The sequence below is a fragment of the Phascolarctos cinereus genome, unplaced genomic scaffold, assembly GCF_003287225.1.
Source record: "Phascolarctos cinereus isolate Bilbo 61053 unplaced genomic scaffold, phaCin_HiC Scaffold_4;HRSCAF=312, whole genome shotgun sequence".
Lineage (NCBI taxonomy): Eukaryota > Metazoa > Chordata > Mammalia > Diprotodontia > Phascolarctidae > Phascolarctos > Phascolarctos cinereus.
In genome coordinates, this window is record NW_027555847.1 from 238,148,461 (window position 1) to 238,220,549 (window position 72,089).

Consider the following 72,089-nt stretch of genomic DNA (forward strand, 5'->3'; position numbering starts at 1 on the left):
TGGTTCTGACAGTTAATTTGATGTATGACATATATACCTGAGAGGTAGGAAATTTTTTATATTAAATTACAATGTCATACGTTTCATCAGACAAAAGTAATAATAAACTTTCGTGTATTATTGACTCTAACAAGATCTGCAAGACTACCGAGGTGAGTGCAGGAAGGGGGCAGCCCCGAGCCCTATTCGAGGAAATGAAAACTTTGGGGTTGCCTGTCTCATCTGAGAAATAGGTATTTTTCTTCTCTTCTTTTTGAATGGTGAACTTCGAAGTAATCCCCTGCCCATTGCGTTTGCTACAGTTTAATCTAAGAGAAAAAAAAAAGTTCTCAGAAATCTGTCTAAAAAAAAAAAGCGGTTGCTTTCATCCCGCTGCTGCCTCAAGGCCACGAAATGAAACTCCCGCGCCCCTAACACCAAGAACTTTGTGAGAAAGATCCGAATTTCCACATTTCCCATGATAGCAGAGGAGTCATTAACCAACCACCACACTCCCGAACACACTCATCGCCCACAACTCCTCCAGCCATCTCAGGGTTCGAAGAATCTTAACCCTCCTGCTTGGGTGCAAGTGACAAGTCTTTCTCTCCCTCCTGTTGTTCTCCCACTCCAGTCCAACTCTATCTCCCAACTCCTATGTCTTTCCCCGGCAAAGTCCTGGAAGCTGAGTTTTTGCCTGTCCGAAATACTCCGTACCCTACCCTACAAGCGATAGTCGCTTTGGACTGTAAGGGAGGGGAAGGGAAGCCATGGGAGAATTCCCCGTCCACCACCATTACCCCCGTCCCGTGCCAGAAAACTTTTACAACAGCACGACCAGGGAACCAGGGAATTGGGGGAGCCAGACATTTCCCATTTTCTCCTCCCAGACCGTTTTCACCCAGCGCACCCTCCAGAGACCGAACTTAGCCTTACGGGAGCCGGCGAAGGGGAGGGGTTGGAGAGGGCGCTACATACGGTTATTGGGGTCGCTGGTGTGTTGGTTGAGGGGTATGATCTCCATGCGCTGCTGTCCATACAGGTAATAGTCCAGCTCCTCTGCTGTGCAGCGAAATCGAGGGACTCCCCTGTCGCAGGCGGCGGACCCGCCGCTACACTTAGAGCCGGAGCCGGAGCCCGAGCAAGAGCCGACGCACAAGTCCTTGCCCTGCAGAGCTCCCGAGGGCAGCACCTCCGAGCTGGAGAGCGGCGCGAAGACCGGGAGCTGGGCCACAGGCAGGGCGGCCAAGCCGGCCAGGGAGGCGGCCGTAGCCGCGGAGGCGGCGGCGCACGACGAAGAGGCGGAGGCTGCGGTAGAGGTGCTCGAAGAAGCCGGAGTGGAGGAGGTGGAGGAGGCCGAAGAGGACAGGGAGGCAGGGCGCGGGCGGAAGCCTTCGGCCACGGTCTCAGGACGCTCGGGCGCCGGAGGCTGCGGGGGCAACGGCGGCGGCTGGCCCAGGACCCCGCCGCCGCCCTTGAGCGGGGCGCTCTGCGGGAAGAGTTGCTGCCAGTGCTGCAAGTAGGCTGGGTCCACTTTCAGGAAGGACGAACCTCCGGGGTCTCTGGGCTTGAGCATGTCGGACGCCTGGAGTTTGGGGGAAGAGGGGCGGGGAAGGAAGAGAAGAGTGAGCCGAGTTTAGGAGGAGCGGTTAGACCGGGATGGCCAAAGCAGACGCTAGAGAGAAGAGGAGGAAGGAGGAGGAGAGAGACCTAACTAGGTGCGGGTCCCAGCCCACCCCTGGCCAGTTCCAGAAAGGAGGACACAAGTTCCTAGTGCTCCAGGGAGAGAAGAACCAAGGCTTCCAAAGTTCTGGTGATAGTCTTCCATAACTATATCAGTTGCTCCAGCAACCTCCCCTTCCCCATCCTCTCACCGCTGCCTCCCCCCAGTTTCGCCGCCAACTCTGAAACCACAGAAAGTTTGCTTCCAAATAGCGGAGAGAAGAGGGAAACCTAACTGCCAGTTGGTGGGGTTCTTCAGACTATCCTCACCCTTTCTGGGTGCCCCCAAAAACTCTTTCTTAAGCTAAACCGTTCCCTCTCTTCTCACCCTATACCCCACATCCCCCGACCCGGGCAGAGGAAGCTGCGTTTCAGGAACTCTACACTCTCTCACCAGTCTGCCCACTAAAGAGGGAGCCTTCAACCAGGTACTAAGACTACCAGAGCCACCGGAACTCAGCAACTTAGGATCACTCAATACCCAGCGCAGGAAAAAGGGAGTCTCCTTCCCACTCCCATTATTGTCCCATCACTTCCCCAGCCCACGACGCACCCCACCCCACCTCCCATCCTCTACGCTCTTCTCCCAAGGGGCCTGGATTCCAGAATTTCAGCTTATACACCCCTCCCCCACTCCTTACCTGGGAACCGAGGGGTGCTGGAGTGGAAGTGGAGAGCTGGAGGGAGACGCCGTGTGTGTGTGTGTGTGTGTGTGTGTGTGTGTGTGTGTGTGTGTGTGTGGTGTTACATGCCCCAGAGCAGTCTCTCTGAAGATCGCGAGTCGCCAAGGGAAAGAAGAGGAATGTGAATGTGATCAAAGGGTAAAGGATACTGGAAGCCAGCGGAGGGAGCAGTCGGAACTCTGAGCTGGAGGTGGCTGGGACAGATCCCGGCAGCCCAGACTCGCGGTGGGGCTGCGCTTGGCAGCCACGTCCCGGCTCTTCTGCCTTGCTCTCTGGCAGCCTCCCTGCTGAACACGTGGGTTTTACGACAGCACAAAATACGAGTGTGTGAGTGTGTATATAAGTGTGTGCGCGCACGCGTGTGCGTGTTTTAGTGGAAGAGAAATCGAGACAGAAAGACTCAGAAAGAGGCACAGACACCCTGCAGAGACAGAGACAGACACAGACAGGAAGGCAGACAGACAGACGGACCAGGAACGAAGAAAGAAAGAGGCGAGATAAAAGGTTATAACCCCTAAGGATCCAAATGCTAGTCTGATGATCTCTTCCTTATTCCATGTCTAACACCTCCAATTTTTATTTTATTTTATTTTATTTAGTGTTGGCATCTCTCGTTCTATCGGTCTCTCGTTCTTTCTCTGATTTTTTTAGGTGCCTTTTATTCCCTTATCCTGAAACAAGAGAAAATTAAGAAACGAAAAAGGAATCTCCACATGCCTATGCTTCCATCTGGGAAGCTATAAACATAGACTCTGAGGCTTTCCTGGGAACTTATGCTTACCCTCTTGCCCTCCAACTCTTCCCCTGCAACGTTAGAGTCAACTTGGTGTTTCAGTCAACTTGGCTACCCATGCATATTCTCTAAAAGAGAAATCCTCCCGGGAGAAAGTTCTATTAGATGAAAGGGGTGGTGATGTTACTTGAGAGAAACATTTAATAAGAAGTAGATGCAGTTATGATTTCAGGGCTTAGAAGTCTGGGGACTCAATTTCTTCTAAAGGAACCCTATCTTGCCCTAGAACTTATATATCGTGACCTTCCTGTCTGCAAACTTTTACCTGCAAAAGTTATCACAGACTTTCTCCCCTTTATATCTCTGTGTCTGTCTCACCTTTTTCTTGAATTCTTCTTACGGTTTTCTCTCCTCTGGATCTCCTGTCCCTTCTCTCCTTCAAGCACTTCCTCATTCTTCTTCATTTGTTTGGATTCACATTTTAGTGGCACAACTGTGCCTTTACAGTTTTGATTCCATTTACCGTCTGTTCTCTCTGGCTTCTGGAGAGGTCCACTTCCATAGAGCCAGGAGGAAGCAGCAATACCCGCTGTTTACAATCTGCCCCATTGGAGCATAGTCCTCTTTCCAGAACTCAGGTTGCATTCAGGTTGAAAACAATGTTCTAAGCTGGAGCTTCTCACTCCACCACTTTCTCCCTCCCCTTCTTTTGGACTACCAGGATTTGGAATACGGGGATGTTTTCGAAAAGCCCCAAGCTTTCCTCCTGTTTACTCATTACATAGAGCAGATAAGAAAACAGGCATAGTAGTGTTTATCTTTAAAACACACACACGGCAACACAATTATTTGGAATCTTCTACGAGCCCTTTCGTTTCCCACTTTTTGTTCCTTTTTCTACCCTTTCATTCATTCTAGCAGAGCCTGGGAAAAGTTGTTGTTTAGATTTTGTCTGCGTCTAACGCAGGACATTTTAACACAAATTTGAACAGAGCTCTTCTAAAAATGTTTTGACTGGCGTCATTTTGACAAATTCATCAGTCTTGTACTGTGTAGATTGATAACACCTAAGTTAAAGGCAAACACCACTAGAAAAAAAACCCCACAATTTTGTGGGGCTGTGAAGCTAACCGTGCAATCTAAGCTGTCTTTGATCAGCTTCATCGTATCAGATAGAATGAATTTTCAGCCCTTTTCTCGACTAACCTACTCTTAGAACTTCTGAAATGTACTTGTTCAGGCTTCGAGAGAAGACATAAAGTATCTTTCTCACATTTTCTCTGTCCAGTGCTGAGAAACAAGCAGAAGGGCTGCTTCCAAGCAAGAGAAGAACGCTGCTGCCTCTCTGGGGTTTTAATTTGAATTCTCACGTTGTCATTGTAATATCATCCATTCTTCTCCAGCGTTTGCCCCTGTCACTGTGGCCTTTCCAGCTCCCTCCCACTCTAAACATACAAGCACTCTTGCCTTTCTACCCCACATCTTCCACAAATTCCCCAAAGCTTGCCTTTTTCCTCTACCAATTCATCACCTTTCAAGGTTTGAGAAGTTCTGTGACCCCCGTTTACTTTAGAATTTCTTGAAATGTGAGTGCTAAGTGTCTCGTTGCGAGGGCTACCTGAAATGATGCTCCATTTCCCCTACCTCCTCCTTCACCATGTCATCCCTGGGATAGCTCCCTGCTCCTCAACCCTGCAGTCATACTTCTGTAGTGGTGGAACATCCAGAAGGAGACAACATATCCTCTTCTTGGCACTGTAGAAAGGTGAGTGGAGGACAGAGGTAGGCTGAAGTCCCCTGGGTTAGGGATCTGTTCTAACGTTAATGGGAAATTTAGGTAGATTATTTACTCCTGAATTTGGAACTCTGGGAGAGGATGAGGCCAGAGCTTTCTGAGTTCTGGGTCTGCGAAATGAGGTGGAGGTAAGCAGGGACAGTTTTGAGCTGAAGAAGGCTGTCAAGACAGTGTGTCTTACCTGCCACTGCCCCAACCCCCCATCTGTAGGGCTACCAGTATTTAGGTATGGAAACGAGGGAGCCGTCCAGGCCCATTTCACACAGAGGCAGACAGACTGACGACAGCCTGAATGACTGGTGGGTAAGAGAATAATAGTAAGTGGAAGAAAAGGAGAAAGTTTGAGAGCAAGCCAAAGAGAAAAAGAGTGAGGGTGGGATAGAGGCAGAAAGAGATGAAAGAGAAATTCAATGAGGACACCAGGTTGAAAACCCATAACACAGAGGAAAAGTCTTTGCTGGGAAGGAGTAGCCTTTGAAAAATGGGAGGCTGGGGAAAGAGAGGCAGCCATTTCTATGTTAGTGCATCCCTGATGTCAGTGCATTCTTACAAGACCTAGCTACTAGTCCCAAAGTCCTGAGCTATGAGAAATAGATTGAGGACTCCAAAGAAATGGCAGAGAGTGGCCAGCTAGAAATAGGATTTAATCATCTGGGACAAAACACCGCTGAATCAGTATCTGACTGCACCAGTCTAGCCCAATGTTTTCCTTCTGTATGGACCTTGAGATTTTGAGGCTTTCTGCACCTTAGTTTGGATTCCCACCTCACCTAACCTGTCTCTAGAGATGTATTTTATCATCATTATTATTGTTCCCTCTTATCTTCTTTTCAAACATTCATATATCGTATTGCATGTAATGGATGAACTTGGTTCTTGGTTCTCTTTCTTTTCACTTTTATCCTCTCCCTCCCTCAATTCTCTCTCTCTCTCTCTCTCTCTCTCTCTCTCTCTCTCTCTCTCTCTCTCTCTCTCTCTCTCTCTCTCTCATCAACCATCCCTCCCTTTCCCCCCTTCTCCATTCTCTTCTTTCTCCTCACACTACCTCCCCATCATTATACAGGGAAAGACGGTAGAAACAAATCACTTCACCAGCTCAGGAAGCGATCAAACCTTTATAAAAGTCCATGGCTCCCAAATCAATAGGTGAATATTTGCTGGGAATTTGTTCCAGAGGAATAAATAAGGAGTGTGAGTGTATTAAATGGAAGGGAGGACCTAGTGGTGTTTTTCTTCATTGATTAATGACCTCTAAAATAAAACATGCGGGAAGAGGAGCCAGGATCGATAAATTAACTACCCAAATTCATCATTTTCCCAGGGAAAAAATTAAAATAATCCCCAGGAAGCCAATTCTCCCGTTGTCTGGGTGTTGTGGAAGAGAGCTGGGGTTGAAGAGGAGAAGGGCTATCCAAGGCAGCTGAAAGGCAGTGGAGTGATTCTGTTGGGGAAAGCCTCTATCTGATTTCATTTGACACGCAATTAAAAAGTTTGCCTTTCATATTAATTAATTTCTCCTGATGAGGAAAGACAAATGGTCGGTTTCCCTTGACAGGAGTCCAATAAAGAATTCAGCAGCTTTTCTCCCTGCCTTAGGCCTCTCTTGGTTCTAGTTTTAAGGTCATGAGTGGCTGAGTTAATAATTCATTAATATAGACATTCTGAAAGGATTTGTAGATTCCTCCTGCAAATTCTTTTTTTCAGGGAAGAGGAGAAGGAGAGGAAGATAGAATGTAGGAATGAAGAAGGAAAGGAGAGAAGTGAAAGGGGAGGGAGGGAGGAAGGAGAGAGAAAAGGAGGGAGCATCCTTTTCCCCATCCATATCAAAAACTTGGTTGAAGATGGGGCATCCAAACTGGACAAGGGAATTCTCCCTCTTTTCCATTCTTCTAGAAAGCCCCTTGAAGACCAAAGATATTCAATTTTCTACAATGAGTAAGCAAAGGATGACCTAGGCTCAGTGGGATCCCCTTCATCTGGTTCCCCAAAGAATATTCTTCACAACTTTTAGGGGACCTTGTAGTATTAGCCAAGGCAACCTCACATTCCCCTGAGAGTTGCCTTAGAAACCAAACATGAACTGTCCACAGCATACTATTTTCTTTGCAAGAACAATGGTGTCCTAGGCTATTGGATGTTGGCCATTTGAAGAGACATTTGCCGAAATGTCAAGAACTACAGTTTGGTGGATTTACAGATATCCTTATATTATTCTTAGTCTTCTGCCTCCCCCCCCCCTTTTTTCTTGACTGCATTTGTCTCAGGGTCCCATAATCAAGAAAGGAAAAAACCCACAATGAAGCAAACAATTATTGCATTGAGAAATAGCCATTCCTGTTATACTGTTTTAGAAAGGGATTAAGTATCATCAGAGCCATCCTGACACCACAGTAACTATAGCTGCATAGCTATATGATTGTCACTTAATCTTCCATAAGGCAAATCACTGAACTACCTTAGTTTCTCTCTTGGAAAAAAAAATCGAGAATACTGACTTCTGCTCTACTCTCCATTATTCATCTCAAAGAGTATATAATAAGAATCAAGGAGCTGAGTGAGGTGAGTGAAGTTTCTCATAAGAAAGAGGATATGTGTATGCAAATGTATGTAAAAAATTTCTTTTTAATCGCTATATAGATGATCCATGACTTTCTTAATGTCCCCTACTTACTTATTTCCACCTATCCTTAAAGTGGAAGAAAGAGAATGTTAGTGACAGATTAGATGAAGCATGTCAAAAGTTTTGGAGGTTACATAAGGAAGATGTATAGAAAAATTAGCACATCAAGTAAGGAAATAACTTTGTGTTGGTGATGCAGGAGTCATACCAGTTAGCATTCTAGTTGCCCCATTTAATGTCAATCTGATGTCCACTGGACCGTACACATGTGGGGGTTTTTTCTTTTCTTCTTATACTGTAATTAACAACCAAAGTGCTGTTCTCTCCACAGGCATACAACATCACAAAACACTGGAGTGGAAAATAAAGTTTTCCTTTATTTTGTTGAACTAAGCACTATGCTGGAGATTAGAAACTAATATCATTCTAACTTCTTACCACTTTTTCTCAGTCTCTGGCAAGATTGTTAGCAAAGAGATTTGGCTGCTATGGACAGCACCTGTTCCCTTGAATTGTGCTTGACCCTATAACTCATTTCACCCTGGCCACCCAACAGCTGTCACTCAAATAATGACTTCAAGGCACTACAGACCTGATTTGGATGTGAACTACTGACCTAGAGGTGAAAGGCTCTGCTGTCTATTACCAATCCCTGGAGTCACTTAATTCTCCCAGGAAATATTTTAACTATATCTTTTGATTTTGCAAAGTAAGTCTACCATGATTTCCTCCTAAGACATCAGGAGTTTGAAAAAAATCAAATGGGTCTTTTACTTCATGAAGAACTGGTGTGTAGGCAATTAACTGTTAAAATAGCTGCTTTTTAAAAAAATGTTTGACAGTTAAAGGAAAAATAATAATTGGCCAAGACATGTACCCCTTATGACAAGATCTTGCCATTTTCCACCCCTAACCTCTTCTCTTTGCCTCAATAATTTTATCATGATTTTAAGAAAGGATTTATTGGTCTGACACTAAAACCCATAAGTCAGAAGCAATCAACCAACCTATCAATTAATCAACAATTATTTACTGAGTACTTATTGTATGCAAGACGCAATACTAGGTATTATGAGAGTATCAAAGACATATGAACTGCTTCTCAAGGAGGTCAAAATGTGTTTGAGGAGAAAAGGCACAGGTATGAAATCATTTTAAGAGTCAAACGAATGAATAGTACAGGCACAACATGTTATGAGTTAAAAAATCATTATTGGCCCAGATGGGCAGAGAATTTGTTCCCTGCATAACTTTTGACAAGTCATTTAACCTCTCTGGATGTCAGTTTTCTCAACTATAAAATAAAGAAACTGGACTAGATATCTCCCTAAGGTCCCTTTCACATTAAATTCTAATCCCATGATCTTATCATCCCAGAATTTGGATAAACAGAAATGAGAGAGCGAAGAGGTTAACTAACTCTTAGGTAGAGTTCCAAAGGGAATATACTCTAGCCTCCAGAAGAACTGTAATGGTTGTGTGGACCATGTGTACAATAGACCCACTTCACCTCACTTCATTCAGGAGTGAACCTGACTGTGTCACTTTAGCATTTGTGTCATCTTGGGCCATATCCCTTCCCCAGGACCCAGTTTTCTCATGTGTAAAATGAGTTGATTATAATGATCTCCAAGATCTCTTGCTCAGTTATTTTTCAATTGTGCTTGACTCTTTGTGATCCCATTTGGGGTTTTCTTGGCAAAATACTGGAGTGGTTTGTCATTTCTTTTCCAGTTTATTTTATAGATAAGTAAACTGAGGCAAACAGAGTTAAGTGACTTTCCCAGGATCACACAGCTAGTAAGTGTCTGAGTCCACATTTGAACTCAAGAAGAACCCAGCACTCTATCCACTGAGCCTCCTAGCTGCTTAAGATCCCTCCTAGTTATAAATCTATAACTTTTCTTTTTCAGAATAAAAATGACAGGACTTATTTATCACCTTTTAAGAAAGTTTAGGACAATGCAACGAATCAATATATTCAAAACCTTAAGGTTTTTTTCATAGAGATTGAAATTTTACATTTGTGGTTAAAAGTCATCATAAGGACCATTGAAGGAAAGTGGAAAGGTCTAGAGAGAAATTATTGGATTAGGTTTCCTATACAAAGACAAGTCAAATATACTAGTTCTTCTTAGGTTCATAAATGATCTCCTAAAAACTGTCATATTGGAAAGAGATTTCGAGGTGAGAAAATCTGCTTACCCAAGCCTCATTCTAGCCCCACTATGGAACACCATGATCCAAAATAAGGGAGGAAATTAAATAACAAAAAAAAAATTATGATTTTTAGGATTTGAAATAATTTAAAATGTGAAATAATTTAAAATACTATGATCATTTTTGGATGTTACATAGAATTTATAAAGGTTTACATAGTAATTCACTATTTAGAACCAATTAACAGAATCTTGTATAGCACCACTTCTGTGCTCACAGGTTGGCAGATAGGGTCCCACTGGGGATTATTATAACCTTGTTTCAAAGGAGCTTGAACTCCTAAATCTAAAATTCATGAACCTGCATTGGTGAGCTTACTTTAATAGCCATTCCATAGATGAAATTAAATCAAGGCAAAGGCATTTACTAAGATAACATAGTAAGAATAGTAGCTAAAAAACATTTCCCCCATAAGCCTGGGACCACAAATACACATATCAGTTTTAAACTTACAGTACGCTGGTAGTGAGGCACACTTGTCAGGAACACATGTGGCCAACGTAATTCAAGCCAGCGATGAATGAATTCATTAATTAATGAAGGAATGAAAAAAGTATTTTTTAATCATTTACTATGTCCTAAGTACTCTGCTAAGTACAGGAGATACAAATACAAAAGCAAAGACAGTCCTTGCCTTTAAGGAACTTACCTTCCAATGAGCGAAACAGTAGCTCCCTGGTGGTCAGGCAGGGGTACTTTTTTTTCATAAAGTTAGCAAGATGATGGGCGGGTCCACAGGGAGTGAATTGACAAACCCTCTCTAGGAAGACTGGTAGAATTGATCTGAACAAAAAGCTCATGGTTTCAAAATTGAAGAGAAGTCTGGGAAGAGAAAGAGCTATAAAATGTTGAGATGGTTATGTAGGAGGCGGTCAGAGGGGAAGAACAGAGGGAAGTGGATCATGGTTGGGGCTTTTCTGGAATGGCAGAGTTCCTTCAGGTCATGATGTCTGCTGTGGATGGTGAGGCAGTTAGCGGGGAGGTTGGAGAGGAGGGAGTGAGTCTTTTCTCTTCTCATAGTGTCCACAAGCTGCTCTCCTTTGGGTTATTTGGGTCACTCAGCTGGACTCCCTAGATCTGTTCCTCCCTGAGGCTTGACTCTAATGCCCTGGCTAGTTCTCTTGAATTAATAATAAAAATAATAGCTAGCATTTATATAGCACTTTGAGGTTTGCAAAGTGCTTTTACAAATATTATCTCAACTTTCTGCTGCCAGTATCACATACCTGGACACATTCCTGCTTCCTGCCAAGGACTTTTTGAATCTTTATCTGTGTCTCTGTTCCAGAGTGGACATAGTGTCTCCTATTGGATGAGTAACTCCAATGCAAGGGGCTATATAGCCAGTAAAAGAAAGGAAGAAAAAGTTCTTTCTCTCCTACCTACCCTACTACTTTCTGATGGAAATGTGGAGGTCATACTGTCATACTTCACACTGCTATTCCCTGCATCCAATACTCCCAAGGGTGTCAGGCTTAATTTTTTAAAGGATATCAAGGGCATGGCCTATTTTAGCCTGAAAATGGCAAGTTGCCTTTCCAATTCCATCAGTTAACTTGGTCATACTTTGCAAAGAGAGTAGGCATGTGTTGACACTTTAAAAAAAATTTACAGATATTTTCTATTTCTCACATTACCATAGTTATCCCAAGTATCCCTCCCCTCCTCTTCCTAAAAAGCTATCCCAAATGAAAAGTAGTACTTTTTTAGAGAGAAAAAAAAAGCACAATCAATTGTCTGAAAACATTGAAAAAATACAAAAATATAAGTAATATGTAACACCTGTGGACCTCCCACTTCCATGAAGGGGTGAGTTAGGGGTCTTTTCTCATACTCTTCATTCAAATCCGGCTTCATCTTTATAATTTTTTTATATTTACTTTTTTTTTAAAGTGGTGTTGTTTTTTCCATTTACATTCCTGTAGGTTATTACATATATTGTTTTCTTGGCTGCTTACTATACTCTGCATCAGTTCACAAAAACTTTTCAATGCTTCTCTGTGTTCATCATATTCTTACAATTCTGATACATTCATGTACCACAATATTATAGCCTGATGTGCATATGCTTTGTTTCCAATTTTTAGCTGTCACAAAAAGTGCTACTATAAATATTTTTGTGGTACATGGAGACTTTTTTTCTGACTGATAGCTTCCTTCAAGTACAAAGTCATCAATGGAGTCTCTGATTCAAAATGTGTGAACATTTTTGTCACTTTGTTTGCATAATTCCAAAAAGCTTTCCAAAATGGTTTTACCATTTCACAGCTCCACCAGCAATGTATCAGTATATCTATCCTTCCACACAGCTCCTCCACTATTGACTGTTGGCAATTTCTTATCATTTTTGTCAATTTGCAGGATGCTTGGTAAAACCTTAGGGTTCCCTTGATTTGCATTTCTCTTATTTTAAGTGATTTGTAGTATTCATGTGGTTGAGAATACTTTGCAGTCTTTTGGGAACAGTTTGTTCATACCTTTGATCATTTATCTATTGGGGGTGGCTATTAACATTTGTGTGCGTGTGTGTGTGTGTTTACTCCTGGAGAATGGCTATTAGTATGCTGATCCTTCTATACAACTCCTCCAAAATTGACTGTCACTTTTTATCATTCTTGTCGATTTACAGCATGTGAGGTGAAACCTCAGAGTTGTTTTGGTGAATGGCTGTGTGCGTGTGTGCGTGTCTGTGTGTGTGTGTGTTTGTGTGTGTGTGTGTGTGTGTGTGTGTGTGACAGCCATTCCCAATAGATAAATATACATTATATATTCGGATAAGGGTATCCAAGAGATAGATAGAGAGGTAGAATATAGATAGATAGACAGATAGATAGATAGATAGATAGTTCTAGTTATCTTATCAGATATATTTGATACAAAGATTTTTTGTCATTCAATCAACTTCCCTTCTTGTGCTAATTGATTTTGTCTGTACAGAAGCTTTTCAGTTTCATGTAACCAAAGTTATCTATTTTATGGTTTGTAATTGTTTTCATTTACTATTTGACTGAGAATGCATCTCCTGCCCATAGCTGCGAGAAGTATATGATCTTTTTCTCTTCTAATTTTTAATAATATGATCTTTAATATTAAGGGTCACATATTCATTTAGAATATATTGTGTAATATGGCGTAAGGTGTTGCTCTAAGTCTAATTTGCGCTAGACTGATTTCCAGCCCAGTGGTTTTTTTATCATATGGGGAATTTTTCCTTAGGCAATTTACATTTTCCACTTTATTAAATACTGGATTATTGAGTTCTATTCCTCCTGAAGCTCCTTTGTATAGTCTTTTCTATTGATCTACTCTTTAACCAATGCCAGATGGTTTTGATGACTGCTGATTTAAAATATAGTTTGAGGTCTGGAAGTGCTATTCCCTATTTGTCCCTGCTTCTTTTCATTATTTCCCTTAATAATCTAGATCTTTTGTTTCTTCCAAATGAATTTTGTTATTATTTTACAAAGTTTTATAAATTGTCCTCTTGGTAATTTGCTTTGTATAATATTAAAAGGATTAATTAATTTTGGTAGCATTGTCATTTTTATTATATTGATACAGCCTCACCATGAGCACTGAATATTTCTTCAGCTATTTAAATTGTTCCTTATTTTTTTAAAGAATACATTGTATTTGAAGCTATACAAGTCTTGCATATTTTGGGGACTCAGCTCCCAAATGTTTTATGGATTTTGCAGTTATTTGGAATGGGATTTCACTTTCTGTTATTGTTTCTTGTGTGTTTTTTTTAATTATCATATAGAAATGCTGTGGATTTTTGAGGATTTTTTTTGTACACTGAAACTTTCCTGAAGCTGTTCATTGTCTCTACTAGTATCTTTGCTCATTCCCTTGGATTTTCCAAATAAACCATCATATCAGCAGCAAACAGGGATAATTTATCTCCTCTTTACTTATCTTTATTCCTTTGTTTTCTTCTCTTGTCTTATTGCTGTTGTTAGCTTTTCCAAAACTATATTAAATAATACTGGAGAGAGTTCTGGTTCTGGTTCTGGTGGATTCCTGTTGCATATGTTGCTTGTTTTTGGTTTTAGATAGGAGCTTTTTGTGATATTTAAAAAATAAGATCCCTCTATGACTATACTTTGTAGGATTTTTGACATAAAAGTGTTATATTTTGTCAAAGGCTTTTCCTGCATCTGTTGAGATGATAATGTGGTTTAGTATGTGTGGGGTTTTTATGTGATTAATTATGTTGCTTGTTTTCTTAATGTTGAACCATCCTTGCATCCCTGACATAATTCCCAGTTGGTGAAACAAGTGATTTCTTGGATCTACAGTCTGTTAGGATTGTATTTTTGAGTCAATGTTCATTATTTACTCTGTCCTATAGTTTCTTTCTGTGTTTTATCTTTCCCTGACTTAGGTATAGAAAGTATATTTCTCTCATAAAAGGGTTCTGGAAGTATGTTTTCTTTCTCAGTTTTTGAGAATAATATGTGAAAGATGGATGCTAATTATTCTCTAAAAGTTTGATAAAATTCAACTGTGGATCTATCAGGAGCAGGTGGTTTTTTTTTCTTTAGTCATTCCTTTATATCTAGAACCTATTTCCTTTTCTGAGATTGGATTAGTTAAGATCCCTATCTGATTTTCTGATAGTTTGGGTATTTCATATTTTTGATAGTTTTCCTCTCTTATTTTGTGTGTGTTCTCAGTTTCGTTGGCATATAATGACATAATATGTTCTAATTATTCTTTTTACATCTTCTAGCTTTGCTGTGATTTCAGCTTCCTTGTTTGATATTTTATTTATTTGATTTTTCTACTCTCTTTTGAAAAATTGAATTGGTCTAGGGTTTATAAATTTTATTAGTTTTTTTTTCCCAAAGAAACAGCTTTTAGTTTTATTTATCATTTCCATAGGGATTTTTGTTTCCAGTTTTTCTATTTCCCTTCTAATTCTTAAAATATTTCCTCACGCTGATTTGAAGTTGTTTTATTTGATGGGTTTCTAATTTTTATATGCATACTCAATTCATTAATCCTCCCTTTTCCGTTTTGTTGATGTATATTTGTAAGGATATGACTTTTCCCCTCAGGATTGTTTTTGCTGCATCTCGGGATTTTTTGGTATGTTATTTCACCATTATAATTTTCTTTTACTTAGTTATTAATTGTTTCTATTATTTCTTTTTTGGCCCACTCATTATTTAGTATTTCATTGTTAAGTCTCCATTTGGGTCTGTATCTTTTGTTGGTGGTTCCTGAACCAACCTCTATTTTGTTGTGTTACGTTATGAAAAGGATTAGCTATTTCTGTCTTGTTACATTTGTTTGCATATCTCTATGCCCTAGTACATGGTCATTTTTTAAAAGTTCTATGGGGTCCTGAGAAATATGTATATTCTTTGCTGTCTCATGTAGAAGATGCCATAAGTCTTTTAGCTCTTGTTTTTCCAGCAATTTCTTCAGTTCCCCTTTTTACTCTTTATGTTAAACTTATCCAAAACTGAAATTGATGTTTCAGTCTCTTGTTACTGTCATGTTAATATCTATGTATCTTCTTGTAGCTCAGGTAATATTTCCTTTATGAATTTGGATGTTGAAGCATTTGGAGTGTATACATTTATTACTAATATTGGTTTCTTATTTATGATTCTTTTCAGCATGATATAGTTAACTTGTTTATCCCTTTTTACTTTTTAAATGTTTGCTTTTGCTTCATCAGATAGTATGATGGCAGCTCCTACATGTCTGGATTCACTTGATGCATGGTTAAAAAAAATTTTCCATCCCCTCAGCTTTGTTTTGTCATTTTCAAAACGTTCTTATAAGCAACAGATCATAGGATTTTATTTTTTTTAGCCGATCTGTTTTTTTTTATTTTATTAGATTGTTTAATCCATTCACATTTAAGAGTTAGGTTCATATTCCCAAAGGGCTATAAAACTGTGCGTACCCTTTGATCCAGCAATACTATTGCTAATTCTATATCCCAAAGATATGAAAAGGGGAGAGGGGAAGGATCTATATGTACAAAAATATTTATAGCAGTTCTTTTTGTGGTGGCTAAGAATTGGAGATCAAAGGGATGCCTATCAATAGGAGAATGGCTATAAGAAATGACAAGCAGGACGATTTTAGAAAAACCTGGAAAGACTAATATGAACTGATACAAAGTGAAGTGAACAGAACCAAGAGAATGTTATACACAATAACAGCAATTTTGTACCATGAAGAATTGTGAATGACTTAACTATTCATAGCAATACAATGATCCAAGAAAATCCCAAAGGTCTAATGATAATGCACATTATCTGCCTCCAGAAAAAGAACTGACATTCTTTGAATGCAGACTGAAGCATGCTATTTTTCACTTTCTTTCTTTCATTCTTTTTATTTTATTTGAGTCTTCTTGTATAAAATAACTAATATGGAAATGTTTTACATGATTGCATACATACAACCTATATCTGATTACTTACCATCTCAAGGAGTGGTAGGGGAAGGAGGGATAGAAGGATAGAATTTGGAGCTCAAAACTTTTTAAAAAAGTTTAAAGAATTGTTTTAACATGTAATTGGGGGAGGGAATTTTAAAAATATTTTTTTAATGAGTTAGGTCATATTTTCCTCCATCTGTCTCTTATTTTTTTTTCAAGATATGATTTTTCCTTTATCTTCTGTAAACACAGTATTGTGTTCCTTTAGTTACTTTACCTTAATCTTTTTTTTAAGGTGGCCCCTTAAGACGAGCTTCTTACTGGCTCTCTTACCTTCACCCCTGATCCTCTCCTTTCATTTGTTACCCCTTTCTTTTTGGAGTTTTGCTTACTAGTTCTTATTTCTCTCCTGCTTTTATCTAGTTATATAATTCTTCACTCCTTTTTTCTTCTCAATCAGATAGATTTTCCCTTCAACTAGTCCTGCTCATACGTTTTATAAATTTAATTTTTTGTTCCCCTTTCCAAAAAAAGAATTTCTCTTACTTTCTCAATATTCTTCCTTTCTTTCTGATTGCGTTAGACCTTCATTCTCTGATTTAATACCCTATAATTATTTCTCTCTCTTTTCCTTGTATATTTCATGTAATCAGAGTTCCCATTCTGGACTCTCCCATCTAGGCACTTTCAGCCACTGCCTTGTAGGGCTTTCCCCATGGATTTTCCTTTTCCCTCACTTTTCCATTGTTCCTTGCTCCCAGAATAATGATGCTGCCCCATGGTAGGGTCCCTCCCCAACCATGTCCTTGGTTATACAGACCATTTATAAAGCCCCCCATGGTTACCTTTCTCCTACATTTGCCTCAAAATCTCCTCCCTGGGTCTATGCCCTCCCACTCCCTCAGTTATCAGTTGCCCACAGAGGTTCCAACTTCCTGCCTCTCAATGTAGAACATGTAGACTTTTAAAGCACCAAATTCCCCATCCAGTGTAAGCCCCCATCCCTTCACAGACCATCTTTATTTATACAAAATAGCACACATCAGTGGAATCCCCTCCCAGACCCAAAGTAAGTTCTCTTTCCTATCCCCCCCTTTACAATCTCCCCCTCCCACCTACTCCTCTGTAGGCTCTTCTCTTTCTGGGACCCCAGAGGTCACCTTCTTCTCATTGCTAGATTCACAGCCAGTAGCATGAGGGGTGAGAAAGGGCTACTGAATGAGCTCTTGGTTAGTGAGCATCTGTTCATGGGCTTGGCTGATTTTTTTTTTAACCTTATTTTGAATTCTGGGTGTCCTAGACCATGAAGACAGCTGAAGTTGCTTTACCTTGGATGCATAATTTCTGTTTTGGAGAGGTTTAAGAAGTCATGGGGATCAAAGAAAATGGCTAAGCCTCCCTCTTGTTGCTCACATAAGCCAGCATGCACTTATTAATACCACTTTACATCTGTTAGCTGCCTTATTTTCTATTATCCTGTTGAATAAGCTGGAGGTTTAGTTCAGCAATTTTTTTACAGTCATGTCTCTCATTTAGGGGACCCATTTTGTGACCTCATTTGGAGTTTCCTTGGCAAAGATGCTGGAGTGACTTGCCATTTTCTTTTCCAGATCATTTTGCATATGATGAAACTGAGGCAAACACGGCTAAGTGACTTGCCCAGGGTCACAAAGCTAGTGAGTGTCTGAAGCCAGATTTGAACACAGGAAGATGTGTCTTTCTGATTCCAGGCCCAGAACTCTATCCATTGTGACATCTAGCTGGGGGTAGCATTCAACTTTCTCTCACTGCATTTTATTCATGTGGATAATACAGGAATTAATGAACTGACTTTTCCAAATATACCTTAAGAAGCAAGAATGCCTTTTGAAACTCTTCCATAAAAATTTTGAAAAATATTTTTTCAAATGAAATATTTTGGTGAACTAGCAATTTATTTGATACTAACCTGAAAGTATATGTATGAATTTCAAAACAAGATACATACACACATATACATTTTCATATACACATATACATGTATTATTAACAGATATTTTTAAAGAGAAGTATTGTTGAAAATTGTTTGCTCAAAACAAATATCCATTTGGACACCAGTAAAGATGGTCAAGTACTTCTATTAGACTTTGCCATGGGATACCTGCCATTAATACCCCACCTTTCAAGATTTCCTGTTGACCAAAGTCTCTTAAATTGCTTCATGGGATTTTTAGTCATATTCTTGACTTTTTCTTGTAAAGTCAGCCCAAATATTTTATTAAAAAAAGAATACTTTTCTCTGTAAAATTGATCGACATTTCTTGCACTCATTTTGCTTTAATCATTTAGGTATAATCTGGCTGTTGTTTATTTTTCCTAAGAATGAATTTAAACCCAAAACCTTAATTCATAATTGTAATTAACATATGTATTTAATAATATTTTTATTTCATACAGCACATGTATTTATGAGATAACATGACACAGTAGATACAGAGCTAGCTTCAGAGTCAGAAGTACCTGGCTTGAATTCTTGCTTCTGAATCATACTGACTTTGTAACTTTTAGTAAGTCACTTAGCCTTTCAGCTCCCATGTAACTCTCTAAGACTAAAAGTTGCACAACAGTTATAGACCTAAATTGGCAGTTTTTTTCTTACAGGTGGTTACCAACAATCAAAGAAAATACAGGGTTTTGACCAAAAAATGTATTCATTACATACAGGTGTGAGGCTTCTGTGTATTGTCCCACTTCTTATTTTTGAAATTTTTTAAAAGTTTATTTTTAAATTTATTTTTATAACTGCTTAATATCTCTCTCCCACTGCACCCACCAATAGAACAATGTGGGGTTTTTTTAGGTGAAAAAAAAGCCTCCTTATAATAAATATGCACAATCCAACAAAACAAATTCCTGCATTGGCCATGTCTGTGCATGTCTCAGTTTGGATTCTAAGTGCATTATCTCTCTGGCAGGAAGTGAATGGCATGATTCATCTTTAGTCTTTTAGACTTGGGTTTTATTATTACATTAATCAGAGTTCTAAAATCTTTCAACGTTATTTTCTCTACAATGTTGTTTCATTATGGAAATTGTTCTCCTAGTTCTCATTTCACTCTACTTCAGATCATATACATCTTCCTAGTTTCTTCTGAGGGCTTCTCAGTTTCCTTCCATTTCATTATTTCTTATTGCACAATAGTATTCCATTACATTCATATATCACTTTGCTTACCCATTCCTCAACAGATGGGCACTTCCCCCACATCCCCCCACCAAAAAAGCTGCTATAAATATTTTATACAAATTAGTCCTTTCTCTTTTTCTTTGATGGTGGGGGGGGGTTTCAATAGGTCTAGCAGTGGTATAGTTCAGTCAAAGGATATATACAGTTTAGTACATTTCGGAGCATTATTCCAAATTGTTTTACATTATGGAAGGAAGGAAAGAAGGAAGGAAGGAAGGAAGGAAGGAAGGAAGGAAGGAAGGAAGGAAGGAAGGAAGGAAGGAAGGAAGACCTACAGTGTGCCAGGCACTGTCCTAAGCGCTTTACAAATGTCGTTTGAACCTCAAAACAACCTTAGTAGGTAGGTACTGTTATTATCCTCATTTTACAGTTGAGGAAACTAAGGCAGACAGAGATTAAATGACTTGCTCAAGGTCGTACAGTAAGTATCTGAGGCCAGATTTGAACTCAGGTCTTCCTATTCCAGGCTCTATCCAGGGTGCCACCTAGCTGCCTCTGGTTTAGAGGCAGAATTGACTGGATCAGTTCAAAGTTCCACCAACAATGAATACAATTTTGTTTGTTTCTCTCAGGACCCTTCAATATTTGCCATTTTCCTCTTTTGTCATCTTTGCCATTCTAATAGGGATGAAATAGAACATCAGAATTGCCTTAATTTGCATTTCTCTAATTATTAATATTTGGAACATTTTAAATATTATTGATAGCTTGCATTCTTTGCAAACTGCCTGTCTATATTCTTTGACCATTTATCTATTGGAGAATGGGATTAGTTTTTAATTTGAATCTGTTCCTTGTATGTCAGAAATTAGACTTTTTTCAGAAGAATTTGCTGCAATGATTTTTTTCCTTCAAACTTTAGCTGCATTAGATTTGATTGTGCAACCTTTTTTCAATTTTGTATAATCAGAATGACTTATTTTGTTTTCTTTGATCTTTTCTATTACTTGTTTAATCATAAACTCTTCCCTTATTCGTATCGAAATGATAATTTCTCCATGACTTCTCTAATTTGCTTATGATTTCACCTTTTATGTGTATCCATCTGGAGTTTATTTTGGTATGTGGTATGAGATGTTGGTCTATACCCACTTTCTGTCGAACTTCTTTCCAGTTTTCACAGTAGTTTTTGTCAAATAATGAGTCGTTACCCAATAACCAGGTTCTTTGAGTTTGTTAAGCACTATGCTATTGTGTTTGGTTACTTCTATTTGCTGTGTATCTAATCTGTTCCACTGATTGATCTATTTTTGACCAGTACCAAATCATTTTAATAATTACTCCTTTGTAGTATAATTTGAGATCAGGTATTGATAGATCTATTTCCTTCACATTTTTATGGTTATCTTTAAGATTCTAGGCCTTTTGTCCTTCCATATGAATTTTGTTATTTTTTAGCTCTATAAAAATCATTCTGTGGCAGTTTGTTTGGTACAAGCACTTCATAAGTTGATTGATTTAGATATTTTTGTCATATGTATATTGTCTTTACCTACACATGAGAAAGTAATACTTCTCAACTTATATATGTCTTTATTTCTACAAAGTGTTTTATAGTGGGATTCATACAGATTCTATATGTGTGTTGGTAAATATACTTTACAGCTTTGGTAGCTAATTTGAATGCAATTTATCTATCTCTTTCTCCTGGATTTTATAGGTAATATTCAGGAATGCTAGTGTTTATGTGGATGTATGTAATCTCTGTAGTTTTGCTGAATTTATTGTTTCAATTAATTTTTTGGTTGACTCCTTAGGATTTATAAGCAATTGACCATGTCATCTATAAAAGGAGATGATTTTATTTCCTCTTTACCTATGCTTATTTGCTTAATTTCTTTTTCTTGTCTTTTGCTAGAGCTAGCATTTGTAGAACTACGTTAAAGAGTAATTGTGATAGTAGGCGTCCTTGCTTTGCCCCTGATTATATTGCAAAGTTTCTAACTTTCTTCCATTAAATATTTTGGCTTTTGGCTTTTGATAGCTATTTATTACATTAAGGACATGTTTATTTATTTTTATGCTTTTTGTTATTTTTAACCAGAATGGGTTATTTGTCAAAATCCTTTTCAGCATCTATTAATATAATAATGTGATTTCTAATATTTACATTATTAACATTATTTATTATGTTTATAGCTTTCCCTATGTTGAACCAGTTCTGCATTCCTGTTAAAACTCCAATTTGGTCATAGTGTATAATCTTTCAAAAAGGTTGTTGCAATCTATTTGCTAATATTTTAATTAAAAAAAACTTTTTGCATTGATGTTTATTAGAGATTTTGGTCTATAATTTTTTTCTCTGCTTTTTCTCTCCCTGATGTAGGTATCAAGATCATATTTGTATTTTATAAAAGACATTGAGAGGGTGTGTTCTTTTCTTATTATTACAAAACATTTGTGTAATAGTCAGGTTAATTGTTCTCAGAATGTTTTATAGACTCCACTTATAAATCCATCTGGTCCTGGATTTTTTTTCCTTTGCAAGTTCTTTTATAACTTTTCAATTTCTCTTTATGTCACTGAATTATTTAAACAGCCTATTTCTTCTTTTGTTAATTTAGGAATTTTATTTTTTGTAAATATTCATGCATTTCCTATAAATTATGATGTTTGTTAGCATATAATTGGGCAAAATATATTTACATATTTGCTTTGACTTGCTCTTCAGTTGTTGTGAGTTCTTTTTTTTCACTTTTGATGTGAATAATTTGATTTTCCTTTCTCTTTCCAAATCAGACTGTTGATCTAATTTATTAGTTTTTGTTAAAGCTTCTATATTAATTATCAGCACAATGGACCTTTTTTTTTTGCTTTCTCTGCAACATATTTTTTCACCATTTCCTCCTATGTCCAATTTTTAACTGGAGTCAATTGGTGCAGTGCACAGATCATTGAGCCAGGAATTAGCAAGACATGAGTTAAAATCCAGCCTCAGACACTTACTAACTTCATAACCCTGAGCAAGTCACTTAATTTCTATTTGCCACTGCAAGGAAAATCTGTAAGCTCTCTTTATGTTTAATTACTGTTTCCTTTTGAGTTCTACTTTCATTATGGATAGAAAATGAATCAGTTCCTCCAGTAATATGTCCACTAGGTCATAATAGTTCATATTTAGAGTATCAACAGCTAATTAAAGTTAAAATAAAGTTAATGTCTAATAGCTTTATGATTCTGAGCTTCCTCTCCTTCCTTTTCCTTTACTCTGCAACTGTAACAGCAGCAATGGAAGGGGGCTATGCTAAGTTATGGAAACTACAATCTCTAAAGAATTAAAGTGAAAGATCACTTAAGGAGTAATATAAAGGTTCAAAGTGGATGGGAGCCAGCAGGCTGCAACCCAGTATAAACAAGGAATTATGCAAAAGCGGTGTAAAAGATGTCATCAAAGAAATTATAATAAAAAAAAAACAAGATGACCTAGTCACATCGCAGAAAGCAATAAACAATGGACAGTCAATGTTCTCCATTTGATCTTCCCAATGACAAAGGATTGCAAGGAATGCCCCCAGCATTCAGGTGCATTCTTTGTAGCAAAAATATGGAATTACATGGACAAGTAGGATCACACTCAGCCTCCATACACAAAAAAAAAAAATCACTCATAGAAAATGGGGAAGGAAATAAATTCCCACAAAACAGTCCAAAGTTAGTAAGGCTTCAGGTGCCTTTAACTGAGGCTGGAAAAACTCTCCTACCTGAGCTTTTGACTATTTCCCAACAACTGGCTGTGACTTACTGTAGCTGTTGGCTAGGCCTCTTGTAGTTCCATTGTATTGTCTTGGCCTTACCATGTCTAATCTACTCCTTCAGCCATACTCCAGTAAAACATCACCCATTAGACTATGAGCTGATGGCAAGTAGAGATTGTCTTTTAACTTTCTTGCATCCTGAGCACTTAGCATAATTCCTGGCACATGGTAGGTGCTTAAGAAATGTTTATTGATTAACTAGCAAGAGTCACATAAAATAGATTGTGATCTACATGATTAGATAGAATATCCACAATGATTACATAAAAAATCCATTAGAGTCTTGGAATGTGCTTCTGCATAAATGCATTCTTTCCAGAATTCACTGAGGAATAAGCAGAACAGTAGGAAATGGTCCAAGTTAATGGGAATTTTGAGCTTTTTGGTTGAATATCATTCTTATTCCTCAGCCTCCACATCTAATCAGTCACCAATGTTCCTTATTTAACTATGAGTTCCATGAGGGTAGGGAACTTGTCTTAATCTTTGCAGTCCCCTTAGCATTTAGCCCTCCTTTGCACATAGCAGAAATTCAGTAAGCATTTAACAAAATTTGTTGAATCCTGTAAATTCTTCTTTTGAAGTATCACTGGCAATTCTCCATTCCTTTCTATTCCCATTCCTACCAACCTAGTTTAGGACTGCATTATTGCCATGAGGAGAAACGATAGGAAAAAGAATCAAGATGAATTTCAGAGGCATTCACTTAAGGCATGACCGTAGAAGGGGAAGAGACTTCCTACATATTTAATTAATTCCTATTCATAGCTTTCTATTTTAATTAAATTCTTGCTAACTAGGTGATAAATTAAGTTTTTTCTATGCTTCAGAAGAAATTCAAGTGCAAGCAAGATTCTCTAAATTTTGGAGTCCTAGAACAAAGCCCCAGTATTCTCCCCCTATTTACATCTGTGACTCACCTCCATAATTTCTTTGGTCAAAAACTAGGTTAACGTTATGCTTCAAATAGCTCCATGGTTGGCATAGAACATTGAGAAAAACTCTTTGTTATAAAACCACAGGGTTTGGGAACTGAAAGGGATTTCTTCAAGTCAGCGAGAAATAACTATTACTGGGGCAGCTAGGTGGTGCAGTGGATTGAGGAGCCACCCCTGGAATCAGGAGGACCCGAATTCAAATCTGGACTCAGACACTTGACACTTACTAGCTGTGTGACCCTGGGCAAGTCACTTAACCCATTGCATAGCTTTAAAAAAAGGGAAAGAAAGAAAGAAAGAAAGAAAGAAAGAAAGAAAGAAAGAAAGAAAGAAAGAAAGAAAGAAAGAAGAAAGAAGAAGAAGGAAGGAAGGAAGGAAGGAAGGAAGGAAGGAAGGAAGGAAGGAAGGAAGGAAAGAAAGAAGAAAGAAAGAAGAAAGAAAGAAAGAAAGAAAGAAAGAAAGAAAGAAAGAAAGAAAGAAAGAAAGAAAGAAAGAAAAGACCTTAAAGAAATAATTATTACCTCCAGACAATTATGTATTTCCTATGATCTCCCAGCACTTAGGAGTTTGCTTATGGACTTGTATCCTTTTTTTGTGTTTTATTGTTATCTGTATTAACATTGCCGCATGTTTAGATAGCACTTTGTAACCTGTCAAAGTGCTTTCACATGCACTGTATCTTATTTGATCTTCATGTACACACAAAACCCTGTCAGGTGGATTGGTAAAGTGTTATTATCATCGTCATTCTATAGATGACAAACTGAAGTAGAGAGAAGTTATGCAATGTGCCCAATGTGGCAGAACGGGGACCTGAACTTCTTCTCAGTCCAAGACCAGTACCTTTCCCCTATGACATAGTCTCTCTAGCTCTTGGAGCACATGACCTGTGGCTTATTTCTCAAAGCAGAGTGCCTCTTAAGTGCTTCATAAATATTTTAGTTGTTTAATAAATATTTTGAATGAATGAATGTATAGATTTCTTATGACAGAGATCCCAAAATAACTCCAGAATTTCTAAGGGCAGATTTTTGGGAAAGTGTGACTAACTGGAACAAACATTGGACTGGTAGTCAGAGAAGCCAAGTCAAGTTTCTGCCCTCCTACTTTATGGTTATATGACCCTGGGGAAGTCATTTAATCTCTCTTAGTCTTAGTTTTCTCTTCTATATGAGAGGTTTGACCTAAGATGACCCTTAAGATCTCATCTAATTTTGACACCCTATAATATAAAGAGTAGATAACTCTCTAGCTGGATATTAATAACTATCAAAACAACTTCTATAACTTTATTAAAGATAATTATTTCTAAATACTTTGTGCTTTGCTTTCTATCAAACTTTAACATATGCAGATTTGGACTGCAAAATATTTCCCTATGTTCCCATAGAAAACCAGTCTTTCAAATTTCAGAGAAGGATTAAACATCTTTATCTGGTTAAAAAAACTATGTAGCTTTGCTTAAGTGTGGATTTTTTTTTTACTCATGCCAGTCATGTCAACTCCACAGTGCTCCTCTTGTGTTATAAACCACACAGCCCCCTGGGGACAATCTACTAACCTCAACTATGCTCTGCAATTGCACAAAAGTGTGTTCCCTTCTCTAAGGAAGTGTGCTTATTTATAGTAAAAAACACTGAAAATGTTCAAATACATCCAGGACTGTCTCCTGCATGTACCCTGTTTGCTTACCAATGAAGAATTTGTTTTAAACAGTTTTCTCTTTCAAGCACTCAAGCAACTGGGTGTGCCAAAGACGGGGTGGGGGGGCAGCAATTGGATTAAATGTTAGGTTTCTTTTCTATATGGATGAAGTAGTCATCTGTTCCAGTCCTTTCAATCAAGCAGACCTAATCATAAATTTATAAGACCTTTTTAAAAATCCAAGGAATCAGGAATTCCATAACTTCTTTTGAAGTGTGTTTTAGTGTCTAAATGCCTTTCTCATCAATGAGGTTTGTTTGTTTGTGGTTTTTATTTGTTTGTTTGTTTTTGAGACAGAATGTGTGTAGTGGATAGAGAGATGGCCCTGGAGTGAAGAAGATATGAGTTCAAATCCTGCTTCTGGTATGTACTAGCTATACAATCATAGAAAGTGACTCTACCTTTCCACATCTGAGAAAACTCTCTGAGATAATGTTATAAATGAATTGTGGATCTGCATCAGTGGAAGGAGCTACCCAAATCAATGAGATCTTGCTTCACTTTAGTTTTCCTTTTTCAGTTGTCCTCTTTGGAAAAGAACACCTACAGCATCCCTTCACCTTACCTTTCTTACAAAGCCCAGCTCAAATGCTAGGGTCTCTATCAACACTTCCTTTATTGCTTCAGGCTTTTATAATCTCATTTGCTTCTCGTTGACTTTAATATTTATTTGGCAGTTACCTACAGTACCTTACCTGGCTCCTAATCTTTTTTTAATTGATTTTTTTTAAATTTCAAAACATCATACAAAACCCCCAATTCACTCAGAATTCAAATCTCCACAATGGACAGTCCCCCAAAATAGTTAAACAAAACAATGTAAAAGAGCAATTAGCTAATTATTAACCTAATTTTGAACTTCACTAGATTTTGTTCAATGAAAAGATAGTTATGTGTTATATAAGTTGATAACACCAGCATCCATTATCTTTATTCAAGTTTTGTTGCATTTTAAAATTGTGTTCATTTATATAGTTGTGGTAATTGCAATTGTATCCTTTTGTTTCTACTTCATTTCACATCACTTCATGCAAGGTCTTACCATATTTCTTTGAGTCTTCATGTCTGTCATTTTTTATCACATAGGAAAATGCTACTACATTCATGTATCACAATTTATTTAGCCATTCACCTGCCATTGGACACACACTCTGTTTCTGTTTGCCATGAGAAAAAAATGTTGCTACCAATATTTTCATACCAATAGCACTTTTCTTGTCAACTTTTACGGGCTATCCCAACAGAAAGAAAGCTAGCTCAAAAGTTATGAACAATTTTGTAATTTTTGCACAATTCCACATTATTTTCCAAAATGTTTTAACCAATTCACAGCTCCCCTAGAAGCAAATTAATATGACTATTTTAAAATCTCTGTCAGCAATGACTTTTTTCTCCAACTTGAGGTCAGAGATCGTTTGTAATTTTCCAACTATAAGTGATTTTGAGCCCTATGTTTTATTGTTGTTGAAAGATTGTATTTCTTCTTTTGAAAACTTTAAGTCACTTGATGACATCTATTGGGAAACAGCTATTAATCTTATCAAATTATGCCAATTTCCTTTTATTTTTGTAGGACAGACTTTGTCAGAGATGTTTCACAAATCTTGTAGTACTGTATTTTATGAACTCAAGAACTCCGACTATAATGAGTAAGGACACACTTTTAAAACAACATTTTAACACAGAAAAATCTCCAAATATAAATAGTTAAAGGATATGAAAAAGCAGTTCTTAACAAACATAAATTATCAAAAAACAAGGAAAATGCTCCAATTCAATAATAATAAGAGAAAGGCCAATTGAAACAACTCTGAGGTTCTATCTTAGATCCATTCAAACAGCAAAGATGACAAAAAAAGGAAAATAACAATCGCTGGAAAGCTTAAGGGAGGTCACTCACTCTAGGCACTATTTTTCTTTACTGCTCCCCTCCCTAGAGAGTAATCTCTTGTACCAAAGAATAAAAAAGAGATGAAGGTGGTGGTGGTGGGAAATAGTTCAGCAAAATTAACCTGTAATTTTCTTTCACTGCTTTGTCTCTCCTTGGTTTAGATATAATGACCATGTTTGTCTCACGGAATGAATTTTTTATGGTACTTTCTGTTTCTGGAAAGTTAATGTTATACAGGAGTCAATTATTTTGGATGTTTAATAGAATTAACTTGTGAGTTCATCTGGGCCTAACTTTTTTAAGTACATAACAAATTCGGCACTATAGTTCCAACACTTTCCAGTATTTCACTCTGAACTTCTTTCTAGCCTTTTCTATGAATTTTGTGTTTCACTGATGTTTTTTCTTTCTTTTTCTTTGGCATTACTACCATAACATTTTTCTTCCACTCATTCCCATTAACTTTCTCCCCCTCAAAAAAAAAGTCCTCCTCTGTACCACATAAGTATAGTCATGCAAAACAAACCCAAACATTTGTTGCATATTAAAATATATGTCTCATTCCATATGGTTCTTTTAAAGTTGTGAAGTTGCATCGGTCTGAGTTTGTAAATCTTCCAAAGTTAATTTCTTATACAATGTCATTGTCATTACATAACTTGTTCTAGTTATTCTCACTTCATTCTACATCAGTTTATATAAATCTTCCTAGTTTTCTTTGAATCTGTCCTTTTCATAATTTCTTGTTTCCATTACATTCACATAAATTGCTTAACTGAATGGATGCCTTCCCTTAGTTTCTAATTCTTTGCTACACACACACAAAAAAAACCCTATAATTATTTTTTTACATATGGCTCATTCTCTGCCCTTCTTTTTTTTAAAAACTCTTTAGAGTACAAACCTAAAAGTAGTATCATGAATAAAAGAGTATGCAGTTTACTGAATATGGGGATATACTATAATTCCAAATTACTTTCTAGAATGGTTGGACCCCTAAAAAAAGGAAATTTCTGGAATATACATGGGCAAAGATGATGAAAAATCATCTCTATTTGAAGATAATTTGATGTTTTTACTTAGACAATCCCAAGGATTCAATGAAACAAATTAATCAAAACAAATTTAGTAAAGTAGAAAGTTATAAAGCCAACCCAACATCAGCCTTTTTGTAAATTGCTAACAAAAAAAAAAGAAGAGATATAAAAAGAAATTCCATTCAAAATAATTACAGAAAGCTTTAAATATCTTGGCTTTAAGCTACGAATGTACTCTTGGATAATGATAATGTAACTATAAAACATTCTTCATAGGAATGGAAAATTATATTGTTTTCATTGGACCTAGACATTATAATAAAAGCAAAGCTACTGCCTAAATTGATTTACAAATACATTGCCATAATCAAACTACAAAGGAATTACTTTATGGAATCAGACAAAATATGTCTCTCAAGAGAAATAATGAAAAAAAGTAAGGATGAATGTGGTAGAATATTACCAGAACTCAAGTTATATTATAAATCATTAATCATAAAAACTATTTGGTATTCATTTAAAAACATAAAAACTAATCAGTTGAATAGACTAGGTAAATAAGAACCAGAAGAAATAAAATATAATAACCTAGGATTCAGTGAAGCCAGAAGTACTCACCACTATTGTAAGGTTTTATTATTTGACCAGGATTACTGCAAAAGCTAGAAAACAGTTTGGCAGAAATTGTGTTTAGACTGCATATTACACCACATATCATAATAAGCTATAAATGGATATGTGACCTAAATATAAAGTCACACCATAAAAAAATTATAGGAGAATGTAAGGAGGTACTTTGCGCAATAGATAGGAGAATTTTTAAACAAAGAAGGGATAGAGGTGATGATAAAAGAGAAAATAGACAATATTGATTACTTAAAATTTTAAGGCTCTTCATTAGACAAAATCAATGCAACTACAATAAGAATAGATGCTATAAAATGGGGAAAATAGTTATACCAAATATCACTGATAATGGTTGGCTATCCAAGATACATAGGGAATTGATACAAACATATAAGAATAAGTGTCATTCCTCAACAGAACAAGTGGATGAAGGATATGAACAGGTACTTTTCAAATGAAGAAATGAAAGTGATAAACAATCACATAGGATATGAACAGGTACTTTTCAAATGAAGAAATGAAAGTGATAAACAATCACATGAAAAAATACTCCAAACAAAAATGCTACCAACAAAAATGTAAATTAAAATAGCTCTCAGAATTTATTTCGCACCCATCAGTTTTGTCAAAGATGACAAAAAACATTTATCTTCAGTCATCTACTGTAAGGTATTCAAGAGATTTAGAAAAACATTCATACTACTTTATGTCCGTACTTTTGGTTGGCTTGTGAATCATTTTGGAAAGTAATTTATAATTTTATAGGAAAAGTCATTAAAATATATGTACCCTTTGATCCAGCATTACTACAACTAGAGTGAAATGCTGAGAAGGTCAAAGATAGGGGGAAAGGCCCCATATACACAAAAATATTTAGAGCAGCACCTTCTATAATAACAAGGGACTGAAAGCAAAATATATACTTGTAGATTGGAGAATTGCTGAATGGCAGTATATGAATATAATAGAATATTAATGTATTATAAGATATGATGAATATAAAGAATTTGGGGAAACTTAAGAAGAGCGTCATGTAAGCTGAAGCAGAGTGCAATAGAAGGATAAATTATACAATATTAATAATAGCCAGCATTTATATGGCACTTTAAGGTTTCCAAAACACTAAAAATATCACATTTTTATCCCTGCAACAATCCTGGGAAATAGGTATTATTATTATTATTATTATCTGTATTTTAATGATGAGGAAACTAAGACAGTGGTTAAGTGATTTCCTTACAGCCACACAGTAAGCATTAAGTCTGAATTTGAACTCAGGTCTTCCTAACTCTGGGTCTGTGACCTATTCCCTCATCTCTTCTGGGAAAGGGATGTAGTAGAAGCCTCCCAGTACTACTATCTCCTTCCGCGAGCCAGTCAGAGATAGGGCTTTACTTTCTCATTTCTGCTTTTCTCTTTCTTCTCCCTCCTTTTGGGTAATAGGAGATTTTGTCTAAGAGGACTAGGCCACACTCTCCCCCACTCTCCCTGACTTTCGTGTTAGAGTTGAGGATAGGAGATTTTAATCAGCCTCACTTTATATTACAATAGACATCATTCTAGAGGCAAAAAAAAAAAGCTTCGGGTACCATTTTAAATTCTACTTTGGGGAAGCATATTAAATTATTAGTAAAATATCATAGCTATTAAGCCCCAAAGATTTCCTCCAATTATAGACCAGGAAGCTGAGATCTCTATCCTCCATAAAATTCTGTATAAATTTCAGTCAGCTACTGTCTCTCTCTTTAGCTCCTTCTATACTTCACTCATGTGATAAGAAACTTGAGGTGATTTAGTTGTTTTCAGTCATGTCCAATTCTTTGTGACCCCTTTTGGAGTTTTCTTGGCAAAGATACTGGAATGGTGTGCCATTTCCTTCTCCAGCCCATTTTATGCATGAGAAAACCGAGACAAACAGGGTTAAGTGGCTTGTCCAGGGTCATACAGCTAGTAAGTGTCTGAGGTCACATTTGAACTCAGGTCTTCCTGACTTCAGACCCAGCACTCTATCCACTGCACCACATGATATGTAAAACAGGACAATACCTGGTCAACCATATATTTTATGAGAGGGAAACAGAATTTTTAAAAATACATATGTAAAGTATAACAAAGAAACACACCAAAAGCAAATTCCAGCTAATGGCCAATTATAAGGATGAGAGTGTTGGATAGAAAGAAACCTTATTCATTTTCCATAGGTCCTCAGAGAATGGTCATCACTTCCTGACAATTGAGTTCCTTTTCTGTTGAGGTTAACTGCTGAGCTAGGCTTAGATTCCCAAGACTGTGTCCTTGAATGCCCACTGCCAGATATCCTCAGGGACCTGACTTGTGTAGCTACTGTTCAATTTCAAAGTTCCTCCTCTGCTGTGGCTGCCCTTCCTTACTAGTCAGTAAGTCACTCAATGACTTTTTTTTATTAAGTACTTGCTATGTCCCAAGGCATTGTGTTCCACATCTTATAGGTTGACTTTCTCTTATCTGATACACATTTATTCATTCATAAAGCATTTAAGAAGCACCTGCTATGCACAGAGTGCAGCACAGTGGATAGAGAACAGGACTTGGAGTCAAGAAGACCTGAATTCAAATGCAATTTTTATCACTCACTAGCTAAACAACCCTGGGCAGGTCAGTTAGCCTCTCTGTGCCTCAATCAACTCTCTAAGTTTGCCTACTAAGTACTAACACTACTGAATCACAAATAGGTTGCAACATTTGTATGTGGATCTGTATATCTCTCTCACAACAGAACAACATTTTCTTGACATATTGATGAATGCACATATAAAGTATCTATGTTGCCTATGTAGGTTATGTGTTTGTCCATATAGGTTATCTAAGTGAAACTTATGGGAAGGCTTTGCCCAGTCCTTTCCAAAGAATATTTTGATTACTATCTGGAAGGGAGCAGAAAGGTCCATGAGGTTATCCACTTTCCTCTCCTGAGACAGAGGATACAGGACTAGAATTATATCTATTGGCTTCCCTAAATATTGCTAGTCTAGGGAAAATATCTTTTTTTTTCTTAATGTCAAGCTTTCCTGGTTCCTATACCTTAAGGAGCAAGGTGGGGGTTGTGAGCAGGGGGAGTCTCAAGTTTGTATCATCAGGTTTGGTTCCTTTGGTTTCCGCCAAATGCAGAGGGCCATCAAAAATTGTAAGTACTGAATAAATCCATTTATCCAAGCAGATGGCAAATAGAATTCAGAGATGTCATAAGAGTAGATTATATCAGTCAATATACATAAGAAATGAGCTCTTTCACTAAGAATGAGGTATCTCAGCTCAAATGAGAGAGAATCTCCAATCTCATCTAAGGAGAAATTTCTTGAAGTCCCTGGGGAGGCAAACTAGAAATGAGAGACATATTGAAGTATTTGTTCTTCTACATGTCTGCTACCTCCCAAAGTCTGTTTTCTTAATCCCTAGATTTCTCTCCCAAGTGGTTCAAGAGTCATATGTGTCCTCCCTTGAAGCAGGAAGCAAAAAGGTTTCTCCTCTTCCAAGTCTGATCCCAACTCTGCATCTCATGCAGCCATGTAGAATACAGGCATCATTTTCTCCCCCAATGAAATTCTTATTCAAGTGTTCCAGTTTGAGCCCAGAGTTATATGCAAAGCACTATCAAAAAGGAGATATCAAGTTTAGATAAGACCCAGTTGCTGCCCTCATGGAGCTTACCATCTAAAAGGACTTAAATACAAATAGTCGTAAAATATGCTACTCTGTGATAAGTGCATTAGGAAGTTGAGAAACAAAATAAAATGTGAAACCTAAAAAGGATGGTTGCTACTTGACTTGGGAAGGAGCTTATGCCTCAACATGCTTCCCACTTCTCACATTTATATTAGGCTTTAAAAAATGAGTAATATTCAACAGGCAAAGAGGAGAGAAGACATCCCAAGCTTAAGAAACAGTATGAGGAAAGGCAAAGAAGGAGAGGAATTCTGAGGTGTTTGGGTTTAGAGGAGAGTAGGTCATTTTGACTGAAGTGTTCAGTACATGGAAGGGAGTAATATCAAACAAGTCTGCAAAAGCACAGTAGAACCAGATTGCGAAGAACCTTTAAGGACAGCCAAAGGAATTTTAATGTACCCACCAAATGCATTCTGTTAAATTATGATCACCACCATGCACAGAAGGATGTGGGCATAAAAGAGAGAAACATTCCATTCGCCCACTCCTAAAGATCATAGCTCTAGAACTGGAAGGGACTTCAGAGTCCATTTTCTTCAGTTCTCTCATTGCAAAGATAAAGAAACTGACATCCAAATAGTTTAAGTGATTTAACCAAGTGACTTAACACAAATAATACATTATGGTGGCAGAATTTGGACTTAGGTCTTCTGTTTTCACAGCCAGTGATCTTTCCATTGTACCATGATATAACCCAGCTGAATTTTTTAAACACACATTTATCAGTACCTATTATGTTCTAGGTGTTGTTCTAAACATGAAGAACACAAAAAGGAAAAACTGAAATAGTTCTGATGCTAAAATTCTAAAGATTTATTATTTGCTTTTTAAACCTTCAAAACTAGATCTCTTGAAAATAGTAAAGTTCAGAGTATCAGAGTGTCACTTACTATGTTTTCAAAAGCCAATGGATAAATTCAGTCAGTACATTCCAATTTAGGCTAATCTAAGTATTAGCACTATCTTTACAGGAAATATGAATGAAATTAAGTGAAATTATGAGCAGTTCTTTTTTTGGACAGTATAATCTCGTTTTAATATATTTCATAGCTATAGAACACCGTGGTCTTAGCATAATAAAATTGAGCTTGTGGTTTGCCACAACCTCAATGGAAAGATGAATAGCAGATACAAATAAGATACAGTGCATTACCAATGACAATTTGCAGAAAAGATATCATCATGGCCATGCATGAGAGCAAAAAGTGATGAGCTGGTTACGCACCAAGAGTGAGGCATAACAGATGGACAGACAAGTATTACAATGGTATTGAGGTAATATTGAACAAAACAACCAAAGAAAGGTATTGAAGGCATTGGGTAGATTTTTTACAGGGGATTTCTTTTTCTAAGGACCATTAAACTACCATGATTTGTGTCATAATGTCTGGTATATGGATTCTATAATAGTATAGCAGAGTTGGAGACCCTATCAGAGATCATAGTTTGGAAACAGTAAAATCCGTAAGGATTAGGAAATGCATAGTTGGGACACAGCTGAAACGTGAAATAGACTGTCTAAAGTATTTAAATGATTAATTTGATGATTCCAAGAAATCTGAACCACAGTGCTATAGCTTATTCAAGTTACTTCTGTCTTATCTTTAAGATTGTTACTGATATTTCATAATAGGGCCTAGCCTAGCCTCAGAAAATTAACTGCAGGCCCCTCTTATGAATGTAGTACAATCTAGTATATGAGGTCCTGAAAAGAGTCAAAGTGAATGTTAATTCATTATGTAGAGACTGCTTTGGGAGAACAAATATTTTAATCAAGAAACTCAAGTTATGAACAACTTTGCACCTTTGTTTTTTTGTAGATTGTAAAGCCTGTGCAGAAGGGTTTCTCAAAATTGTAATACACAGCCATCTTGAAAAATGGACAAGCAATTAAAAAACAGAAACCCTATGCGGACTCCATAGTTAGGCAAGCAATTACTACTTTACCTTACTTCTTCCTCAGTTTCTATTAGGAGGTTTGTGCCTAAGGTAAACATGTCTTACAATTGTTCCTATGCTCTGTGTCAGACTCAGATAGAAATGGATCCCTGCGGGGTATATCTTGGCTTAGAAAACCAAAAATCAACATTATGTATGCTGTATTGTATTTTTGATTTATTTTGTTAAACATATCTTAATTATATTTTAATCTAGTTCAGGCTTCACTCAGGAGTTTTGCTGTTGAAACCCTGGGGCAGCAAGTTTGATACTAAGATATACTGCATGTAAGCAAAGAAGGAAATTTTGGAGTTGCTACTGTCCAACTAGATGGTTTAACCCTAAATTTTCTTTTAATAGTCCAATAATATTTTTGTGCCAGCATTATCTGCCATGTTCTTAATGTTGAGAAACCAAGTAAAACAAAAAGAGGAGCATGAATAATATATTTTTCTTTCTGTTAACATACAAGTTGATTTTGTTCAAATGACTAAATTTTATAACCATGAATATGTTTTTGTTATAGTATATATGTTATCAGAATGAGTTGAAGCTTATCCCACTGCAAAAATAGACTCAAAAGCAATTACAAAGGAATTGCTGAAAGACTTTGTAACCAGATACTGTTAACTATCAAAATTGCTGCTGAAAGCCATGATCTTCAATCATGTATCCCACTAAAAAGGAACTTTTGCTCCTTTGGAGTTTGAAGCAAAAGGACATGGTAATTGTGCTAGCAATTTCTCCCCTGTAAAAAGAGGATTTGCCACTCCAGAGAGAAGAGGTTGTGCTTCACGAAGAAAAAAGGACTACACATTCATCCCTTATGGCCCATCCTGATGAATGTCTTTCAGAGGAAACTAGAAAAGGTTTAGCAGAGAATATCAGATGTACTGTTACTTAAGATTTGGAATACTCAGTTGCCCTTACTTTTACATATATTTACAAATATCTAGTAGCAATATGTACAAAAATTAGAAATTATTGTAGGTATAGTATATCATAAGACATATTGGGTTGAACAACAAATAAGGTAGGAACTCTCCAGATAAGTTATACTTGAAATGGAGCAACCAGTATATAGATTCATAATATTCATTTTGTAATAACTATGGACAATGACTTATTACTAATAGGATCAGATGATAAGAAGAATAATGTTACTTTTAAGTTCCAATTGCCCCTAAATTGGATCATCTTTATCTCTTTTAACCTCTTTTTATTATAAATATGTAGCTTTGTATGTTTTACTTTAACATAGAAAGTATAGAAAAACAATATTATGATGGTTTCGCCCACAAAAGTAGGATATGAGCAGCTCAGTTTTGTCATCAAGGACATCGTTGTGTGGCAGTTCCTACTTATCAGTCTGGTGGAAACCAATGGGCAGTTTGTGCGAGGGGTCAACACTGAAGCCCTGACCTAGCAGATGGACGAGATCATGGACTTCCCTCAGCTCAAGGGATCCTACCCTGACCCCATGCTCTTCTCAGTGTGCTAACTCCAAATTCATCTAGCCTAGTCATCACTCCAAGATCAAGCACCTCTTCCCTAAAATTCAGATCCTGTCTGTCCCAGGGGCTGGCCACTGGATCCATGGCAACTGGCCAAGGCATCATAGCCAGTCCTAGAAGTTACTTGATCCCTCTCTCACCATTCCCACCAGCTCAAAAACACTCAGAGAACTCGGGGGATGTCTTCTGCTGCTGAAAAAGAAAGCTCAGGATCCTACCTCTTGTCCATTTCAGAGTGGGCACCACTCTGTTTCAGACTTTAACAAATAAAACTGTTCCCAGTCACTTCCCCCAACAATAAATGAATGAATGAATGGAATTTTTAAAATCATAGCCTTCTGGCTACAGTCCAGGAGATTTAACTGTGAGAGACCCAAGAATATTTTGTGTTTATCCTTTCTATTGCTTTCTCTGCCTCTGATGATATAATCTGTTCAAGCCAATGCCCCAGCCCTATCATGCCACTTGATATCTTGAAATAATACTTCTCTTCACAGTATCGGTTTTCTGTACTGGTCGTATTAAAGTGAAATACAGAGAGACCCATATTTATAATAAACTCATTGATTTAATATATTTTGCAACTGATTGAATCCTGCCTAAAGAAGAAAAGGAGAAGATGAAGAATGAGATCTTGGAAATAATGAACATAGATTGTATTTCATACTGGTTTGTGCTTAGAACCAAAGGGGGAGAAATATGGAATTATGCCTTTTAAAGCAACCTGTTCCTCTTTAAATTATTAATTTTTAATATTGTCCCAGTGTTCCTGTCTAAATCAAAATGCCAATAAATAATGTCCATGATTTCTTTTTTATCAAGAACCTAATCTTTTTTTTTGGGGGGGAGGGGGTGTAATAGTAGACAATCAAGTCCAAGAAGGAATCTCTCTGAAAACTAAGAAACTTTCTTGTGGTCAACAAGTGGAAGGTGCCTTTTTAATGCAAGTAAAAGAAGGATTTCTTGAGTTCACAGCTTATCAGAGTAAAAGGGGAAACCAATACCCAATGAAAACATTCCCTAGTTTTGTCCTGGACAAAATGAGGGATTTGAGTCTTTTGCTATGCCTTGGACTTGAGACTTGAAAGAAGGCAGTGGAGCAGGATGAAGATAAGAAAGGAAAGCATTCAAGACTTGAGGGACAGCCAGTAACAACACACACAGTTGGTAGATGGGGAGCCTGGTGTGAAGAACAGAAAGGAAGACAATTTTACTGTATTGTAGAGTACGTGAAAGACAATAAGGTGTAAGAATATTGGAAAGGCAGGGAAAGGCCAAGTTATGAAGTGATTCAAAAGCAAAACCAAAGATAATTATAATTGATTCTGAAGGCAATAGAGAAACTTTCTATTCAATAAATGTTCAATAAAGAGAGAAGTTTATTGAATGGGGAAGGGGAGCTAACATGGTCAAATCCATACTTTAGGAGGATTACTTTGGCAAATAAGTGAATATGTACTGGAGTAGGGAAAGGCTTGAGGCAAGGGGGCCAACAAAAAGGCTATTGCAATAAGCCAGGTGTCAGGCAGTCGATAGAGCACTGGGCTTGGAATGAGGAAGCTTCATCTTTGTGAGTTCAAATCTGGCCTCAGACACTTACTACCTGTGTGAGTCACCTGTTTGTCTCAGTTCCTCATCTGTAAAATGGGATGAAGAAGTAAATAGCAAACCACTCCAGTATCTTTGCCAAGAAAACCCCAAATGGGGTCCTGACAAGTTGGACATGACCTAAACAACTCAACAACAGGTGGTGACAGTGCAGTGCCAGAGGACAGAAGGAAGAAAGTATGAGAAGTTATGACGGTAGAATGAGATTTTACAACTGATTGGATGTGGGGGATTAGAAAAGAATAGGGAATTAAGGATGATACCTAGGCTGTGAGCTTATGGGGCTAAGAGGATGGTAGTGACCTCCACAGTAATAGAGAGGACAAGGGGAGGGTTTGAGGGTTAAAATAATTAGTTAATTTTTGGACATACCTAGTTTAAGTTTAAACTGAATATCCCATTAGAGATGTGAATGGGAAGGTCAGAAGAGAGGTTATGGCTATGCAAATAGATCTAAGAATCATCTGGATAGAAATGATAATTGAATCTATAGAAACTGATGAGATTACCAAGTAAAATCATATAAAGGAATAAGAGAAGAGGGGCCTGGACAGACCACTGGGGGAATACCCATGGCTTTTAGGTGTAACCTGGGTAAAAATACAACAAAAGACAAAAGAGTTGTCTGATAGATAGGAGGGGAACCAGGAGATAGCAATGGAATGAAAATCTAGAGAGAATAGTGTATCAAGAATAAGAGGGTGATTGCAGCATTAAAGGTTGTAAAGAGGCCAAGATGAATAACGAATGAAAAAAGACCATTTGATTTTGCAATTAAGAGATCATTGGTGACTTTAGTTTCAGTTGAATAATGAGGTCAGAAGCCAGATTGTAAAGAATTAAGAAGATAGAATAGAGGAAGTAGAGGCGCTAATAGACCTTCTAAAGGAATTTAGCCATAAAATTGAGGTGAGATATAGGATAATTGCTAATGGGTATAGCCAGCCAAGATCTTCCCAATTATATATTTAATAAACAAATGCTTACATGGGCTCAAATGGCCCCACGACACCTAGAATCATAATCCTTGTTAGTCAATCTTGAATTGATAGAGGAACATTAAAATCTTAAGATTTTTTTACCCCCTCCATAAATTACAGCATAGAACTAAAAGCAGAGATAATAGATTACAACTTTTCCCTCTCCAATCAACATTATTGGAACACCCAAAAGAGGGGACAAAAGTTAAAAGTCACTTAGGGAGTTCTTACATCACCACAGATTTAGGGGATCACAGCTCTGCCTCCCGCCTCCAGTTTTCCTAAAGCCTCAATTAGCTGTTTAGAATATTCTCTGATAAATCTCATTTAGACATGTAAGTCTTGTGTATAGGGTTTTTTTCTTTCCTTTTCTCTTCCCTATAAGAGACATTACCACATAATCATTCATTGATATCAGGCTTTGGAAGTGAAATGGTTAGAAGAAACTAATTAAGTCTCCTTCTTATTTTATAAATCCCAGAGTTCATACTGAAAACTCACACTCCAATTGCTGCAGTGAGTGGCCCTAATTTACCATTCAACTTTGCAATCACATATGACTTCAATTCGATGTGGGTGAGAAATATAGATCAAACTCCTATCCAATGCTTATTCTACCAACAGACCAAACAAGAATCATAAATCAGTACCAACGTGTTCAATGGAAATGGAATAGTAAGTTGATAAATCAATGATCATTTATTAAGCACTGTGCTAGGTAACTGAGATACAAAGGCAAAAAAAAATTTAAATCCCTGCTTTCAAGGAGTTACATTCTAATGTAGAATACAATGTGTATGTATATCTTTACAAATACAAACAGACTAAATACCCAAAAAAGTAAGGTAATTAAATACCGGAGGCAGATAGGTGGCTCAGTGGATAAAGCCCTGGGCCCGGAGTCAGGATGACCCGAGTTGAAATCCAGCCTCAGAAACCTACCTGTGTGACCCCAGGCAAGTCAGCTATCCTCTAATTGTCTCAGTTTCCTCATCTGTAAAACAAGGGAGATGATAGCACTTAGCTCCCAGGATTGCTTTGAGGACAAAAATGAGATAATAGTTGCAAAGCACTATGTAAATATGGTGGTGGCGAGCTCCAGTGATGGTAGTGGTGAATAGACAGTCACTCTAGCTACTGAGTAGGTGAATAACATTGTCAGATCTGCACTTAAAATCATTTTGCAGCTATGCGAAGGATCTATTGGAGAAGGGGGATGGGGAGATCAATTTGGAGATCATTCCAATAATCCAGGTGAGAGGTCTGAATTCAGATAGTGGCTGTGTGAGCAGAGAAAAGCAGTGAAATATGAGAGACATTGTAGAAGTAGAAATGGCAGAATTTGCGAATTGATTGTATTTGTCTATGTGGGGTGAGGGAGAATGAATTTGGAAGACAGGGAAAATAGTAGAACCCTTGCAAGAAATGGGAAAATTTGGTAGGGGGTGTGGTTTGTGGGATAGGGAAAAGGGAAGATAATGAATTCTATTTTGAACATATTGAGTTTTAGATGTCTCTGGAATATCTTGCTCGAAATATCCCATAGGTAATTAGTGATATGGGACTGGAGCTCAGGAGAGAGACTGGAGATGGATATATAGCTCTGTGGATCATTTATATATTAAAACGAGAATTAAATCTATGAGAGCTGATGAGGTCACCAAGAGAGATGGATAAGAGAAGATAAGAAGATAAAATAAAAATTCCTCTTTTTGACTTTTAAAGCCTTTCATATGCTGTCCTCAACTTATCTTTCCAGTCTTATTGTACATTACTCCCATTCCACACTCCACTTTCCAGTCAAATCTGACCTCAAGAGGCATTAGAGAAGGCCCATGACACTCACAGTCAGAGGGAATAAGAACGGAACCAGATTTTAGGAATCCACTATGTGCCAGTCACTATGCTAAGTGTTTTATGAATATGATCCCAAATAACAGTGAATATAATAAATAAAATTACCTAAATAATAAATAAAATAGTAAACTAGTAGTAAAAAATATATATGCAATAAGATCATTCTTACACCAAGAAGTTCAATTTCCCACAAATTCACACATCTGTGGGGAAAGGGACAAATTCTCACTGAATGCTCCAAGGTAAGAAGCTGCCTTTTGCTCCCAAGAACTCTTATGCCAATACTAGAGAAGTCATGTAAATAATGAAGTAAATAAACTCTGACTCTCGCCTTAGGTTCCTGATCAGCGGACCAGCAGCATGACCATCATGGCCACAGGGAAGATTTACCCAGCTGAATCAAGGATGTGTTCTTGCTGAATATCCTTTCTTGGCCATAGTTGGGCAAAAATCCTTTAGTTCATTGTTAGATGGCCCATGAGTCTCATTTTAGTCTGATGGATCCTCAGGTTCTGCCCTGTTCCACGATACTTTACTGCTGTTCTTTGATATTGAGATGCTATTTACTTCTTCTCTGCCTTTTATTTGCTGTTCTCCCCCTTAGCTGCCATCTACCCTTCTGCTGCTCATTGCTGTTACTGATTTATATTGACCATATTTCAAGGACAGAATAATTGGATACTTACCAAAAAGAAAAGAAAAGAAACTAGGAAAAGAACTGCAAGATAACCATGGTTCAAGAAAATTTTCTTTGACTTTAAACTGTAAGGTAAAATAATTTAATGTTCAATTCTCCATTGGAGAACTGCAAAATGCGCTAGGTACGTGGGTCATGCGTGTGTAAGCACTTATTTGTATATGTCACTCAGTATAGTTATATGCCCTTGAAACTTAGTACAAATTATGGGGTGGAACCACATTAAGTTTACCAGATATTCAGATACATTTTATACAGCATCAAATAGAATTGCACATTGTTTCTGTTAAGTCATTTTTCAGTCATGTCTAACTCTTTGTAATCCCATTTAGGATTGTCTTGACAAAGATACTGGAGTGATTTGCAATTTTCTTCTCCAGCTCATTTTACAGGTAAGGAAACTGAGGCAAACAGGGTTAAGTGACTTACTCAGCGTAAGTATCTGAGGCCAGATTTGAACTCAGGAAGATGAGTCTTCCTAACTCCAGGTCTGGCATTCTAAACACTGAGTCACCTAGCTGCCCTCAGAATTGTAAGTAGTAGCCCCTAAATATATTTTCTGTGTACCTCACTTTTTAAATATGGTACATGACCTCAGACCAGCATCACATGAGTAACACATTTACCCATTACACTCTGGGCATTAAGAGCAATCTGGTCACTGACTGGATGATCTAGGCGCCTCTCATTTTCTGTATACTCAATCTTTCTAACTTCAGTGGGGAACTAGAAATTCTTGGGCCCATTGACCTTAAGTCCCAATTCTGGTTGCATGGGTGTCCTAGGTTTAAAAGTCCCTTCTATGGTCTCTAAAGACTGAAGCTTCACCCCCCCCCCATCTTGGCTCTTTCATAAGTGGCAAAGAAAGGCAAAGACAGCATCAGGATCCCCTGACAAGGCAGAGATCCCCCTCAGACCCAGGAATCCCTCACAACTATCAGGAGGGTAAAAAATTCTATTTCCACTTCAAAGCCCTTTATAACCTAGCCACTTCATTTCTTTCCAGGTTTCTTATATCTTACTCTCCCATACATACTCTCTGATGCAGTGACACTGGCCTCCTTGCTGTTCCAGGAACAAGACATTCCATCTCTCAGTTCTGGACAGTCTCCCTAGCTGTCAATCATGTATGGAATGTTCTCCTTCCTCCTCTCTGATTACTGACCTCCCTGGCTTCCTTTAAGTTCCAACTAAAATCCCACCATCTACAGGAAGCCTTCCCCAATCCCTCTTAATTCCAATTCCTTAGCTCTGTTAATTATTTCTTGTTTATTCTAAATATCATTTTCTTTGTGTATATTTGTTTGCATGTTGTCTGTAGCATTAGATTGTAAGCTTCTTGCTGGCAGGGATGGTCTTTTGCTTATTTGGGTATCCCCAGTACTTAGCACAGTGCCTGGCATATAGTGGGCACTTAATAAATATTATGATAGATTATTGATTGACCCAGATCCTCCCTGTATGGGCCATCATCCAGTGAAAATTATCCATATCCACAAGCATCCCTCTTGGGACTTGTGTCTTGAAACTTCCTTGTTCCTATCCTCTTGTTTTTTGAGAAGACCAAATGAATTCACTATGAGGAACACGTGATTATGAAGCTAACCAGAAATTGTCTTCGTCCTGACAGTCCTTGTGAAAACACCATACACCCAAAGGACATACACCCTAATAGTAGTGGTGATATACTATGATGAATAGAGCTGTTCAGCTACTCTAATTCATCCCTTCCCTACTACTGACTCATTTCCTAGATATTTTTCCCAGTATAAACATTCTTTCTCTGCTCTGGGAAGTTCTAACCAGAATAATCTATATAATTCTCTATTTTTTAGCTCTGTGCCCTTAACCAGAGACAGGGCTCTGTCAAAATGCCTATCTGCCTACTTCTCTGTCTGTCTCTGTCTTTGTTTCTGTCTGTCTGTCTGTCTGTCTGTCTGTCTGTCTCTCTCTCTCTCTCTCTCTCTCTGTCTGCTCTCTCTTTCTCTTTCTCTCTCTTCAACCCTCCCTTCCCTCTCCTGGGATGCTCTCCTGAAATATCTCCTCCCAGTTTCATTTCCAATAAGTAAATCCATATTGGCAACTCCTACAATTAACACTATTGCAAATGTTGGTTTAAAATACAAAATAGGGGCAGCAAGGTGGCACAGTGGATAGAACACCAACCCTGAAGTCAAGAAGACTGGAGTTCAAATCCAGCCTCAGACACACTTGACACTTACTGGCTGTGTGACCCTGGGCAAGTCATTTAACCCTGATTGCCCCACCCTCTCCAAAAAGAAAAATACAAAGTAAATATTTAAAATAACAAAAAAAAAGAACATCCCCAGAGGAAAGACTTAAGGCTTTCATGAAGAAATCCAAGAGAAGAAAAAGATAGAATTGCGCTTTGGAGTGGGGAAAGAGAGTCAACAACATAGCATCTGTCTTGAAACCCCTGATCGATATCACAGTAACTAAATAGAAGACAAATGCATTTCAGTGGCTGCACCCGTCCCAAGTTGGCTTTGTTGTAGGGAGGAGTGCATTAAGGATATGCATACCCCTACCTGCTATGGCTGTGGTCAAGGCTTCCTCTTTCCTCCATTCATTTTTTTCACCCACTTGATCTCCCTTCCCTGCCTTCCTGAAGGGTGGCTTGTATAAAGGATAGCTGCTCCAATTTCAGGCAAATTAGGCTGCTCTTTTTAGAGGGCAAGAGCTGTTTGACTTTTTTTTTCTATGTGAAGTATAACAAAACTAACTTGTGAGAAAATTGTGTTAAAGTTATTTCTGAGCTGCAACTGCTTATGAGTTACCTTTCTTTATTTCTAATCTGTTAACTTCAGAAGGAGAGAGTAACATTTTATATTCTTTTAACTCTGAGGTTGTATTCCTTGTCAGTAAAGCTTTTATTATTTTTTAAAAGAAGAAAAAAGCAGGAATAATCAAAATATCACAGTCTGCCTATAAACTTAGGTCTCCCACCAATGTTTGCAATGTCCACTGGGGGAAGTGAACTCATATTTATACACATCTAGCAGAAAGACACAAATGGGGACATTCTTGTGAAGCTCACGAATATGGACTGTAGGCCTTGATATCCTTCCTTCCCTCAGGAACAATCTGCACCTCACAAAGCTGCTTCACTTCTAGCTGTTCTCCTTCTGGTTCTCACTACAATTCTGCTGGCCATTCTTCTTATCTTGAACTGATGAAGCAATGATAAGCTCACAGCTACCCTTAACAGGGTTACGAGAAAAAATGTTATTATATATTAGCAAACAATGTATGAACATTGCACTTGTTCAGTGAAAAGCAGATCCTGTAACGCAGAGAATTGTAAAGCTTGTCAAGCTGGCTCTCTGGGCAATGCAGACAAGCTCACTCAACAGAATTCTGCTTTTTCCAAACAACTTCTAGAAATGCAAAAACTCTTCTCCAATAAGCACAGATGACAATAAAAAAAAAACTAATCAAGCTTACATCTGCCACTATTTTTCTCTCCCTCAAAACATAAAGAGCAGTAGATAGCGCTGAGTCACCTTGGAAATGTACCCTGCTCCAGCTACAAATAGCACTAGAGAAGATATGCTCAGACAGCTCTGAATACAGCAACAGGATTTGATTTTCCTCCAGTTAACACAGCTGTTGAAGAGCTCACTCAGATGACTCCACCTTTCTCCAGCTAGTCAGCAAATAGGGTCTCCTAATCAGCAGGCTCCAGCAAAGTAACTGAAGAACGTGGTTATTCTCTTGTTTTTTCTTTTGTGTATTTCTTCATCTAGCTTCTCATGAGCAGTGACCCTGTCTCTAACTTATGATGTTAAACTCCACAATTTCACCTTTCTGTTAGAAATGATGCCAGCAACCTTTATATTGTCTTTCATAGACTCCACACAGATATATGATTTATAATTTCTTAGGTTATATTTCAAAATTCGAAAAAATATTTCAAAAATTCGAAAAATGGTGATATGTGAAAAAACTGATTGACCACAAATCCCCACAAACAATTCTTTGTTTTAAATCCAGTACTCAGTACAGTCATCTAAGGGCCAGTTCTCTATCTGGTCATCAGAATAGTCTGAGCTTCTTTTATCTGAAATTTTATCTGAGAGGTTATTTCTTTTCAAGGTAATTCTTATCAGTTTTCCTTATAAAATGTTCTTTTCTGGCCTTTTCTGCAACCAAAATACCCACATATAAAAGAGGCAGTACCTCACCTTAGCATATTAGTAGCTCTGTCATCTATGCCTTACTTTTTTTTTCATTCTAGAAAATTTGGAAATACACAAAATCCAGAGCTCCAAGATCAAGGAAAAATACTATTAGCAGCTAGAAAGAAATAACTCAAATACCATGGAATCACAGTCAGGATAGACAAGATTTAGCAATTCCCACTATAAAGAAACAGAGGCCTTGGAATATGATCTTCCAGAAGGCAAAGAAGCTAAGATTACAACCAAGAGTAATGTACTTGGCAAACCTAAGTATAATCCTACAGGGGTGGGAGTGAAGAGGGGAATGGATATTTAATGAAATAAGAGGATTTTTAAACATTCCTAATGAAAACACCAGAGATGAATAGAAAATTTGACATTCAAACACAAGACTCAAAAGAAGCACAAAAGAGTAAACATGAATGAGAAATCATAAAAGATTTAACAAGATTAAACTGTTTACATTCACATATGGGGAGGTGATACATGTAACCTCTAAGAATATTATCATAATTAGGGCAGTTAGGAGTCTGCTTAGAGGGCATGGATATGAGTTTATTATATCTGGACAATCTTAAAAGAAGAATGAGATGGTGATAAGTAGGGATCCACTGGGAGAAGTGGAAAGGGAGAAGAAGAATGAGGGAAATTATTTCATATAAAAGAGACATGCAAAGAAGAGGTTTTACAGTGGAGGGGAAAATTGGGGTGGGAGAGCAGGTAACACTTGAACCTTACTCTAAACAGAGAGAGAGAGAGAGAGAGAGAGAGAGAGAGAGAGAGAGAGAGAGAGAGAGAGAGAGAGAGTTGGGTATGGAAATTCATCTTGCCCAAAAGGAAAGTATAAGGGAAGGGAATGAAATAAAGGAGTGGGGGAAAGTGATAAGAACAAGAAAAGATTTAGGAAGGCAGTGGTCTGAAGAAAAACAGACTGGGGAGGTAACGGTTAAAAAAAGAAAAGGATAAATAAAACAGAATGGGTTAGAGGGAAACTAGCAGTCATAACAATGAATGCAAATGGGATGAACTCACCCATAAAACAGAAGAGGATAGCAGAATAGATTAGAAACTAGAATCCAACAATATATTGTTTACATGAGACAAACTTGAAACATAAAGATATACAAAGAGCTAAAATAAATGTCTGGAGCAGAATCTATTATGCTTCAGCTGAAAATTTTAAAAAGGCAGCAGTAGCAATCATGATCTCAGATAAAGCAAAAGCAAAAACAGAACAAATTAAAAGACATTCAGAGAAACTACACTTTGCTAAAAAGCACCATAGACAATGAAGTAATGTCAATACTGAATATATATGAGCCAAATGACATAGCATCCAAATTCTTGAAGGAAAAGTTAAATGAATTACAGAAGGAAATGCACAGTAAAACTATACTAGTAGAGAACCTCAATTTACCCCTCTCAGACCTAGATAAATCTAACCATGAAACAATCCAGATGGAATTTAAGGAGATGAAAAGAATTTCACAAAAGTTAAATATGATGGACCTCTGGAGAATATTGAAGGAATAGGAAGGACCATGCCTATTTTCAACTGTATGTGGCACCTTCACAAAAACTGATCACATATAAAAATAAAATACCCATAAATAACTGTAGAAAATCAGAATTACTAAATGCAGATTTTAGGACCATAATGCAATAAAAATTACCTTCAATAAAGGGCTATGGAAGCATGTATTAAAAATTAATTGAGAAATATCCCAAAGAGGTAAAAGGAAAAGGAAAAGGACTTATATATATTTTAAAAAAAACATGTATAGCAAATCTTTTGTGGTGGCAAAGAATTGGAAATTGAGGGAATGCTCATCACTTGGGAAATGGCTGAATAAGTTGTGATATATCAGTGTGACAGAATACAATTGTGCTATAACTGATGACAAAGGGGTGGTATCAGTAAAGTATGGGAAGACCTATATAAATTGATACAAAGAGAATTGAGCATAACTAGGACGTCACTGTACACAGTAACAGCAATATCGTGATGATGATCAACTGTGAAAAACATAGTTACTCTGATCAACACAATGATCCAAAATAATTCCAGGGCTTATGATGGGGGGGGGGGAAGTGCTATCCACCTACAGAGAGAAAATTGATGAACTCTGAGTGTAAATTGTAATATAATTTTCATGTATTCTGTATTTCTCTTGCTTTTTTGCATTAAGGTTAATATGGAAATGTGTTATGCATGATTTCACATAAATAATTGTTTGCCTTCTCATTGGGTGGGAGAGAGGTAGAAGGAAAAGAGAGAATTTGAAACTCAAAAATTTTTAAATGTTAAGAAATAAACAAATAATAAATTTAAAAACAGGAAAAAGCAAAATGTTCAAAAGAAATTAATTGGGAAATAAATAATCTAATCCTAAAAAATGAGTGGATCAAAGAACAAGTAATAGATACAGTCAATAATTTCATTAAACATAATATCAGGAATGAGACAACATTCCAAAATTTGTGGGATGCAGCTGAAGCAGCACTTAGGCAGAAATTTATATCTCTAAATTGTTACATAAAAGAGAGAAAGAGCAAATCAATGAACTGGGAATTCAACTAAAAAAAAAAAGTTAAGAAACAATAAATTAAAAATTCCCAATTAAAGACAAAATTAGCAATCCTAAAAATCAAAGGAGAGATTAATAAAATTGAAAGTAAAAAATAACCATTGAACTAATAAATAAAAGTAGGAGTTGGTTCTATGGGTGGGGAGAGTAAAACAATAAAATAGATAAACCATTGGCCAATTTGGATTTTTTAAAAAAAAGAAAGAAGATATCCAAATTACTAGCATAAGAAATAAAAATAGTGAATATACAATGAAGATGAAATTAGAGCAATTATTAGAAAATTTTTTTTTGCCTAAGTTTATGCCAATAAAACTGTAAACCTAAATTACATGGATGGATATTTAAATATATATATGCACATATTTATATTTATATATATATATATATATATATATATACACACACACACACACACACATACACACACACATACATATATATATATGTGTGTGTATATATATAATATGTATGTATGTATTTCTCAGATTGACAGAAGAGGAAGTAAAATACTTAAATAACCCTGCCTTAGAAAAAGAAGTTGAACAATACATAAATGAGCTTCCTAAGGGAAAAAAAAATAACAGAATCGGATGGATCTACAAATAAATTCTATCAAATAATTAAAGAACAATTAATTCTAATACTATATAAACCATTTGGAACAAATAGGTAAAGGAGTCCTACCAAATTCCTTCAATGACATAAATATTGTTTTGATACCTAAATCAGAGAGAGCAAAAAAATTTATATACCAATTTCCCTAATGAATGTTGGTGCAAAAAATTTAAATAAAATACAGAAATATATCACAAAGATCATGAAATCTGACCAGGCAGGATTTATACCAGGAATGTAGGGATGCTTCAATATTAAGAAAACTATACACATAATTGACCATATCAATAAGAAAAACAACAGAAAGTTTATCATTGTATCAATGGATACAGGAAAACCTTTTGATAAAATACAATACCCATTCCTGTTTAAAAAAAAACACTAGAAAACATAGGAATAAAAGAAGCTTTTCTTAAAATAATAAGTAATATATATCTAAAACCAAAAGCAAGCATTGTCTGTAACAAGGTTAAACTAGAAGCTTTCCCAATAAGCTCAACATGCATGCACACACACAAAACCCAATGCAGCCAAAATTAGAAGGAAAGCAGGAAATGGGAAATATTTATAGCAAGTTTCTCTGATAAAGGTCTCATTTCTCAAATACATAGAGAAGTGAGTCAAATTTTTACAAATTAAAAAAGGAGCCATTCCACAATTGATTATTGGTCAATAGATATGACCAGGCAGTTTTCAGAAGAAGAAATCAAAGTTATCAATAGTCATATGAAAATGCTCTAAATCACTATTAGAGAAATGCAAATTAAAACAGATCTGAATTATCACCTCATGCCCATCAGATTGGCTAAGATGACAGAAAATGAAAATGACAAATGCTGGAGCAGATGTAGGAAAAGAAGTTCATTAATATACTGTTTGTGGAGCTGTGAATGAATCCAACCATTCTGGACAACAATTTGAAGCTATATCCAAAGGGTATGAAGCTGTGCGTACCATTTGACCACCATACCACAAAGAAATCAAAGAAAAAACAAAAGGGTCCACATGTACACAATCATTTATAGCACCTCTTTTTGGAAATTGAGGGGAAGCCCATTAACTGGAGAATGGTCAAATAAGTTGTGGTTTATGATTGTGATGGAATACTATGGTGCTGTAAGAAATTATAAAGGGGGGGGGACAACTAGGTGACACAGTGGATAGAGCTCTGGCCTTGGAGTCAGGAGGATCTGAGTTCAAATCCAGCCTCAGACATTTAACATTTACTAGCTGTGTGACCTTAGGAAAGTCACTTAACCCAATTGATTGCCTCACCAAAAAAAAAAAAAGAAAAGAAAAGAAATTATAGGGCAGATAGTTTCAGAAAAACCTGGGAAGACTTACATGAACTAATATAAAATGAACAGAACAGAACAATTTACACAGTAACAGCAATATTGTAATGATAAACAACTGTGAAAAATTTAGCCACTGTAATTAACACAATGATCCATGACAATTCCAAAAGGCTCATGATGAAAAATGGAATCCACATTATAAGAGGGAACTGATAAACTCTGAGTGCAGATACAAATCTCAAAGTTGGGTTAAAAGGCAAAGTATAATTGTCATTGAGGACTTCAACTTTGCAGATATTTGCCTGAGAAATCAGAATATCTGAGAAATTCTTGACTTGGCTTCTTGATCATACAAATAAAGAGCACAATAAAGGCACCTCCCCTTGCCTAGAATCAATCTCCTGCCTGTTGCACCAATTTGTCCCACCTATAAATCCACTTAATTGATTTGCTTAACCACCTAATTATTCAAATTACTTTTCTTACTTACCTTGCTTTGCCTTACCAGCTACCTCTACTTATCATTCTTGAGTCTATCTCCTCAGGTTCTACCCCCTAATGGATTCTCTTAAATCCTCCTTAGTCCTTCAATATCTGCCCAAATTGTCCTTAATGCTGCTTCTCTTAACCACTCCGAATTAGAATACGGTTAGTAGGGGCCTGAAGATTTTTCTTCAAATTTTCCTCAACTTCTTCCAAGTTTTGCCAAATTTCTCCTCTCCAAAATCAACCTCTGGTATACTTTATTAGTCCAAACCCCTTCAAGTTATCTATATAATTTCCTTCTCTTTTTCATTCAGTTTAAGTCCTTCTCTCTTCTGCTCTGTCTCCCACAAAAGGTTGAACAGATCTGGGGGGTTTAGTGAATGCAAATTCAATAATGAGTTAGTAGTACATTAGAAGCCAAAAAAGCTAATAGGAAATCGAACTGCATTAAGAGGGGCATAACTTTCAGGAAAACGGAGGTGGTGGTCCCATTGTATTCTGTCATCATCAAACCTCCATTGGAGTACCGTGTTCCATTCTGGGCATCACGTTTTTTGAAAGGACACTGATAAGCTAGATTGTGCAAAGGATGGCATCTTCAAGTGTGAAGAGCCTTGATTCCATGATATATGAGGACTAGTTGAATGAATTTTCTTTGGCTAGAGAAGAGGTGGGGGCAGAGGATGTCATAATAGCAGTCTTTGAGCATATGAAGGGCTGTCAGGAGAAGAAGGGATTAAAACTGTTTTGTTTTGACCTTAGAGTGCAGAAGCAGGAGTAATGGGTAAAAGTTACAAAAAGACAAATTTAGGCTTGATGTCAAGAAAATTTTCCTTGCAATTAGGGCTGTCCAGAAATTATTGTATTTCTGTAATAAATAAACGTATAAATGAATGAATAAATAAATAAATAAAGTGGTGGCCTCCCTCTCTTTGAAATCTGGATCACAATTTATTAGGTGTATAGGTTGGAGTAGATGGCCAGTGAAATGTGTGCGGGGGGGGAGGGGGAAGGTTGTATCACACATATACATAACCCCCTCAATTTGAATCATAGAATTTCAGAGTTAGAAAAGACCTCAGTGGTCATCTAGTCCAATTCATATATGTGTATGTATGTATGTATGTATGTATGTATGTATGTATGTATGTATGCATGTGTATGTATAATGCTTATATATACATATTTGTGTGTTTCTATGTCCATGTGTATATACATCTTATACATATGTATCCACGCATATATGATATTTGTGTGTATATCTATATGTGTATTATGTATATACACATGTGTGTGTATACACACACACACACACACATATATATATATGTGTGTGTGTGTATATATATATATATATATATATATATATATATATATATATATATATTATATGTATGTATGAAATCAAGGCCTATCAAGGACTCATTAATCATACACAACAGCACTATTCTATGCCTAGATCATCTAGTAGCTATCTGTCATTCAAACAAGGTCTGAAACAGATGACTATCAATGACAGTAGAGTGAACCAAAATGTGTCCTTCAGTGATGGCAAAAGCAATCAATACAGCAAGGAATTTTTGCAGAAGTGACAGCTATATCAAACCTAGCATGGCAGGCAACCTCTGAGAGAAATCAGCTCTTCTCATGAAGGAGCAATAGCCTATGTAATTTTGGTGAACTCATTAAAAAATCAGCTATTCTTCCAAAGGAGTGACATGGAGAGAAGAGCCTCTTCCTAGCAGAGAACCTGGCTAGACTTGAGGTTAAAAGGGTGGGATGTTCCAGACCCAACTGCATCCAAGCAATGACCACAGAATTGGAACATTCAAGCTGTTTCTTTCTCCAATGCATTTGACTGTGGAAACTCAATCACATCCAGAAATGAATCAATTTCCTTTGCCTGTGTCCTTAAATTTGATGAATGGAGCCTTTACTTGAAGCTACTGAAGCTGCTATTCATCCCAGCTGGATCACTAAACACAACGTTGTTCTTGGACTTAATTCTGGTGGATATGACTTGGGAGATTTTTCATTTTAACTGTGTAAGACAAAATCACTCCCCAAATGACTTTGCATTTGAACTATTTTTGTCCCTTATACCCTACAGTTTTTTCCATGTTACTGACTAGCAGGGACTTCAATCTGCTTGTTGCCTGGTGAAAAGGATAAATCTAGCAGATGGTTCTTGTATTATGTCATTCCCCCAATGGCCCGTGATTTGCTAACTTAGTATTGCAAATCTAATTGCATGACACTTAAAAGCAGTCTCTATAAATACTTTTATATTCACAAATATTTGGTCATATGAAAATACCTACATATATGATATTAGTGAAAAAATATATTGAATGTTGGATAAAATCGCATGGAGAACCATGGAATCATAGAATTTAAGAGCTGTGTGACAAAGAAGAATTGTAATGTGGCAGAAGGAATAAGTGACATTGGAAAAGTTAAGTTTATTCTGAACTTCAATCTTTTCATCTGCAAAAATAAGTGTGATAAGATCTATGCCTATATCAACTTCACTAGGACATTGTGAGAGAAAGCATATATGAAATGCCACAATTGAAAAGACTTTTGGGGAAAGAAATATTATTTGAAGTCAATACATAGTATTATTACTTGCATAATGGGTCCCTTCAGTGGTGACCTCTCCCTACCTTAGTATGCCATCTTTTCCATCCTGGTAGATCATAGTATCAGGCAAGTCACCACATATGTTCCAGTTAAGCTTTTTCTTCAGGCTTTCTTCTGCCCAAGTGCAGAATTCAATCTAATCCTCATGATTCATTAAAGAAGCCAACTGTGAAATATCCCAAGTTGTCTGTTGCTTTGCCAGGGGTTCTGCATGAGAATTCAAGTCATTATGATAGTTACTAAGATTTGATTTTTCTTTATTTTAATGGCTCTTTGGTCATATTGGGAAACAAATTTGAGAGTAAAGAAGACTTTTTCTTATTATTTAGACAGTGACATACTATGACTACCTAAGAATATTAACCTTTACTTGGAGCTCAGTTCCTTTTTGTTGAAACAAAAAGAATGAGAGATTTGATTTGACATTTTTAATTCAATTGTAATTTAAAAATAAGAAAACACGACAACAAAAAAATTACACTCTTGGAGAATAACTGCACTTTTCTTGGATTATAAAACATTATAGCTGGAAAGAACCTTAGCAATCACTCCAGCCTCCACATTTATTTTGTGTCTCAGAGTCAATTGAAAAAATCAATGAAAATACCCCTTCCCCTCCCCACACACATATTAGTTTTATTATTAGCGATATTAGTGCAAAAACATCTTGGCTATTTACCAAGTATGAACAAGTTCTGAATAATATTCTAGTTGCTACAGGAAATCTGTTTAGATTGGTTGATGGACTTGGTCATGCATTTGGGGAGTTGTATAAAACCATGGAATTGAATTCTGAATACTTGGTAGTGAGGGGAAGAGAACTTAACTCAAAAAGGAGGAGAGAAAGGAGCAGATCCCTGGGCCTTCTCTCCCTTTCCCCCACCTTAGTCAGAGAAGGACCTCATAAGCTTTAAAGGGTCTGGATAATTGTAGAAGTCCTATCTTCCATCAGCATCTTGGGAATGTCCTTGAAATAGCTGACAGCAGTGTGTCTACTGAAAATCAAGTATAGAATGGACAATCCAAGTTTCTTCTACAAAGAACCCAGAAGGATAAAGGAGACTATACTTTATTTTACAGTCTTAAAGACTCCAAGCAAAGTGACTTCCAGGAGCTGCAAATTATCCCCATGCCATGTTTATTCTCAAAACTTGAATCTACTTTTCCCCATATTCTGTATGAAACTTTGAATGTCACAGACTTTGGGGGGAATGTTTTGTACCAGCTAATCTTACTATGCTATCTTAGTAATTATTTCTTTCTGAAAGCTAATTAAGTGTGGCTGGCTAATTAACATTAACTAGTAACCACAGTGGGAAGCATACTTAGTAGCAGTTCATGAGCAGTATATTTGAAAAATAACTCTTGGGGCAGCTAGGTGGCGCAGTGGATAAAGCACCGGCCCTGAAACCAGGAGGACCTGAGTTCAAATCTAAAATCAGACCAAACACTTGATACTTACTAGGTGTGTGACCCTGGGCAAGTCACTTAACCCCAATTGCCTTTAAAAAGAAAAAAAAATAACTCTCAACTCCTCAAGGCTACCCCTAAAGTGCTCTGGGGACCAGATTTTTCAGTGGGAGTAGGAAATGGGATAGTTACTGCCAGGTCTATATTGCAAAAAGATCATTAAAAAGGGAAAAGGACCCACATGTACAAAAATATTTATAGCAGCTCTTTTTGTAGTGGCCAAAAAAAAATGGAAATTGAGGGAATGCTCATCAATTGGGAAATGGTTGGACAAGTTGTGGTAGGTGAATGTAATGGAATACTATTGTTCTATAAGAAATGATGAGCAGGTAGATTTCAGAAAAACCTGGAAAGACTTATATGAACTGATACTGAGTGAAGTGAGCAGAACCAGGAGAACATTGTACACAACATTGTGAAATGACCAACTTTGACAGACTTAGCTATTCTCAGCAATACTAAGATCTAGGACAATTCCAAAAGACTCATGATGGAGAATGCTATCCACATCCACAGAAAGAACTATGGAGTCCGAATGCAGATTGAAGCATATTATTTTTTATTTTTTCTTTCTTATGATTTTTCCTTTTTCTTTTCTGATTCTTCTTTCAAAACATGACTAATGTGGAAATATGTCTAATATGATTGTACATGTATAGCCTATATCAGATTATATGTCATCTTGGAGAGGTGGGAGGGGAGGGAGGAAGAAAAACCTTTGGAACTCAAAATCTTATAAAAGTGTATGTTGAAAATTATCTTTACATGTAATTAGAAAAAATAAAATACTATTAAGTGGGAGAAGGGAAGGAATTGGAATAGTTGCCCTGGAGCCTGGACTACATTCTAATAGATGGATGGAAAGATGAGAGAGAGAGAGAGAGAGAGAGAGAGAGAGAGAGAGAGAGAATTTATTAAGTACTTACTACGTGTTGTGCACTGTGCTAAGTGCTGAGAATATAAATACGAGAAAACAAGATGGTCCTTACTCTCAAGGAGCTTACATTCACTAGAGGAAGACAAAAAATAGAGAGAAGTTGGGAAGAGGTAGGGGAGCAAAATTACTGGTGAGATGGTGGAGCAGTCCCCAAAGTGAATAGAACAGAGCGTGAAGCCAGAATGGATAAGGCACTTAATAAAATAATGATGGGGGCAGAGACTTAGCAATCAGGAGAGGAGGCTCCAGAGTTGAGGACACTGAGAACTAGAGAGGTGAAGCAACTTGCTGAAGAGTTAAGTCACAAGCAGAAAATCAAACCCAGGTCTTCTGACTCTCTGCCCAAAGTCTTACTTCTACATTACGCAAAGGGAAACACCACCTCAAGTTCTTTTACAAGGCCTTCTCCGGGGGGGAGAAAAAATCCTGATATTATAATACTTGAGGAGATTGGATATCAAATAATAATCCATTGTCTCCAACGCCTGTATTCTTCCCCATTTGAAGCTTCATTAATCAACACTGAGTTGCAAGGCCAGGCACTGCCAGATGTAATTTGGTCATTTTATGACTTCATACCATTAGGACTTTGCCCTTGGGTATCATTCACTTGCAAGCCCAGAGGCTGAAGTGGCTCCATGAAGTGGTTAAAGGGAAAAGGATTGCAATCATTACCCTCAATTACTCAAAAGTTCTATTATTTCAACAAGGAATAGTCACAGGGTGCATTCAGAGACTTCAGGAACTGCTGCATTTCAAGAAGACTGGTGGTATTTATTTTATTTAACATAAGATAAAAGAACATTTTCTGAAAATTTTTTTTTGACCTTAATCAAATACTTCTACTCTCAGCCTTAGTTTTCTCCTCTGTATATAGCTGGACATTGGAAATTAATATCAGCTGGAGGTTATAAAGTTCTTAATGCCTCATATTATGAGCTTTTGGGAGTCAAGATAATATATCTATTCCTGAAAAGACAGAGGTCTCCCTCCAAGGAAGAGGAGAGAGTCAAAATCTTGTGATAATCAAGAAGTAAGCAAAGTGCTCAAGTGAAATGTAACTTGGGAGGAGGAGAGAAACCAGCTGAGTGCCAGAGGTTTTGTTGCTGCTACCATTGTCACAATCAGGGGCTGACCTACGTGGACGCAATACAACTGCTGAGAAGACTGTAGCTGTCTTAGTTTATTGAGAACAATACCGGTAACACTTCTCTCTTCAGTTTCTTTTCTCTCCCTACTCCAACCCCAACCCTAGGGACAGTATCCGTTCCAAAACTTATTTGTGTCTTTAAATCTTATATTTTACATTGCTGTTCACCTCATCTCTCTACAAGCCAATAAAAAAAACAAACAAAACCCACTGCAGTTAATCCAAATGCATGAGTGTATGTATGTATGTATGTATGTATGTATGTATGTATGTATATGTGTGTATGTACATGTATAGCTGTCTTTCTTAGTCACCAGGGTGTTCTCAAGCTAGAGGCTAAAAACAAACCAGAGAGATTTTATTGAAAGCATGTTATTAAACTCTGCAAAAGCAGGGCTCTAAATGAATCAGTAGTGTTAATAGAAGAAAACAGATTTGTTAGGAAGAAGCTTTCTCTCTAACCCCTCTCAGTCAATTGGCCTTTCATGGTTCCCTTCCTCTATCGTTTCTTCCAGAATACTCAAAGAATCTCTTCTTCCCCAGAAGAAATATTGTGAAGACATTAACTAAGGGGAAAGTCCTGGCTATTGGGATGTCTAAAGGGAGGAGGCCCTGCCTAACTGAGGAGAGAATCTATTCAAAAGGAGTAATGAACTCCAAACCTCAAACTGTATGTGTGCATGTGTGTGTGTATGTATGTATACACATATATGTACAGATACATATATATGTGCGTGTGTGTGTGTATATATATATATATATATATATATATATATATATATATATATATATATGAAAATATACACATATATATATAGTTGTTCATCCTTCATTTTTGAAGAGGACCAATGACATGATATCTTGACTCCCAAGCGAATTGGATTTAAGTGAAGCAAGGTTGCAAAAGTGGTCAGCCTCACTCTCATTTCCAGAGTCACTGAAGTCTAGTAGCAAGACAAAAAGTCAAGATGACTGGCCATGGCCTGCAGTGGATGACCTTGACACTTTCAACGTTTGACCAAGCTCTAAGCTCTCCACGGTGCCTACTTCAACCACCTTCAGTTGTTGGAGCAAATTGTTCTCATCCACCCATTCCACTGGAAGAAGTCTTCACATACTTAGCGTAGACATCCCCCTAACTCACTGATAGGTTTAAGCCCTGTCAGTTGCCCTCAACCTGGTTTAGCCTGTCTGCTAAGATAGTTTACCAGGGTGTGGCCACTGAACCCTCTTTCTTTAAACCTCCCATCACGTAAAGTACTACTCCCTAGAGTCCTCATCTAGTGATGTCATGGTGCAGCAGATTCACATGAAAGCTGGGAGGTAGAGTGCCAAAATTTCCCCAATAAATTTGCTTTCTCAGCCCCCAAGTACTGTGTAAAGTGAAGTCCAAATATTAGTCATGCCTGTCGTGATATTTTTAAAATGTGCACTATATTGGAAAATAACTATAGGCCACAGCTAGGTGGCATAGTGGATAGAGTGCTGGACTTAGAATCAGAAAGATCTGAGTTTGAATCCTGCTTCTGAGATCTGCCACCCTGGGCAAATCATTTAACCTCTCTGAGTCTCAGTTTTCTTATCCGGAAAATAGAGACAATAATAGCATATAATGTGATGACTGGATTGTGGTGAATATCAAGTGAGATCATGTATGTAAAGATATGTTGAAACTGAAATGGCATATATATGTGATAAGGAGGAAGAGGAGAAGAGTAGATCATGGATACATGAAGAGGAAATGCTACCCTGGACTGCCTTTAGAAAGCATAGTACCAAGAAGAAGGAAAGTAATAATTCACCTGTTGTCTTCTATGTTCACTTCTGGGTCTCACATTTTAAAGGAGGTTTTAGACAAGCTGGTAAATATCCAGAAGAACAGGAATAGGCTTATGAAGTGACTAGAAGTTTCCCACTATGAGAGAATTCCTTAAGTAAAGTGGGGAATTTTAGCCTGGAGAAGAGAAAACTTAAAGGAGGGATGATTGCTGTCTTCAAGTATTTAAAGGACTATCATATGAAGGAGGGATTCAATTTATTCTGCTTGCTTCCAAAAGCAAAAACAATGAGTAGAAATGCAGATATAGACTTAATGTAGGTAGAAATTGCTAATAAATGGAAATGCCCCCAAATTGAAAAGGTATTCTCAGAAAGTAGTGACACTAGTTGATTACTTGAAAATATTATGGAGGGTAGTCCCATTCAGTTATGCTTTATAACCAAGAATCAAAAGGCTCCTAAAATCGCTTCCAACTCTTAGACTTTATTTTTTTTTACAATCAGTATTTGTCTCTTCTCATATGAGTAGCTAAAACAGGGGAATCACTTGGAGAAATCAATCAACAAGCATTTATTAAGCCCTCAGTATGTGACAATCACCAGGCTAAGTGCTGGGTATACTAATACAAAAGTGAAACAGCCCCTGCCCTCAAGATTACATTTTAAACAGAAAGATGATGACTTTAAACATCTACCCTTTTCCTTTCCTTTTTTTTTTTTGAGTGTGGTATCCCTACCTCCTCTAGGTTGGAGATACACAGTCATTCCTGGGCTCAATCCCAGTGATGAAACAGTACAAAAGTTTAGCCTGCTCCAGATAGCCCAGTGTCCTGGTGATGGAATTAGTGTGGACATCCAATCATCATCTTTAGCACTACTACAGCTCATAACTCTTCAATTAAAGTGAGCCTCCAACTTATTTCCCTAGCAACAGGGACTATAGTTGTGTTCTACCTGTCAGGCTAGATTGCTTTTTTTCAAGAGAGTTAGCTAATTAGGGCAAGAGAGAAAACATATAGAATGATAACTAGGGAGGAACAGGAGAAGGTATTTTAAAATAATATTTTATCCCCCCAATTACACATGAAAACAATTTTTTAACATTCATTGGTTTTCTTTTAAAGTTTTGAGTTCCAAATTCTATCCCTCTCTCCTTCTCCTCCCCCCTTCCTGAGACAGTAAGCAATCTGATATAGGTTCATGTGCAATCATGTAAAACATCTCCATGTTAAGTCATTTTTTGTAAGAAGACTTGAACAAAAAAAGAAAGAGAAAATTAAATATAGTATGCTTCATTTGTACTCAGACAAGGTTAGTTTTGTTTTCTCTAGAAGTGGATAGCATTTTTCATTATGAGTCCTTTGGCATTGTCTTGGATCCCTGTATTGCTGAAAATAGCTGTCATTCATGGTCATTCATGGTTCTTCATCATACAATATTGCTGTTACTGTGTACGATGTTCTCCAGGTTCTGATAACTTCACTTTGTAACAGTTCATGTAAGTCTTTCCAAGTTTTTCTAAAATCTTCCTACTTGCCATTTCTTATAGCACAATAATATTCCATTATAATCATATATCACAACTTGTCAGCCATTCCCCAGTCAATGGGCATCCCCTCAATTTTTAATTCTTACTATAAATATTTTTGTACAGATAGGTCCTTTTCCCTTTTGCTACCTCTTTGGGATATTTTTTTTAAATAGGAGAGACATACATATTTGTTAGAGGCAGGGTAAGAACCAGTAGATAAGGAGAAATTGAAAGTTTGGAGTGATGGATGGAGATGATAACGAGGACAATCTGCTAGAGATGAGATGGGATCAAGGGTTCATTTCAAGGATTTGACCTTGGCAAGGAGAACACCCACCTCATCAGATATTGTAGTATTTGCAGGAGAGGAGGAAATAGTAGAGGGAGGATGTCAAGGGATTATTATACGAGAAGAAAGAGGAAAGAGGGAGCTCAAGAAGAATGTCCTCAATTTTTTTTGGAAGCACTCAGCAAAGACCTCAGCTGAGAAGGTTGAGGAGAGGTACTATGGGAGAATTGAGAAAAGGTCTGAAACAGCTGTTGTGGAGGCAGGGTAGAGAATCAATTAGCAAAGAGTAAAAGAATTGCCTTGCAAGAATCCAATTGAGATTGGATAGTATAGATTGGTAGTGGAGCCAGTCAGCACTATTGATATAATGTCCCCTTCAGCTCCATTAAACAGCATAGTGAATAGTAGCAGAGGAGGTGAATGATAGGAGTAACCCAGGGTTGGGATTTGGCAAAACATGAGCAATGATAGTTTAAGGGAGCAAAGCATTTAAGAGTAGAGGATACTGTATAGAGTTGAATTGGTTCCCTAAGGGAACCATTTGGGAAGGTGGAAATTGTGGCCAGGGTAAGAGTGATGGTCTAGTAAAGTACTGAGGGGTAGAGGGTCATGGTGAGGACAAAGTGGAGATTTAAGAGGAGTTAAGTCATATAAGGGATCAAATGCTAAGAAAGTATAATCAAATAATACTGTTTGAGTTATATCTAATAATAAGTCACACTTATTTAGTATTTAAGAGCTTACAAAAAAGCATTTTGCTTACATTATTTAATTTGATCCATTACAGCTATGGGAGATAGGTACTATATTCATTATTGTTCCCATTCCACAGATGTAAAAACTGAAGCTTAATGAGGTTGAGTGAACAACAGTGCCCAGAGTCACACAGAAAGTAGGTACCAAAGGTGAGATTGGAACTCAATTATTCCTAACTCTGTCACTTTACATACTTATAGCATACTACCTTCCCAATAATCCCTGCTTACATATAAAGTGTACACCATAAAATAGTACAATATTTTAATTTCAACTCCTGTAAAATTGCCATGGATTTTAATGCAATTTTTAACAGCCTTGTATCATGAAGTTTTTTCTTAAATCCCACCCCATTCCATGATAATATAAACTTAACGACATTCTGATGGAAGCTGAGAATGGAAAATAAGGAATCTGTTCCTCCTGAACAAGAGAAATGGAGAGCCATGGAGGATCTGAAAGAAACTCTCTTAAAAGAAATGCATCAAAATAAACAATCATTAATCAAAGAATGGCTAGGCCATGTACCGAGTGATACACGTAATGGAATATTATTGCATCATAATAAATGACAAATATGAATTTAGAAATGCATGTGAAGAAATATATTTGTGTATATATACATATAATTGATGCAGAGTAAAATAAGAATATCTAGGAAAACAATCTACACAAGTACTATAACAATTGAAAAGAAAGAACAAAATAAACAAACAAAAAAAGAAAATGAACATTGCATAATAGTGACCATGCTTGACCTTAGGAAATAATTAAGAAAGTGCACTTCTCTCACTTCTTTGTAGAGGATGGTGTCTTTATGGGTGTGTAATATTATATACATTATTAAAAATAAAGTTGATTGTTGGCTCTCTCTCACACACATACACACATGTGTCTCTGTGTGTACATACGTATGCATGTATGTATGTATATATATATATATATGTACATATCAAAGTCTTTTTCAATAATTTTCTTCTTTTTTTTTTTTGGTAAGATAAAGGTTTAAACTCAATTCTCAGGAAATGTTTCTTAGTCTTTTATTCTTCTCTGTCCTCTCTTCAACCATCACAGTTAATAGTTTCTCCAGAAGGACAGTTAAACTCTCAGTTCCTTCACAGATGCCTCATAAAATGACAGTTAAACAGTCACTCCAAGATTCCATGGCTTCTTAAAGATATAGTAGCAGTATCTATAGCCTGTGTGAAACAGGCTATTGAAGTCGGCCATGTATTTTGTATATAACTCTCTCTCTGTCTCTCTGTGTATCCATATACACACATAGATATATAGATATGTAGATATAGATGTAGATACATACATGTTGTTATTTAGTTATTTCAGCCATGTCTGACTCTTAAGCCTTTTTTGGAGGTTTTCTTGGCAAAGATACTGGAGTAGTTTGCCATTTCCTTCTCCAGCACATTTACAGATAAGGAACTGAGGCAAACAGGATTAAGTGACTTGCTCAGGGTCTACTTACAGCTAGTAAGTGTCTGAGGCGGGATTTGAACTCATGAAGATGAACCTTCCTGATTCCAAGCCCAGTGCTCTATCCACTGTGACACCTAGCTAACATACATATATATACATACATATATGCGTGCTATCTTGATTAGTCATTAGTCATGTAAGCCTCTTGAAATCGGTAAATGTTTCACTTTGTCTTTGTATTCCTAATGCCTAGGATAGATCTTCTCACATAGTAGACACTGATTGATTGATCAAAGCTGAAAATAAGATACATGAAGACAGTATTGGTAAAATGAAAAGCAATCATATTTGTCTCAAGAAATTGAGGCAGTTAAGTGGCATGCTGGCCCTAGAGTCAGGAGGACCTGAGCTCAAATCTGGCCTCAGACACATAATACTCACTAGCTGTGTGACTCTGGGCAAGTCACTTAACCCCAATTGCCTCACCAAAAAAAATTAATAATAATTAGAAAGAAGTAACATCTTGCCTCGTAGGACTTGGATCATACGAGAAAATTTATGTTAAACACCTTTATACCATAAAGCTCTTCACAAATATGTGTGTGAGAAAGGTGATGCATCATTGTATCTTGAATTCCATTAAGATTCAATCAGTCTGTCAACTACTATTTGGATCTCTGCTTCCCGCTATGTGGAAAACAGCACCAAAACTTGTGTGGATTGATGCAGAATGAAGAAATAAGAACTGGGGGAATAATGACTGCAATAATATAAATGAAAACACCCATAAATGATATCAGAAACCAGACTAAGTACAATGTCCAATCTTGAATCCAGAGAATTAATGATACACTTCCATCTTCTCAACAGAGAGGTGATGGACAATGGGTTCAGATAGGTAGGCACAATCTGTACTATCAGACATAGTCACTGAATCGGTTTGTTTTTCTTTGCTGATTTTCTTTGCAATGAGTCACTCAACAATCATTTATTACTATGTGTCAGGCACTGTGCATAAATCCTTTGGATACAAAGAAAGGCAAAAGTCAGTCCCTTCCTCTGAGGGTTTTATGGAGATGGGGAATATTGAGAAGATTCAGTGTTATTTTTTAAGTACCAATAAAACATAAAATATAGCACCTTGAGCACAAATTGTATAATGTAAAAATTCTTGGGGGCAGGAGTGGAGAATAGCAAGGATGAGAACAGAATGTTAGCAAAACATGCCCTGGAGAGAATAGTTATTCCCCAACTGCTAAAATAATCCTATTCTTCGTCATGGCCTCTAGTCAGGTCCCTCAGCTATTGGCAAAAAGGCTCAAACTGTGTGATATATAGGATATCAGAGTGGTCTAACAGAAAAAGAACTAGATGGAAAGAAAGCAGAACTAGTTCCTACTCCTTCTTTTGCCATTAAGTAGGAGAACAGTGTAGTGGACTGGTTCTGTCACTTTCTAGCTACGTGACCTCGATCAAGCCAGATCAGACATCTTCAGCTGTCTGAGCCTCAGTTTTCCCAACTATAAAATGAGGATAGTAATACTCAATTCTCCTACCTCTTAGAATTTTGTTGTATCAGATGAGATAGTGTTTTATGAACTCTAAAACTTGTAAAGGTAAGCTATTATCTTGAGGCAGTAATTTCACCTATCTGGGCCTCAGTTTCCTCAGTTGTAAAATTAAAGAATTGTATTAAGGGAAGGTTCTCAACTTGGGATCTGAGAGCCCATGGATAGATTTCAGGGTATCCATGAACATGCAGGAAAAAAATTACATCTTAATTTTCACTAAACTCTAAATGAAATTTAGCATTTCCTTAAGTTGTTTTATTTTTAAACGATTATTTTTCTTAAATTTTGAGTCCTGTTCTCTCCTTCCTTCCAACTCCTTCCCTACCCATTGAGAAGTTAGGTGATGTGATGCCCAATGCACATGTGTCCTTCAATTACTTTAAACCATTATTCTGAGAAGGGGTTCAAAGGCTACCATACTCCAACAGGGTCCAGGACACCCAAAAAATGTGCAGTCACTTAGACCCCTAGACTGCATGATCGGCAGTCCTTTCTATTGCTAACATTCTGATTCTCAGAGTTGGAACAAGTAGGACTTGGAAATTTTTTTAACAATTGAACTGTTCCACCATCGCTTCTGTACAGATTCCTTATAGAGAGGGCTGAAGAAAAAGGAAAAGAGTATGCTTGAGAAAAGGGAGAATTAGAATGACCACATTTAGTGCCTAACTTTGGAAAATGTCATGTGAGGTGTCAGGGCTTTGGAGGAGTTAAACAAGTCTTTCAAATCCTATAGACAACTGGTTAAATGAATTTAATACAACTATTTACTTTTATCATAAAAAATAAAATTTATTAAATTCCCACTTCATTTCCTCAAAATGTCTGTAAAGAGTCTAAATTTTATTTTCAATAGCATCAGAGTTTCTGCACTATGCCATTAAAAGCTAAACAGAAGATGACACTGTTCAAATGTCAATGGAAACATGTTATATTAGAAATATTTGTAGCAGACGTGTTTAAAGAGTGATTACCAATTCAGTTTTCACTGCCAAGATAATTTATTCCCTGAATTCACAGATTGGTGATAACTTGAACTTCATCTCATATTTCAATCTGATTTTATGGCATTGGATTATGGCACAATGATGATGAATAAAGCCTGAATTTATAAGACCAGTATCTTGCTGCTCAGAGAAATATATTACCAGACCACTCTACTGTTCAGGCCTTTGACAATTAAAGAACATTACTAACATTTAGCACTGGCTGTGTTTCAACTTGAATTAAAAAGCAAGAAATGATCCCAAGGAAGAGAAAAGCATTTGAGGAGCAAATCAAATGTTTGCCATCATCTTCCTGCCTTGAGAAGCCCGTACAACTGGTGAAAGACGGTTGTGAGGGCAATCTGCTGGAGAAAATGGCATACAATTGATCAACCATCAAGTAACTATGAAGGGCTTATTGGGTGTCAGGAACTGTGCAGGGATGAAGGGACATAGAAGAGTTTGCCTCATCAAGGGGAAGGGCCACCTCATTATCAGGGACTGGAGTAAAGTATAGGAACATTGGGATTAATGTCTAAGGGTTTTGTGATAAAGAGAAGAGAGAAAAGGTAGGTCATAGAGAATGATCTTGATATTTTTTAGTCAAGTAAGAGGCAAGATCTTCAGCTAACACAACGATTATTACTTATTAGTATGCCATGTGGTCATTATGTAATTTATATGGAATGGCAGTTGATTCAACATTAAGAAAACTGCAAACACAGTATATGTACACTCTAACCAGGTTGTGTTTATATTGGAGATAAAAAATTAATTCAATATTAGGATAGCTGGAAACATAGTAATACATATTCCATGATAGAATATATTCCATATGTTAATATATTATATATTATGTATAGTACATTATATATAACATTTTTCATGGATAATATCTTCATTCAGAAACATGTTACTGTTCAGGCTTGTGCTGCAAGGAGTTAATTAGCAGTTATGTGGAGAGGAAGTTTGGCTAAGTGACTAGTCCCTATACACTATGTATACTATGGAACCCCTTTCCAAAGTAACTGGCACCTATACATTTGAAAGACTAAAAGTAAATGTTTCAATATCCTTAAAAGAAAACAGGCTTACATGAAAGATCAGTAATATAACTTCTCATAGGTGATCTTTGTCATTTTAGTATTTTCAGTGAGAAAATAATTATATGAGATTTTATACTTATTAAAGATGACTATATAATTATTCATCTTTCAATACCCAGTGCCTGGCATATTGTAGGTTTTTAATAAATGAATTAAATTTTATGTAAAACAGTGAACTGAACAATGGTCTCCAAATATTTTCTTTAATATCACACCCACAATACATATCTATCAAGAGTTGATAGTTAATCAAGGGGACCCTTGATTAACTGAGTCTTCCCAACCCACTTGATGAAATTACAGGATTCAAGAAGAGACAATGAGTTTAATCATGATCCCTTCAGACTTGAGTGGTTACATTCATACCTTTTAAGGAGTGTGAAACCTTGAATGGCTTGCACCCCAAGTGACCCTGTAAATGACAAAAACAAAAAAACAAAAACAAAAAAGTGGGAGTAATTGATTCACCTCTTTCAGAATTTGAAGAACTGCTATAAAGGAAATGTAAAGAAGTTGACTTCTTTACTACTTTAGGAAGTATGAAAAAGTTTCTCAATGAACTTTATGAACTCATAGGATGGCTACTCATTGGCTGACTAAAGAATCAGCTATGCCCAGTACTTATCTTTCTTGACCTCTCTTCAGAATTTGGCCACGCCATTCCCTTTTTCAATAAACACTAGTGGCTCTCTTATACCTTTGCTCCTCTGGCATTTAAAGCCTTTCAAGGGGCAGCTAGGTGGTACAGTGGATGGAGCACTGGCCCTGAAGTCAGGAGGACCTTGAGTTCAAATCTGGCCCCAGACCAAACACTTGACACTTAGTAGCTAGATGACCCTGGGCAAGTCACTTAACTCCAATTGCCTAAAACACAAACAAACAAAAAATGCCTTTAACAACTAGGCAACCAACAGACAACTTTTCCCTTCTCATTTCATTTTATTCCCCCACAAAATATCATTTTTATTTTATGATCTAGCCAAATCAGATTTCTTACTGCACCTTATACACAACACTACAGGTTGTAACTTTGCATTATCTTCCCTTATGCCTAGCATTCACTCCTTCCTTGCCTTCATCTCTTAGAATCCTTAGGATTCACCTCAAGTGCCACCTTCTTTATGAAGCTTTATCAAGATAGGTGGTGTAATGTAGGAAGTATTGGATTTGGAATCAAGAAGACTTAAATTTTAACTCTTTCTAAGATACTTACCAGTTGTGGGACCCTAGGAAAATCACAACCTCTCTCAGCCTCAGTTTCCCATCCACAAAATGGGGACAATAATAAGCTCTAACTCACAGAGTTGTTTGAAGGGCAAATAATAGAATGTATGTAAAGCACTTTCCAAACCTAAAGTACTACGTAAATGCTATGTGTTTTCATTTTTACTTTATCTGATCCCCCTAGATGCTATTGCCTTTACCTTCAAATTATATAATATCTATTTTGTATGTACCCATATATGTGTGCGTGTACATATATATAAATATATTTATATATACATAAATATGTAAACCGTACCCAACCTATGTACATATACACACATGTTGTCTTCTCCAATTATATTTGTGAGCTACTTGAAGACAGGAACTGTTTCAGTTTTGTCTTTGTGTTCACCAGCGTCCGACATCCAGATTATGCTGAATTGAATTCTAAAATGAATAGTGATTTCTATTGAGGTTTCTTCTTCACAAAGTTTTATTCCAATATCTCATCATAGTTTTGAATAATCTCAATTTCTTAAAGGTTAGCAAAGTATCAACTCTGGAAGGTTCTACTATGATGGCAAGAATTTGAGAGGATAGTTCCAGAAGCTGACTGTCTGCTCTCCAGAAACTAGCCTCCCTAATAGGCTGGCCACTTTGTGATGAATTCTTTAGCCACAGCAACCTATGAAATAAAGAAGAAACACAGAATGTTCCTCAAACCTTTTTAGCCCTTTTATGTTTCTGTAGTAATGGTGTCAGAGTGGTAGAAATAGAGGAAGATTATGATAGAAATCTCATTTTTATAATATCTATAAATATTAATTTACTTGTTGGTACTCTAAATGTAAGATACTTATTCAAAGGTCAATGAGTGGACAGAAACGTTATTGTTATTAACAAGACCAGATGACAAAAGAAGCTTAAACTAAAGAGAAAGGATAGCTTATAGTTTTGAGAGAGAAAGAGAGAGAGAGAAATAGAGCTGTTTTAATTCTGAATTCAAAGGCATCCAAAACCACAATTTTCATTTTTTCATTTTGTATTGATGTGCTCATGTTAAGTATTTGAAAAAAAAAGACGATGAAAATTAACATAGGTTATATACCAATAGCTGTTGCATAGAAAAAAGAAGCAGAAAATATCTATAAGACCCTGCAAATTAAATCAAAATATACTTTGCTACGCAGTGACTTTACTCTTCTCTCAAGGGAGGATGTAAAAAAATATGGTGGAAAATAAGATTCAGGAGTCAGGAATGAGAGAGGCCAAAGACTTGTGCCTATATATCACTAATTCTTTCTCCTAGAAAAGAATCAACAAGCACTAAATTATATTTTGAGTGCAATTGTTTTTATTGTAACAGATAGAAAACAACTTGTTATTGATGTGAAAGTAATTCTTTAACCAGCAGTCTATGTACTGCCAGAACATGGACTTGTTAGGGCAAAGATCAAAATTAATGCAACGCTAAAAGAATGAAGAAACATGAGGGAAAGATAGGGTGTGCAATTAAAACAACTCCAACCTGTCCTAGTCAACCATGTTATTGATGCTGAAAAAAGGAGAAATGGAAGGAGGGAAAAACATCCATTGATTATAACAATTTCATAGAGAAATCTAACCAATGTAAATCAATTGAAGGGGAACAAAAGAACCTAAAAAAACCTCATTATTTAGCAAACACTTACTTACTGCCGGCACAGAGATATGGAAGCCAAATGTGCCAGTTTAGAATGTCAATACTGATTTAGGAAATAAGTTCATTTATAAAATCATACAAATGGATTGAAAGCAGTATCAGTGGGATAATCTACATCCAGGTAACAGAACTCCATAAGCCTTCCCATAGCAGCCTCCCAGCCTGCACAAATCTCCTAGCTAAGACCCACTACTTCCAAGTGTGGTGTAACCATAACAGAGTGAGGCAGGAAGTTGGCAGCCTCAAGAAAAACCCGCAGAGTTCTCAAATGGACCCGCCTTCTAACATCAATGAAAATGTGGAAAAAAGATTTCTGGATCCCCACCACGAATCCAGACCAAACATCTCCTTGAGGAAAGGAACTATCTTTTGCTTCATCACGTAGCACAGTGTCTGGCACATTTGTTGTTGTCGTTAATAGACACTTAGTAAATGTTTATTGATTGGCTGATTAAGATAACTGACATATACAATTGACATATACACTCCATATTTATAGATGCCTCAAAATATTAACAGAAGATATGGAACTAAAATACACAGTACTGAAGAAAACAACACATAATCTGAAGAAAGACATGTTATATACATTGACAATAACTGAGACATTGGATGAGGATTCAAATCCTACCTGTGTGATTCCCCATCTATAAAATGAGGAGGTTGGATTTGATGACCTTTAAGCTCCCTTCCAGCCCTAAATCTATGATCTTTAGACAATTGAAAGAAGGAAAGATGTGGAAAATATCTTGAAGAAAAAAAAATCAGAATGGACCTGAGATTGTTGGTCAAGTAGACCTGAAAATGTCTCACCCAAGGAATGACACTCTTAGCATGAAAAATACAAGCATCATGAAAAGAGTGGCATTTTTTCCTTCCATCTGCTACTTTATTTCCCTGTCATTGCATTGAAGATTTATACTGGAAGATATTTAAGCACCTTAACCAGTAACTTCCAGAGCAAGATGAATGGAAGTTTGACCTCTTCAAGCAGCAGGGTTCCATACTTGAGCATGAAGAGAAGGTAACTGAGGAAATTCCTTGATCTTGTGATGGTTCCTATGTCTTGTACCCATTTATACTGAAAATACTGATGTTTTAGCTCAATTGAATAGGAAAAGACACATATATTCATTTCTTAGGGATCTTCTTATTGAGTATATCCAACTGATTTATATTTCTTGTCTACACCAATAGACAGTGAGAGCTAGACCAGTACTAAAGGGTACACATTAGCTTTCCAACTCTGTTCATGAGGTATCCCTAACTTTGGTGAAATTTAGAAACTTCCAGTTTTGCCTAAACATTGACTTTTATTTCAACAAGTGAATAATATTGATAATAAAATGTTGTAGACTTAGGCAAATAATCATAGACTATTACCCATGCCAGTGAGTTTACCAGAATAGTTACTAAATGACTTTCCTCAGTTCTACAGCATGTGCTGTATATGTGAAAACAGAAAGGAAAAAGTGAAAAAGCCCTCTTCTTGAGGGCTGAAGACCAAGCCTTATTTTCTCTTAAATTGTTGGGTTAATAGTGTGTCTCTAATATGTTAAATTCCACCCAATCCACACCCAGTTTTCTGCTTAAGGCCTTTGTCCAGCTCAACTTGCCAAATCAATTCCATTCTAAGGAGGCCTGAGACTAATTAAACAACTGGAAATGGGAAGAGGGGAGGTCTTTGTCAGTTTTTCAGAGATGTAGTTAGTTTATGAGAAAACTGCATGAACCACCAAAATACCATTATCAAATAGAGATCTTAAATAATCTAATCTTAAAAAAGAAAAAAGTACTAGCTGTAGAGGTTTGGGGTGAGGACTTTTAGTCCTGATGATCTGCAGAATTCTGTCAAATTTAAAAAAAAACAATTAATACATCTACTACACAAATTATTCTTAAAATTTAAGAAAGAATGCACTCTACCAAAATCCTTTTATAAGAAAAATATAGTTCTAATACCTAAAATAGGAAAGGACAAAATAAAGAAAGAAAACTGCAGACCATTATCATCAATGGATATCAATTTTTAAAAATTTAAATAAAATCTTATCAAACAAACTAGTAATTTATCCAAGAAATCATGCATTATGACCAAGTTTGATTGATACCAGTGATATAAAGGTGGCTTGACATTTGGAAAACAATATAATTAATCATATTTTAAACAAAAATATACCAAACCATCTGATTAACTCAACAGGCAAAAAAAAGACCTTTTATGAAATACAAATTATTTGTGGAGAACTCCTACAAAATAAAGGCACAAGGGATAATTTAAAAATGTGCTTTTTTAAAAAAGTATCTTAAGTAAAAGCAAGTTTCATATTCAATGGAGATTCATCAGAAGCATTCCCAATAAATAAAGGAATAAAATAAAGATACCTCTTCTCCCTGATTTTATTTTATGTAGTTCTAGAAATGCTAGCAATAGCAATAAGACAAGAGAAAGAAATTAAAGAAATAAAGATAGTTAGTCAATAAACATTTATACTATGTGTTAAAAACTGTGCTAAGCATTGAAGATACAAAGAAAGGCAAAAGACAATCTGTGCTCTCAAGGAGCTACAGTCTAATGGGAGAGACAACATGAAAACAATTATGTATATATATATATAGGATAAATTAGAAATAATCAACAGAGGGAAGGTACTGACATTAAGGGGGATTTAGAAAGGCTTTTTATAGAAGGTGGAATTTTAGGT

The 72,089-nt window shown here is 36.8% G+C and overlaps 1 protein-coding gene across 1 annotated transcript in view; it reads right to left on the bottom strand.

Moving 5' to 3' along the window:
• Positions 1-1,727, bottom strand: part of PRDM6 (PR/SET domain 6) — a 149,543-nt gene extending 147,816 nt beyond the window's left edge. The window contains exon 1 of the mRNA XM_021009492.2: positions 958-1,727. Within this exon, the coding sequence (XP_020865151.1) occupies positions 958-1,555 (598 nt within the window). The 5' untranslated portion in view covers positions 1,556-1,727. The remainder of the gene's footprint in view (positions 1-957) is intronic.
• Between the last annotated feature and the right edge of the window lie 70,362 nt (positions 1,728-72,089).